The 72,089-nt window shown below is 33.0% G+C and overlaps 5 protein-coding genes across 7 annotated transcripts; 2 read left to right on the top strand and 3 right to left on the bottom strand.

Moving 5' to 3' along the window:
* Positions 1-20,846: 20,846 nt before the first annotated feature.
* LOC133034466 (protein FAR1-RELATED SEQUENCE 5-like) lies at positions 20,847-22,079 on the top strand. Its single transcript, XM_061109556.1, has one exon. The coding sequence runs from the start codon at positions 20,847-20,849 to the stop codon at positions 22,077-22,079; it is 1,233 nt and encodes a 410-aa protein (XP_060965539.1).
* Positions 22,080-29,128: 7,049 nt separating this feature from the next.
* LOC115720060 (3-ketoacyl-CoA synthase 7-like) lies at positions 29,129-31,305 on the bottom strand. Its single transcript, XM_030649223.2, has one exon. The coding sequence runs from the start codon at positions 30,795-30,797 to the stop codon at positions 29,343-29,345; it is 1,455 nt and encodes a 484-aa protein (XP_030505083.2). The 5' UTR covers positions 30,798-31,305; the 3' UTR covers positions 29,129-29,342.
* Positions 31,306-31,376: 71 nt separating this feature from the next.
* On the bottom strand, positions 31,377-33,928 carry LOC115719687 (large ribosomal subunit protein eL22z). Its single transcript, XM_030648828.2, has 3 exons — positions 33,724-33,928; positions 32,965-33,205; positions 31,377-31,669 (listed from the first exon to the last, which is right to left on the bottom strand). Exons 2-3 carry the CDS (start codon positions 33,192-33,194, stop codon positions 31,525-31,527), a joined length of 375 nt encoding a protein of 124 aa, XP_030504688.1. The 5' UTR covers positions 33,195-33,205; positions 33,724-33,928; the 3' UTR covers positions 31,377-31,524.
* Positions 33,929-37,684: 3,756 nt separating this feature from the next.
* Positions 37,685-39,522, bottom strand: LOC115720642 (uncharacterized). Its single transcript, XM_030649806.2, has 3 exons — positions 39,330-39,522; positions 38,973-39,060; positions 37,685-38,232 (listed from the first exon to the last, which is right to left on the bottom strand). The coding sequence occupies exons 1-3, from the start codon at positions 39,397-39,399 to the stop codon at positions 38,100-38,102; spliced, it is 291 nt and encodes a 96-aa protein (XP_030505666.2). The 5' UTR covers positions 39,400-39,522; the 3' UTR covers positions 37,685-38,099.
* Positions 39,523-48,291: 8,769 nt separating this feature from the next.
* On the top strand, positions 48,292-52,096 carry LOC115719712 (ATP-dependent Clp protease proteolytic subunit-related protein 3, chloroplastic). Of its 3 annotated transcripts, none has more exons than XM_030648860.2 (10): positions 48,292-48,802; positions 49,326-49,427; positions 49,924-50,046; positions 50,190-50,249; positions 50,618-50,714; positions 50,794-50,867; positions 51,035-51,088; positions 51,178-51,261; positions 51,337-51,463; positions 51,700-52,096. In XM_030648860.2, exons 1-9 carry the CDS (start codon positions 48,512-48,514, stop codon positions 51,430-51,432), a joined length of 981 nt encoding a protein of 326 aa, XP_030504720.2. In that variant the 5' UTR covers positions 48,292-48,511; the 3' UTR covers positions 51,433-51,463; positions 51,700-52,096. The 3 variants fall into 3 exon arrangements, with proteins under 3 accessions (XP_030504720.2, XP_030504721.2, XP_030504722.2); XM_030648861.2 differs by having other exon boundaries at positions 48,296-48,802; positions 51,337-51,467; XM_030648862.2 differs by having other exon boundaries at positions 48,296-48,802; positions 51,337-51,443.
* The last annotated feature ends 19,993 nt before the right edge of the window (positions 52,097-72,089 follow it).

The raw sequence follows: 72,089 nt of genomic DNA on the forward strand, positions 1-72,089 counted from the left end.
ATGGTCTATAAATCATATAAAGTCATTCTATATTTTCTCTTAAGAAATTAAATGATGAATATGATTATATTCCCGAAATTCTATCCCGAAATGATATAAATCCTCAATCTTAGAAATCTCCTACTTGTATGGGCAAATCAACTTAGAGTTAGATTAGTAGTGGTGGTCCAAGAAAGAATTACTCATCATACAGTTACACTTTCGCAGGTGTTTAATAACCATTTTCTATCAATGGATTCAAACTGTATGAGTTGAGTACTCTATGACCGAAATCCACTTGCACTATTTTAAGAACTCTTTGATGTAACTAAATCAAGTCATTAAGAGACACAACGAAATAAATCTATGGCTTTTGTATCTTGTTCATAGTGGTTTTGACAAGATCAATCTCTGCAAAGAGTTAATATGCCTATATCCACTGAAAGTAAGTTCATCCCATTCGCAGATGGATGTTCATAGTGGTTGTATTCGTAGTGGGAGGGTTTCTAGGAATCCACCTTATTGTGACTTGGAAGACACTAGTGATTAAAATTCATTGTGAGTTTAAACAAGTAATGGATTGTCAAGATAAGAAACTAAGAAGAAAGCCAAGAGAAACTATGGTTCAATCCATTCACATGGAGTAACCTAAAGTTTTCTATTACAAGGACATAAAAGGAAATTTTCGTTAATAAGTCTATTCAATGGACTTAACAAAACTTCATGTTCCTAGTATTATAGGTTTGAGTTTATCTAAACCTATGGCTTGTGGTATACCTGGTAATTACTTACTCTAATGCAAGCAACTTACTTTAGTAAGATGCTGAAGCATTTTCTTTCTAATGGCAATCTATAGAAGCTTCTCAACTTCTAGACATAGATTTTATTTATCTAAGGAAAAGTCTCAACTATTCCAGAAAAGATAAAGCCATGAAAGAATTTCTTAAAACAACAGTGAGAGGTCTCAGATATGCTTTAGTATGCCTTAGAACAGACACCTGCTGTTGAGTGGGAGTAATGAGTAGGTATCATATTAATCCAGGAGAGGAACATTGGAAGACAATCAAGTAAATCTTAAGATTAAGGAGAGGAACTATATGTTAGTCAATAAGGGTGTGTTTAAAACTCTTAGACTACACCACATCAAATTTCGAGACTTGCCTTTGTGCTAGAAAGTTTGCTGATAAAATGGTGATTACTCTGGGGTGGAGTAGTGATTTTGGAGAAGTGTAAAAACCTATCTGAAGTCTCTAGGTCTACCAGAGAGAGACTGAATGTTAAAGTTGCAGGAAAGGTACTTGTTCAGTCTAAGGAAAGTTCTATACATTTGTGGCACCGTTCCAACTTGCCTTAACTACTAGTGTTACTTCCTGAATAACCAAGAAGTAGTTGCCAAAAGTATAGAATCCAGTATCCCAAGAGAGTAGACATATAGAGAGGAATTTCACAATATCAAGGATTTTGTGATTAAAGGAAGAGTAATGGTGGAGAAGAGTTTGTGTTTAATTCAACCTGTCAGATCCTATTACGAGGAGTTTACTCCTATTACACTTGATTTGTATCTCAAGGTGTTGAGATTATTTGAAATGCACATTTTGTTTTATGTTAGTACAAGTGGGAGTTTGTTGGGTTTTGTGCCCTAAATAAAACTCATTTCAATATAATCAGATTTACTTATTAATAAAGATCAGAAATAACGTTTTATGTTGCATGGTTCACATGATTTATGTCATGATTATATATATAATGTATGAATTCCATTTAAGTCCATAACATATGAATTTGTTAATGATTATAGTGTTGTCAGCACAGTGGAATATAATCTTAATTATATGTTCGAAAGTTTATTCCCTGATTTGTCAGAACACTGGATTTAGACTGACATGGTATAATCAGCGATAGGTATTCTTACACCTTGGAAAAGTGTTATGTCCTTTCCAGGACATTGGCAAAGTTTACCAGTATCGGATGTATGGAGTATACATCGGAAGGGACTGATATTAAACTTTGATTAGATATATGAAAACTTACCGTAATATCTATTCAATTCAATATCATCTTGTAAAGTCCTTTTTTGGCAAGTTAGGTGACAAAATAATTTTTCCTTTTTATGGTAAGATTGCTATGCATTCATTTTCGAAATCTTACCTCTTTTATTCGGTTATTAGTTGCCATTTTCCTTGTTTGGAAAGTTGCACTTTCAGCTGAACTTTCCTTTGTTGAAAACTTCTCAAAAGAGAAGGAATTCTCTTTTGGAAAGTTGTCTTTTTTAGGGAAACTTTGTTTATTGTCTTTTCCTAATTGATTTCGATTGTATCTTGATACAATCAGAATATATAATCTGTTTTTGGCAGGAATCAAGCATTGAAAGAAGATCGGACCCGATTTTAGTAAGTTTCCGTTTTGAGGCGGATCGCTTCGTCGGCAGAATAGAATACGATGTAGCAGATCATGTTTCTTTTGGAAAGTTTTTGTACAGCTGCTAATTCGAACTTGTGGTTGCCTCTTTGGTTTCTATGATCTATAAATAGAGCCTAGAGAGCATCCATTCGAATTTACCTCTTCCATTATTCATTTTTTGCATTTATCATTTGTGAGAAGAGAGTGTTTCTTTGTTTTGTGAGAGCCTAGTTGTTCACCTAGGTTCTAGTTGTTCTATTTCTGTTCTTACTCTATCCTAGAGGTTGTGAAGAACTACTTGACTGAACAAGAGATTGGTCTTCGGGAGAAGACTTGATAAAGCCTTACTTCGGGAGGAAGTAAGCACTTGGTCTTCGGGAGAAGACTTACTAAAGCCTTACTTCGGGAGGAAGTAAGCACTCACACTTCAAAGACGAAGGGAGTTCGGACTTGAAGGTGTTTCAAGAAGTCAGATTCATAAAGTGGATTACAAAGGATTGCGGCAATACTTTAGAGGGAGTCTAAACTTGTTTAAGTCAATTGTCTTTGTAATTTTGATACTTTATTAATTGATTTCATTCTCTGGGCGTGGCCCCGTGGACTAGGAGTGTTCGTGAGAACACTGATACCACGTATAAATCTCTTGTGTCAAGTTATTTATTTTTCTGCAAATATTTTATATTACGCTTTTATTCGGTTTCTTGTAACGAGTACTTTACTATTTCTTTGCAAACGTTTACAGTTTTTATATTTTCTTATATACAACTGACATTTGCAAAAACACAGTTTTTCAATTGGTATCAGAGCGGGATACTAAACTCTTAGTGTGGTCCTATAACGTTTTTGTTAGAATGTCATTTTTTGCAGAAGGAAGTTCTATTTCTAGACCACCATTGCTTAATGACACTAACTATCCTTACTGGAAAGTTAGAATGAGATCCTTCATCAAATCTCAAGATGAGAAGGCGTGGAGAATGGTTCTATCAGGTTGGTCTCCTCCAGTTGAGACAGATTCTTCAGGTAATACTATTATAAAATCTGAACTGGAATGGTCTATTGAAGATGATAAACTATCTGCCTACAATAGCAAAGCCTTGCATGCTATCTTTAATGGTGTAGGTGAGGGTTACATTAAACTTATATCATCTTGTGTTTCTGCTAAGGAAGCTTGAGAGATTCTTCAAACTCAGTTTGAAGGAACTTCTGATGTGAAAAGATCTAGATTTATCATGCTTCAAACTAAATTTGATGAGCTTAGAATGTCTGATAATGAAACTTTAACTGAATTCTATGAAAAATTATCTGACATTGCTAATGAATATTTTGCTCTTGGAGAAAAGCTTGATGACTCTGTTCTTGTGAGAAAAATTGTTAGAGTTCTTCCAGAAAGGTTTGATACGAAACTTTTAGCAATGGAGGAAGCTAAAGATTTTAGCACTATGAAAGTGGAAGAATTGATGGGTTCCTTACGTACTTTTGAATTAAATCAACATATTAAACAAAAGGACAAACCCAAATCCATTGCTGATAAAGGTAAAAGTATTGCTTTGAAAGTTGCTGATAATGAAAATTCTGATAGTGAATGTGATGATGAGATTGCTTTATTAACTAAGAATTTTCAGAAATATATGAAAAAGATGGGAAATAAAAAGAATATTTCAAAAGGTTCAAAAGGTAATACTTTCATTAAACCTTCTGTATCTAACAAAAAGGGAATTCAGTGCAGGGAATGTGAAGGTTTTGGGCATATTCAATCTGAGTGTGCAAACACTTTAAAAAAGAATAAGAAAAGTTTCAATGTCACTTGGAGTGATGATGAAACCGAAAGTGATGAAGATATTACTGAAAATGTTGCCCTAACCTCTGTTATGACTAATGTGTTGTGTGATTCACAGGTGAAAGATAGATTGGTATGTCTGAATAATACCACCAAACAAGAGGAATCAGATTCAGATGAGACTGAAATCTGTGAAGAATCTCTTGCTGAATCATACAAAGTCATGTATGAAAAATAGATTCAGGATGCTTCTGAAAATAGAGAGTTGAATAAATTGAATAAAAAATTGTCTCAGCAGATTGAAATGTGTGAGTTGAAAATAAAAGAATATGAGACAAGTGTTTGTGATAAAGATGAAAAAATCTCTCTATTGAAGAAGGAACTTGAAAACTTTAAGAAAAATGTTCAAATGCTTAATCCTGGATCTTCTATTTTTGAAAAAGCTCAGAATGCAGGTCAGAGAGGTTTTGCAGGCCTTGGTTCTAATGGAATGGAAAGTTCTGGAGTCACGAAGTTTGTAAAATCTAGTGTTCCAACAAATCACCGTGAGGCTACAAACTCTGCTGTAACAGTTTCACAGCCTGTGGCAGCAAGAACGACTTCGATCTTTGCAAAATCTCCAGGATTTTCAAAAAAGGTAAAATCTCAGGTAAAAAGATTTGTTCCCATTTGTCATTTTTGTGGTAGAAAAGGACATATCAGACCTAAATGTTTCACATTGAACAACCTGTTTAAAACAAATTATTTTGATAATTTGAAAAAATCTCAAAAGAAACATAAAGGTTTGAAACAAATATGGGTGAAAAAGAAGTGTCTAGTGGTTTTTGATAAAGCTATTTGCATCTCAAATGTGGTATTTTGACGAGTGGTTGCTCTAGACATATGACGGGTGACAAGGATTTTTGACTAACATTCGGCCTATGCAATGTGGAGAAGTCACTTTTGGTAATGGCTTATCTGGAAAAGTTGTTGGTATGGGAACTCTAAATTTTGAAGGGTTACCTAGGCGAAAAATGTGATGTTAGTTGAAGGAGCGAGGGCTAATTTACTTAGCATCGGTCAAATCTGTGATCAAGGGTTTACCGTTTCTTTTGATAGTGATCATTGTTATGTTACGAATGATGACAATGAATGTATCTTGCAAGGATTTCGATCCAATGATAAGCTGTTACACTCTAACCCCTGTGTTTACTTGTCACTCGGCTATCAACAACACCACGGATACGTGGCATGCCAAGCTTGGGCATATTAATTTTAAAAACACTGAAAAAACTTGTCAAATGCGAGGTATTGTTCGAGGTCTTCCCAAGCTTGGTAAGGAAAGTGAAGGTAAGTGTGAACCGTGTCAACTTGGAAAGCAATTAAAAATCACTCACAAGCCTGTGTCTGATATCAATACCTCAAAGGTATTGGAATTGCTTCACATGGATTTTATGGGTCCAATCCAAGTTGAAAGTTTGAATGGTAAACGATATATCTTTGTGTGTGTTGATGATTTCTCTCGTTTTACTTGGGTAGATTTCTTAAGAGAAAAATCTGACACTTTTGATGCCTTTAAAACTCTTTGTCTGAGATTAAGAGTTGAGAAAGGTTGTAATATTGGGAAAATTGTTCGAATTCGAAGTGATCATGGTAAGGAGTTTGAAAATTCTGTGTATGATGATTTCTGCAAGTCTACGGTATAACTCATGAATTTTCGGCTCCCAAAACTCCTCGACAAAATGGAGTTGTTGAGAGGAAGAATCGAACTTTGCGGGAAATGGCAAGAGTGATGTTAAATAGCAAGAAGTTGACAAAGCGATTATGGGCTGAAGCTATTAACACAGCTTGCTACATAATAAACAGAGTGTTTATTCGTCCAGGTACCTCAAAAACATCTTATGAAATCTGGAAAGGTAAGCGCCCCAATGTAAGTCATTTTCATATTTTTGGTTGTGTGTTATGTCTATAGAGATCGTGAGCATATTGGTAAATTTGATGCTAAAAGTGATGTTGGTGTGTTTATTGGATATTCCTTAAACAGTAGAGCTTATCGTGTTTATAACATGAGAACTCAAACTGTTTTGGAATCAGCTAATGTGGTTGTTGATGATTTTAGAGATTTTTCGAATTTTCCACGAAGCCAAGATAGATAGTCTCATGGATACTCCTCCAAAAGTTGTAACGGCGGATCCGATGCGGCGGAACCCATTGCGATGCGCAAATGACGAATGTTCTTCTTTGCAACTGAAACTGGAGAACCAGAACCGTCTATCTTGACTCATCCAAACATCATCACTGACTCTATTCAAAAAGAACCAAGCACCAGAGTCAAACTGAATCATCCAAAAGATCTCATCCTTGGAAATCCTGAAGAAAGCATGGTAACTCGCAGAAGGTATATTAATTTAATCAGCTTTCTTTGCTTTGTTTCTCAATATGAACCGAAAAATGTGAAGGAAGCCATGACCTTTGAGGAATGGCTCAATGCAATGCAAGAGGAACTCAACCAATTTGTTCGCAACAAGGTATGGATTTTGGTCCGAAGACCAAAAGGTATAAATTTTATTGGAACAAAGTGGTTGTTTAAAAATAAAAGTGATGAGTTCGGTACAATTGTAAGAAACAAGGCTCGTTTGGTGGCACAAGGGTACACTCAGGTAGAAGGTATTGATTTTGATGAAACTTTTGCTCCTGTTGCAAGATTAGAATCAATACGTTTACTTTTATGTATTGCTTGCATTCTCAATATTAAATTGTTTCAAATGGATGTGAAATCTGCCTTCCTAAATGGTATTTTGAATGAGGAAGTTTATGTTGAGCAACCAAAAGGATTTGAAGATCCTCAATTTCCAGACCATGTATACAAACTTGAAAAAGCTTTGTATGGTCTGAAACAAGCTCCTCGAGCTTGGTATGAAAGGTTGACTCAATTTTTACTCTCTCATGGCTATCACAGAGGTAGTGTGGATAAAACTCTTTTCATCAAACATATAAAATCTGATTTTATCATTGCTCAAATTTATGTTGATGATATAGTTTTTGGTTCTACATCTAACCATGAAGTGCAGGTATTTGTTGATCAAATGAAAAGTGAATTTGAAATGAGCATGGTTGGTGAGCTTAATTTCTTTCTGGGTCTTCAAGTGAGACAAATGGAAGGAGGTACATTTGTATCTCAAAGCAAGTATGCTAAGAACCTTGTCAAGAAATTTGGCCTTGAATCAGCTAAGCAGGTAAGTACTCCTATGAGCACCACACTGAAATTAACAAAAGATGAGAATGGAGTAAAGGTAGACACTACACTCTATCGTAGCATGATTGGAAGTCTTTTGTATTTAACTGCTAGTCGTCCTGATATATGTTACAGTGTGGGAGTGTGTGCTAGATATCAAAGTAATCTTATGGAATCTCATGTATTAGCTGTAAAAAGGATTATTAGATATGTTAATAGCACTCCTGATTATGGAATTTGGTACTCGAAAGATACCAATTCAAATCTTGCTTGTTTTAGTGATGCAGATTGGGCAGGAAATGCTGATGATCGAAAGAGCACAAGTGGAGGGTGCTTCTTTCTTGGGAATAATCTAGTATCTTGGCATAGCAAGAAACAGAATTCCATCTCCTTATCCACTGCCGAAGCTGAGTACATAGCTGCTGGCAGTTGTTGCACTCAACTATTGTGGTTGAAACAAATGTTGATTGATTATGGGTTTGATTTGGGTGTTTTGACTATTTTTTGTGACAATACTAGTGCCATAAATATTTCCAAAAATCCTGTTCAACACTCTAGAACAAAGCACATTGATATAAGACACCACTTTATTAGGGAACTTGTTGAAAATAAATCATTGCAATTAGAATATGTTGATACTGAAAAACAATTAGCTGATATTTTCACAAAGGCCCTAGATGCAAGTCGCTTTGACTCCCTCAGAAAATCTTTGGGAGTTTGCATTGTCTAATTTTATCTGTTCATAATTCGTGTACAATAGTGTTATGTGATTCTTCTCTAGCTCTTAATCTTCTATCATTGTATTTTGACAAAACATGTTTATGCTTTTGGAATATAATTAGTTAGGATCTCAGTCTGATCATACTTTGTGATGTTTTGTTAAAAGATTCTTGTTACTCTTTATTTGTGTCTGGGATTAAATAATGTTCGTATACAGAGTTGAGCAATTTTTGTTTCATTCTTGTCAGGCCCCTTGCTGGAATAGAGCTACCCATACTGAGGTGTGAAAGCCATCTGATGAGTAAGCTGGAACATTGTAATTAGCAACTATGATGAGGATGCACTACCATAGAAAAGGGCTACCTTCAGTATGGTGTGAAAGCATCCAGTTGCGGGATCAATATGAAAAAGGCGAAAATGAAAAATCTTGCCAAGGACAATGATCCTATTTACACTGCACACACTTATGCCTGACAAGTGTGTTCAAATCTGTAAGTCTCCTCTATTAAAATTAAATTGATAAATCCTGGTTCACAACTTTCATTAACATGCATATCTTTTTCATCAACATCAATTAAGTATGATTATTCCATGAGATACTAATTAGTTATTTTCCTTAAAAGCATAACATGTATTTTATTTTTGTCAATTGTCAATGATATTTGATTTACTTGCTTAATTCGAGTCACATATAGTTATTGTACACTTTGTCTTTATTTTCGGGTTTTATTTTAAAAAAATAAAATAAAATAAAATAAAATAAATAATAATAAAATGAGGGAGGCGTGTGACTTGCTTCATGGGTTAAGGAAAATCTTGTGCATAAATGGTAAGTATCAACATTCATTCTTTCTTTGATTTATTATGATATTTTCCAAGTAAAGATTAATCTTTATATGGTAATGTGTCTTTATTCTTGAAAGATTGATTTATTTTTGGAAAAATTTGTTGGCATTTCTAGTTTCCTTTTATTTTTGTTAAAAAAAAAATTAAATTAAAAATAAAAAGGGGAAAGGAGTTGAGAAGTGGGCGGTTTCCTTTTTTGGTTCATTGGCTGGCGGTTACCATTTGAATTTTCAAAATTGGTTTCCTCTTTCTTGTTTTGATTCCAAGGTTATATAAACCAAATTTTGTCACTTATTTCACCACCTACCCGAACCCTCTTTCTTGTTTCTCTGTCAGACACTATTCATCTTCTCTTTCAGTTTCAAAATGGTGAGAACCAAGAATCTAGGGCACTCTAAAAAATTAGAAGAAACCGTTCCAACTCCTTCTAGTGCTCCCCCTGCTGCCTCAGTTCCTCCTCCTGATGTTGCAAAGCCTGGAGATTCATCGCTTCCCCAGCGTGAATCTCAAGCCGTGAAGCCAAAACGTCCACCCAAGCAAGTAGCTCGCAAATCGGTAAGGCCCTATCGCACCTGGACTTCCTCTTCTGAATCCTCGAAGGAATCTCCTCCTCCATTGGCTGTTCCTCCTCCTGCTGCATCAATGGCTGGCACCACTCCAACAGGCCCTTCCACTCGAACTCGAGCCCAGCAAGCCTCGGCTGAGAAAGAACTTCAAGCCTCTCAATCTCGAGAGAAGTCTGCTCCTCCAGCCAAGAAGAAACTTAAGACTAATCCTCCCTCGGCTTCCTCGAGTTCCAGTTTAGAAGAAGAGGATCCAATGGAAGTCTCTTCAGACAAATCAGTATCTCTGCATACTGAGAAGGACAGTGAAGACACAGAACTCGAGCCAGAGCCTCCTCGTTCAAAAACTGCTTCTGCAGCAAAGGCCTCTGCTGCTGCCAAAGGCAAGCAGCCCATGGAAGATCCTCCATCTGGTAATATCCCTTCCTCTATCTCTGGCTGTCCAACTTTTTACTATCGAGACAATGAGCGTGACTGGAATCTTTATGCAACTCGTAAGTTTGAAAGTGAGAGGAATTATGATTTGCATGCCCATCGTGTTTATGGTATTGTAAAGTTCATTCAATTTCATCAATGGGAACACACTCTTACTGGTTTTATTGGATTCATTGCTAACATTATTAAAGAGTTTTATGCTAATCTTACTGATGATTTCCTTGATGAGAACTCTAGACTGTATAGAAGAGTGTATGTTAGGGGTCACTGGTTCTCATTTTACGAAAAGGACATTGCTCGAGGCTCTGCAATTGCACGAGAATGTATCCAATCTTTGTGATGTCCATGGATCGTGACTTGATGCACTCTGAACTCACTGGTGCTCGTTCAGAATTGAAACCAGGGGAGAGTCTTCGAATTACTCACCTCACTTTTGCTCATGCTTCCCTTATGCGGTTTGCACTAAGCAATTGGGTTCCAAATTCGAACAAGACCGTGGTGTCTCAAGAAGTGGCTACACTCCTATACCGCATCACCTCTGGAACTTCCATTGATCTAGCCTCTCATATTCTCAACCAGATTGTCTCCTTTCGAAGAGGTAAAAAGCCAACCTTCAAACTTGTATTTCCAAATCTAATCTATAAGGTTTTATCCTCTCAGAAGAATGTGGCCCAAGCACATGAAACACTTGAGCCTCCAATCACTGGCCCTACATTCCAACCTTCTGAATATTTTGATGGTGTGTTCCAAAAACGGCCAAAGGGCTGGTCTTCTTCTTTGCCTGTGGTGCAAGTTCGGGATACGCACTGCGAACTCCTGGAAGTCAAGTCTGAACTTCAGAATGTGTATACACGTCTTGAAGCAATGGCTGATGTTCAGCATGACATGTCCAGGCAACTGTCCACTTTGATTAAACTTCACAAAGCTTAAAGTGTTTTAGTTTGTTTCTTTTTCCTTTGCTTTTTGTTCTTTGTTCTTTGTTTACTTTGGCACTCCGATAAACAAAAAGGGGGAGAGATATTTATTTTTTGGTTTGTTGCCCAACTCTGGACCCTCTTTTTCAGGGGGAGTTGTGGTGTGTTAGTACTTGTGAACTTAATGTTTCTTAATATTTAAAGTTAGCATGTTCTTTGTTTTTATTGTGATATTCGATTGTGTTACTCAGGGGGAGTAGTATCGTTTGCTCTTGCTAACTTTGCATTGCAGGTACTTTATGAAAAAATTATTTTGTTCATCTAAAGTGCCAAAGGGGGAGATTGTAAAGTCCTTTTTTGGCAAGTTAGGTGACAAAATAATTTTTCCTTTTATGGTAAGATTGCTATGCATTCATTTTCGAAATCTTACCTCTTTTATTCGGTTATTAGTTGCCATTTTCCTTGTTTGGAAAGTTGCACTTTCAGCTGAACTTTCCTTTGTTGAAAACTTCTCAAAAGAGAAGGAATTCTCTTTTGGAAAGTTGTCTTTTTTAGGGAAACTTTGTTTATTGCCTTTTCCTTATTGATTTCGATTGTATCTTGATACAATCAGAATATCTAATCTGTTTTTGGCAGGAATCAAGCATTGAAAGAAGATCGGACCCGATTTTAGTAAGTTTCCCGTTTCTGGGCAGATCTGCTTCGTCAGCAACCGAATCTGATGTAGCAGATCATGTTTCTTTTGGAAAGTTTTTGTACAGCTGCTAATTCGAACTTGTGGTTGCCTCTTTGGTTTCTATGATCTATAAATAGAGCCTAGAGAGCATCCATTCGAATTTACCTCTTCCATTATTCATTTTTTGCATTTATCATTTGTGAGAAGAGAGTGTTTCTTTGTTTTGTGAGAGCCTAGTTGTTCACCTAGGTTCTAGTTGTTCTATTTCTGTTCTTACTCTATCCTAGAGGTTGTGAAGAACTACTTGACTGAACAAGAGATTGGTCTTCGGGAGAAGACTTGATAAAGCCTTACTTCAGGAGGAAGTAAGCACTTGGTCTTCGGGAGAAGACTTACTAAAGCCTCACTTCGGGAGGAAGTAAGCACTCACACTTCAAAGACGAAGGGAGTTCGGACTTGAAGGTGTTTCAAGAAGTCAGATTCATAAAGTGGATTACAAAGGATTGCGGCAATACTTTAGAGGGAGTCTAAACTTCTTTAAGTCAATTGTCTTTGTAATTTTGATACTTTATTAATTGATTTCATTCTCTGGGCGTGGCCCCGTGGACTAGGAGTGTTCGTGAGAACACTGATACCACGTATAAATCTCTTGTGTCAAGTTATTTATTTTTCTGCAAATATTTTATATTACGCACTGTTCGGTTTTCTTGTATGTGCTACTTACTTTCTGCTGCTGCAAACGTTTACAGTTTTTATATTTTCTTATATACAACTGACATTTGCAAAAACACAGTTTTTCACATCTGTTGATCCTAGATCAAATGATCTTAATCCTGATATGATTAGGTTCAATCTCAAGAGTGTTATTCGTGTTCTTTGATTTGTTAGTTAAGCCTACTTTTGGGTCAGGGTGATACGTACATTTTGGGAACACGGTAGTGCAATTGAGTGGGAGCGCTAACGTAAATATGGAATCTATAGCTTCTATCTGGAAAATAGAAAGTAAAGGATGATTTCCTTCGAGCTTAACCAAACGAAAATAAATGGTGGAGTACTCATTTCACTTAGCTAAAATATCATTTATACAGGGTTAAGTGTTTTAAGGATAAAATACATTGTAAGGTGTAACGGTAATTTAATCCCTTTACAGTGTAAATCATCTATATAGAGGATCATTGATCAAATTAGGATTATAACAATGGATAACTAATGACATGTCTATATCGTGGAACATATAGGCGTTCTATATGAGTGAGAGTGCAATTCCAACTTCTAAGAGTGGATTCAATAAAGAATTAATAAGTTAGGGAATTTACTTGGTAAATTCAGTTCGACTTATTGGAAGCTCGGTTATATAGACCCATGGTCCCCATACTAGTTGAGACCATACTGCTTGTAAGACTCAGTTAATTGATTTTGATTAATCAATTATAATTCTAAAGTTAGACTATGTCTACTTTATGAATTTTCACTAAGCAAGGGTGAAATTGTAAAGAAAAGAGTAACTAGGTTTATTTATTAATTAAGAGACTTTATACGTCTAAATTAATAAATATATTAAATGGTAATATTATTTAATAATTATTCTTAAGTTATTAAATAATTAGAATTGGAATTTAAAAGGTTAAATTGAAAAATTGGCATTTTTGAGAAAATGGGATTGAAAAATAACAAAATGGGAAAGTTGCAAAGTGAGGCCCAATTTCCTTATATGGGCCGCCCACTATGCATAGGATTTTACCATTTTATTTTTTTTTCCATTATTTTAATGCCACACAATTCTAACCTAAACCTAGAGGGAATTCTATAAATAGAAAGTAATGGCTTTAGGAAACAACACACAATTGCATCTCATTCCTTCAGAGCAAACTTTCTACACGCCACTTTCTATCTCTTTTCTTCTCTTCTAATTTCGAAATACCTTGAGTGATAGAGTAGTGCCCACACACATCAAGTGGTACCTCAATCATAGTATGTAAGACTATGGAAAATCAGCATCAAAGAAGGAGAGAAATAGATCCAGATTCAGATCTTGATTATGCTCTGCTACAGAAAGGAATCAAGGGCTAGAGATCTGAATGGAAGGAGTCATTATATTCCGCTGCACCCAATGTAAGGTTTTCTTAAACTCTTATGTGTTTATTTCATTGTTTTAGAATTCATATTAGGAAGTAAATCAAACATACTTGGGAGTAAATCTAGATCCTGGTAAAATATTTCAAACAATAAGTACGTGTTTAGTGGTTTTGGTAATTAAGTTAGTTGGAGGGTATCGGTGTCACTAGTATCCTTACGAGATTATTATTCGCTACCATAGTAGGGTTGCAATCACTACTCCTCACTATATAAGTACGTGTTTAGTGGTTTCGGTAATTAAGTTAGGTTGAGAGTATCGGTGTCACTAGTATCCTCACGAGATTATTATTCGCTACCATAGTAGGGTTGCAATCACTACTTCTCAATATATAAGTATGTGTTTAGTGGTTTAGTTAATTAAGTTAGTTGGAGGGTATCGGTGTCACTAGTATCCTTACGAGATTATTATTCGCTACCATAGTAGGGTTGCAATCACTACTTCTCACTATATAAGTACGTGTTTAGTGGTTTCGGTAATTAAGTTAGTTGGAGGGTATCGGTGTCACTAGTATCCTTACGAGATTATTATTCGCTACCATAGTAGGGTTGCAATCACTACTTCTCACTATATAAGTACGTGTTTAGTGGTTTCGGTAATTAACTTAGTTGGAGGGTATCGGTGTCACTAGTATCCTTACGAGATTATTATTCGCTACCATAGTAGGGTTGCAATCACTACTTCTCACTATATAAGTACGTGTTTAGTGGTTTCGGTAATTAAGTTAGTTGGAGGGTATCGCTGTCACTAGTATCCTTACGAGATTATTATTCGCTACCATAGTAGGGTTGCAATCACTACTTCTCACTATATAAGTACGTGTTTAGTGGTTTCGGTAATTAAGTTAGTTGGAGGGTATCGGTGTCACTAGTATCCTTACGAGATTAATATTCGCTACCATAGTAGGGTTGCAATCACTACTTCTCACTATATAAGTACGTGTTTAGTGGTTTCGGTAATTAAGTTAGTTGGAGGGTATCGGTGTCACTAGTATCCTCACGAGATTATTATTCGCTACCATAGTAGGGTTGCAATCACTACTTCTCACTATATAAGTACGTGTTTAGTGGTTTCGGTAATTAAGTGAGTTGGAGGGTATCGGTGTCACTAGTATCCTTACGAGATTATTATTCGCTACCATAGTAGGGTTGCAATCACTACTTCTCACTATATAAGTACATGTTTAGTGGTTTCAGTAATTAAGTTAGTTGGAGGGTATCGGTGTCACTAGTATCCTTACGAGATTATTATTCGCGACCATAGTAGGGTTGCAATCACTACTTCTCACTATATAAGCACGAGTTTAATGGTTTCGGTAATTAAGTTAGTTGGAGGGTATCGGTGTCACTAGTATCCTCACGAGATTATTATTCGCTACCATAGTAGGGTTGCAATCACTACTTCTCACTATATAAGTACGTGTTTAGTGGTTTCAGTAATTAAGTTAGTTGGAGGGTATCGGTGTCACTAGTATCCTCACGAAATCAATACCGACACTATATAAGTACTTGTTTAGTGGTTTCATTAATTAAGTTAGTTATAAGGTATCGGTGTCACTAGTATCCTAACGAAATTATTATTCACTACTAACATTGTATGTGTTTAGTGGTTTCGGTAATTAACTTTGGTATTCTATTGAATGGAATAAAACTTGTATTGTTTTGACTAAATTACCGTTTACTCTTCAAAAATTATATTTGTTTTATTAAATTATCATTATTTTATAAATTGAACAAATAAATAATATTTTTAATAAAAAATATATTTATCATGTGATGGAAATGTGCACATTCTTAGACCTAATTATTTACAAATAAAATAATAAAATTACATATAAATATCAAATAATTAGTAATATGATGGAAATTAACATGTTTACTTTTTTAATTTTTCATTTCAAATTTAAATAAACCGCCCATTTTGTTGGGTTTATCCAAATGTATTTTTCCAATGCATTGACAAAATCATCTTCATTGATAGGTTGTCTAGTGAAGTCTTATCAGGTTTTAAATTTAAATATTTAATATTAATTTTACCATATCAAAAAGGCCACACATCAAATCCACAAGTACTATATAAAGGTATGGCTATCCTCCCTCATTCACAAGTTAAGTTAGTCATTTTTTTCTTCCCTACAAAAGTTATAGATATATGTATAGCGTCAAAAATATAAGATATTAAAAAATGTATTGTTGTTGCACTGCAATGAAGATGTGTAAAAAAAAAGGATTGGTAGGTACTACAACCGTGTGTTGTAAGTGCATTAACGGAATTTTAACAATTCAATAAATCATCTCATAATAATTTCGAGTAATAACTCTACTCTTTATATTTATTTATTTCTACGCTATATCACTAGTATTTCTTTCGAAAAATTTTTATGTATGTACTATATGTAAATATAGGAAATGTTGACAAAGACTTCGAATGGGTGGAGTAGGCTGGATGGAACAACTTCCAACACAGCCAAATCTGCCATCCAACTGAAGCTCCCCTTGTCGCTGTCCACAATGCCATCGTGGGATGAGCGTTGTTAGATTTGAGGGACCGAACACGGGTACGCCAAACCCTCGAACAAAATTAGGACGCAAGACGGAATCATAAGATTTGAGTTCCACTTAATTATGCCTAGTTGCAATTTTGTAATGGTAGTTGGTTGTTTACTTTTATTATTGAAAAATTGTAATGTTGATTACATTGTTAAGAAATATCTATTTTGCCCTATCATGTTACTTTATCTCTATTGGAAGTATTGATTGTAATCAAAGTGAGGATATTTTCGTATACATACAAGTTACTTTATCTCATTACAATCTATATTTACAGGGTCAAATAAAGCATCATATGGAAATACCTCAAAGCAAACATCACCTAACTTTGTACCCTTCATTACACACAAAAATAACTTCCATCTTTATAGCAAAAGTGGTTCCAACAAATTAATTAGCAAATATAAAAGATTTCTTTATTCTAATAACGTATTTATACGTAAGTCTTCACCTTCCCAGCGTATTTTAATACGTTTAAAGTTTTGAAAATACGTACGTCAAGGTCTGTACACAGTACATCACTTCCAAATTTGAATAATGCGTGACCTGCTGAGCATATTTGGGTATTATGAGAACAAATGAAAAAATATTTTCAATTTAAAAATCTTTTTGTGACATTTAGGTTTTGAAAGTAGATCGTACACCCTACTGATTTGACCTTATACGGATTGATGAGAAAATATTATTAAAATAATTATTTTCATGAAAAACTAAAAAGGTAGTTGTCAGTTATTTAATATCGTACTTAGGGTTTTTTAAATTACCGCAAAGACTCTAACATGTATTGTTTAAAAAGTTTATTGGAAACAAAAGGCCTTTCGAGGTCTTTGTCATTTTCAAGGCTATGTATAGAAAGTTGACAAAAGCTTATGTGAAGATTGTGTTGTATTGGGTATGTCTTTCCAATCGTAAACTCAAATTTGATTTGGAATAATACTTTGAATATTGAACCTCCAGAGGCAGAGCATAAACAACATAATCAATTCCATGAAAATATGTTTGGAACGTATTTCAATGTACGTCAGAAGCTGGATCTCCCATATTTCAATAAGTTTAAGTTTAAAAATAACGTACATTAATATTTGTACAGAGTACTTCACATCATAAATACAGTATGGTATCACTTGTTTACTCAATATTTGGATATAATGAGATTCCTTTTAAAATGTAAACTATAATTTCGGACATATTTATTCCTAGAATACTTTAATTTAATACAGTTTAAACTATTTCCTTTTTAGAAGTTGTACTAATTTTTTACTACTACCCATTCTTAATTGTCCCCGTTCTTAAGTTGTTGGGAATTATTTAAAAATTGTCCAAATAATGTAATCTTCTCAACCAAGTATGTATTATTTACTCTAATTTTAAAATCTAATTACTCACTTAATAAACCAGAGGATATCTTATCACTTTTTAATTTTCTATGTACGTCCCACTGTGTAATTACTGACGTTAAATGGGGTATTTCCTATACTTTAAATAACGTACGTCAGGATTTCACAGTGTAATGTCAAATCAAACTCAGTACATTATGACATGCAGATCTTATGGGATTCCATGATTTATAATTTATGATACTATATTAAAATACGAAACCTACCTATATTACTTTGGGAGATTTAGTATTTTTTGGGTTCTAATATACTAATATGACCTTTTTCTTATTAAAAATTGGACAAATCAATTAGGTAAGAATTAATATGATAGCATTACCTAAAAAAATTAACAAAACTAAGTTAATTAACTATGATTGTATTACCAACAACGAATATTATGTCAAATTTTATTAAATTATTAACTACTGAAATGAGTGGATGTCATATCACTTTTTTAATTTTACCATTTTAACTATGTACTTATTATTTCAAGACGGTGATGTGACATTTTTATACGGCCGTATCAACTCAATTGACTTTATTCATTATGTCTTCCATGTGTACTAATACTTTAAAGCATTTTATTTTTACTTTAAATGTGGAAATTATTATTTAAATCATAAAACCGTACATTTATTTGTTTTTAATATAAAAATGTCACATCACATAGTACTAATCTGATATTGCTTAGATTTTGTTTGTGGGATTTGATTGACCTTCTCCTTCTATTAAAATTGGTTAACTAATAAATAGTTAAATTGGGATTTTTCATATTGTAGTAATTGGATATATTACCATTGTAAAAATTTATTAACTATTAAATGGTTAAATTGGGGAAAAAAAAAATCCATTACGTGTACATGAACCTCATCACGTGTACATCAACCCACCCAACCACTATATAAGTAAAGGTTAGGTTTTTGAAACAAAGCATTTTTTTTCAAAACCTGTTTTACTATTACCTAAATCAAATGGACCCTTACCAAAACTTCAACCCTTTTGAAACAAGTCCTCAAAAGTCCCCACCTCATCCTTTTTCTTCCACAAGACCCGTAGGTACACCTTCAAGGAGTCCTAGACTCCGTTCAGCTTTAATTTCAGGATGTCCTAACTGTGCTAGGCTCGAGGGTGTTCTCCACAAACACGAAAAACTTATAAGGAAGGCACATTTAAAAGCCACGGTGGCTAAGCAGGAGTCATACAAACTGGCAAAACACCTCTACCATTCAGCCCATGCCATACAAGAAGCCAACACTTCAAGAGAAAAATTGGAACATATCATGGATGACATTCTCAACTACACCGAGGTCTCCATACCCCACTACGCACTTCATCCAAAACAAGAATCACCAAACACTACTCCAAGAGAAAGTCCTTCATGACCGAAGTCCCCGTTGAGAGACAATAGCCCTCCTTCTCAACGGAAATTCCCTCAAGTTATAGAACTTGATTGAACATCCGTTCAGTTTCATTCGTGGTATTTTATATATATAGTGTACTTATTTTACAACTCATCTCATATGGTCGTTCAATCAACTTTTTGTTAGGCCATTTAATGAGATTGAAGCACTTACCTCCATCGTTTAACTATTAGTTGTATGTAAAAGTCTCTATTATATTATTTGAAGTCTATTTTCTTTTTCAACTTAGTTATGATATCACAATTATTTACTTCACTTTTAATTCCACAATTAATTAATGAGGAAAGTGACATTAATACTCCAAAATAAACCAAATTTTAGATTTCATAACAAATCATAATACATTATAGCTTGAAAATATAAAATAACATAACATGTACACTAACACAGTGCATCATTTACTGTTTTTGGGAGAAGGATCCACTCATCCTTTGTTCCCAACTTCTATATCATCTCCATTTCGGTCCTTACCTTTGTCAGTCGAATCATTCACATTATCCTGTTCGGGTGATTTATTTGCCCCAGAGCATTCACCCTCATCAAACAATGAGCAAAGAGAATTAAGGATAGCCACTTCATCATTATCATCATCAGAATCCCACATGCAGGGAAACTCATTAACACAGTAAAGTTCTCTCACTTGCTGCCCAGTGAAGCATTGTCCCGTCTCTCCATGTAGACATAAAGCAGAAAAAGCTTCTATGAAAGATTCATAACGAATTATTTTTATGGGCGCATCAGAAGTAGGGTTTTTGCTTACAGCATCTTCGTACCTACTATAAATATCTTCATTTGATCCATTGAAAATAACTCAGTGTGGACCTGAACTCATACTTGATATATTCTAATGCTGTGAATAACTAAATTACAAGTTAATTTCTCTATAAAATTGATGCTGGATTGGAACACCTCTCAAGTGTGTTATATAAGGCGTGAAGGATAAGTTATAGTACGTTTTTTAGTTAGTTGTACTCCATTGGGCACATCTGATGTGTCAAAAGAGGGGTGGTTAAATCTCTGGATTATGCAATTTAATACAAGTGTACACGTACGGAGTATCGTTAAATATCAACCTTATTCATCAATCCTGTTTTTCCAAAAAAACAAATGTACTGCGGTACTGTTCTAACGTATGACGATGGTTTAATTCATAAGAAGATGTAGGTCAAAGGCCCATTAATATCAGCCCAACGTATATAAATGGGAGCAACTACCCATTCTACTAAAAAATGTCATTACTTTAACCAAAAAAAAATGATCCTTACTTTTCAATCTTTATTTTCCACATAAAAAAAATGTACTATTATTTTTTTCTGACGTACGAAATGGTTTAATTCATTAAACAAGGTTGGTAAAGGCCCATTCATATAAGCCCAACAATTTTAAATGTTACCACCAACCCATACAACTCAACAAAATTTCTAAACCCTGAACTCATACAATAACCTTATTTTCCAATTAATTTTATTCAAAATTAAATGTAATTGTACTATTTCACTGTTTTGAAGTACAGTAAGAGTGGAATAGAGTTTCTAATTTTTCAAAGGCCCATTAATATCAGCCCAACAGACTTATATGTGATCACCAACCCATACTACTCTACAATCTCAGGCATTCAATCTCATAAAATCTAATTTCACTCCACTCACCACTATCTTTCCCTTATTCTCCATCTCAAATTCTTGGATATCAATAACAATCGAACACTCTACTCCAGTACATTAACGTCGAAGGAACAATTGGTTACTTATCAGTAAGTCCTTTTTTTTTATCTTTCTCGACAACTATTCCTTACCTATTAACTTTATCATTTAAATTGTTAACCGAAACAGATACAATATGGATGTCGAGTCTCAAGCAGAGAACATGAATGAGGAACAAACCTACGAATGGGAAAGCATAACAACAGAGCTAAACATCACAAAACCAGTAAATGAGATTCAAATATGTGACGTCCTAGGCAAGAGTCTCGACAAACTGGGAAAATGGGAAGCATTCTACGAAATGTACGCAAAACGGATGGGTTTCGGCACAAGAAAAGATGATGTACGACGTTCTCAAGGAGTCATTGTAAAGCGCAGGTGGGTTTGTTGTTCCGAGGGTTACAAAAGAATCACAATAACGGACAGACAAAGAAAAAAGAGACCTCATGATGTCACTAGAACCGGATGTCAGGCAGCATTACGTATTTTACTCACACAACCGTCTAACACTTGGAAATGCAAAGAGCTCAGCACAATACACAATCACGACCTCGCTTCACCAAGTGAGGTACAATTTTTGAGATCATATCGAGTAGTGTCCGATGGCTTGCTTGCCCAAGTTAGGTCGATGAACTCCGTAGGAATTAAAACTGCCAACATAATGTCTCATGTTGCTTTGCAAAGTGGAGGTTACGAGAGAATGCCATGTCAACTTCGAGATGTCTACAACAGGGTTGCTGGTTCCAAGCGAGATGAAAAGATAGAGACGGACTCAGAAGGAGCGTTGGGATTTCTTGATTGTCTCGCAGAGAGGGATCCAAATTTCTTCGTTGTATATCAGGTGGACGAGGAGAATCGATTGGCTAACTTATTTTGGGTAGATGGAAACTCACGTGTCGATTATGTGGCTTTCGGGGATGTACTAGGGTTTGATACGACCTACATGACAAATGAGTACAATAAGCCTCTCACTGTTCTCATTGGTGTAAACCACCATTTCAACACATGCATCTTCGAGTTCGCTCTCCTCCTCCACGAGAAGCTTCCATCCTATTGTTGGCTACTTCAAAAATTTCTCGAATGCCATGGAGATAAGAAGCCCAATGTTGTAGTTACTGACCAAGATGTGGCCATGAAACAGGCCATCATGGAACACATGCCAGATGTTACACGCCGTCTATGTGCTTGGCATCTCAATACAAATGCTTCCAAAAATGTTAAAGATCTGATCTTCTTGAAAAGATTTAAAGATCTGATGTACAACTACTACGAGGAGGAGGATTTTGAACCAAGATGGTTAGACGTCATCGAAAGCCAACAACTAACAGATAATGAATGGTGCCAAACAACATTCGACACAAGAAAATAGTGGGCAGAAACTTATTTAAGGGGTTCATTCGTTGCAGGAATGAGAACCACACAACGTTGCGAATCGATCAACTCCGCTCTAAAAAATTTTTTAGAGAAGAATTATTGCTTGCGTGAATTCGTAACAACCATAGATTTGACAGTCTCAAAGCTCAGACACAACGAGACTACAAATGACTTCAAAAGCAGATGCACTCGACCTCACCCACCTAATCCTACATGTTTGACCACGTACTACAACCATTGTGCTGAATTCTACACAAGAACTATGTACCACAAGGTTGCTGAGCAGCTTGATTTAGAGAATAATTATTTTGTCCTAGGTCAGGAGGAGGAAGGAGAGTGGCAGATATACACCATTGGAAAGTTTCAGCATCCGGAAGTCCAATACCGAGTTCATTACTGTGAAGGCCAACGAGCACTACACTGTAGCTGCATGCTATATGAAAGTCAGGGGTACCCTTGTAGACATTTATGGGCTACAATGAAAAGATTAAACATGAGAAGAATACCTAATACTCTTCTCATGAAGCGATGGAGCAAATCTGCAAAGACTAATCTTCACCTACATTTTAACCCCCCAGCACAAGAACAATAGCACATTTATGAGATGGCTAGGTTTGGATCTCTCAGTTCCACTAACTTATAACTTCACTTTCTATGCAGCAATTACAGGGGATTCGTACACACGTGCAAAGGAAGAGATTGAACGGCTAACTCTAATGTTCAAGGAAGAATTTGAGATGAGTTCCACTCCGGAAGGAGAGACGCCACAACCTGGAAGATATCGTAACAACCCCAACATTATTAAAGACCCCAAAGTTGTGAGAACAAAGGGTATAGGAAATCCAAGGGAAGGACCGAACGGGGAGCAGATCCCAAGAAACTTAAGACATTGTCGCATTTGTCGCTCATCAGGCCATGATTATCGACGGTGCCCAAAGCGTCAACAGAATATTGGATCTCATGGGCAAAAATCTGCACACAATCATCCAACAACTGACTCATTCAATGAACACTCCAACGCATATTTCCCGGAACCGTCTTCCTCCACACAAGAATCATACTATGGTCATTCATATAACTAGCTATTTTTAACCATTGATGTTTTAAGCTTTATGACTCTAATTATTGCTTCAAAAATTCTAGATTTATATACTTCATGTTATGTTTGTCGTGTTTAAGGTAATTATCTCAACCAATCTCAAAATTATAATTAACGAACAAATAAATTATTTTAGGCAAAAAAATTCAATCTTATAAGGTTAAAATTTCCATAGTAATTAATTTTTTATATATAAAATAATAAAAACAATACACCAACGTAAAACTCAATGTATACCAACACATAATTTCATAAGTTATAACAAATTATTCTTAACAATATACTACGAAATATAAATGAACGTACTCGGTATGTGATATTTTGTACACTAATTTTACTAAACAGCATGCAGAAACAATTAATGTACAAGGTACGTAATATAATGTACTCAACTACAATCCCACAATTACATACATGATATGAAGGAATGAAAATACCAAAATAATCCCACTCCGACAACATGGCCCCACTGCATACAGTATATTTGTACAATTAACTGCCACGAACAGTAAAGCTGTTGTACTTTTTCGTACATTAACTAACGTAAACAGTAAATTAATTGTACCTTTTCATTTTTTAATTAAAAAAATAAATGTACAACCGGTAAAGAAACCTAGAATAACTGGTTCTCAACTAAATTAAATAATTAAAAAAAAAACTATTATAACGTGGGACCTACTTGCCGTACAACGGATTTCAATCCGTGATTTTTACTTCTGGACACAAAATCGTTCGCCTATATATTGATTTGTAAGAAGATGACTAATTAACTAGTAGCATGTAAATGATTTTGAAAAAAAAAAAAGAAAACAAAAGTTAGTAGCTTGGAACGAACACATTATCACTTACGGAGAGAAATGAACGACTTACACCAACACCAGGTAAATAACGGAGGAGTGTACTTGCTACTTATTACACAAAGATTAAAAAAGATGAATATTAAGATTCTTATACCAGAAATTTGTAGGTTGTTAATCTAATCCAATCTCACTATTTTGCTCATAATACATTTAATTCGCACTAAGTGCAGATTTCATATTTTAGTTCCAATCTAATCCACGCAATACCATAAATCCAATCCAATCTGCAAAAGTGTGATTGGATTTGTTATTTTGAATTAGTTACTTTTCAATATTAAACTATTTAATATTTATGAAAAAAAAATATATATATTTTTTCACATAACAACAAAATAAAATAAATTATTGTTATCTCAAACAACAAATTAAAATAAATAAAATAACAAATAACAAATTTAGAAAAAAAAAAATTGTATGTATAAAAAATATTTAATTTTGTTTAAATTGTATGTAAAAAAATTATATATATGAATAAAATATATATTTAATCTATTAAATTTTAAAAATATACGTGTATTATATGTATTAAATTTTTTAATTATTATTTTTTTACATTAAAATTTTAATTATAATTTTTTTTATAAATATGTGTGGATTAAATTTAATCAATTACTTTTACATGTAAATTAATATGGAATCCGTGTAAGTGGGGATTTTAAATTTTCCAATTCAATTCCATCCACACAAGTACGAATGTCCGTACAAATGCGAATATTCACCGTCACTTTAAGAATTGGATTGAATTGCAAATTAAATTGAATCTCCTATTTTATTAACACCATGAAAATATTCATTCATAAAAAAAAAAAAAAAAAAAAAAAAAGTGAGACTGAGAGTCACTATAAATAAAATTTAATAATTATTTCTATAATAATAATCGTAAAATTTGAAGTGAACATAGTCTTTGGCTTCGCGTGAGAAAATCTAAGATAAATGGATAAACAATCACAACAAAAGAAGCAAAACACCTCAAAGAAGAAAAAAAAAGTGACGTGAGAAATGTGCAGAGAAAAACATCAGAGATAGTACTAGGAGAAGAGTGACCATAAACTATGGGGGGTAAAATTGGGTGGGAGAAGAGGTAAATGACGGTCTACCATGAGACAAGGAATCATATCCACCTTGGAACTCAAAACACAGAAACACAATATACATATATATATATGTACTATTATCTAATTTCACTCACTCTTTTTATCAATCACTTTGCCTACATTATGTAGTACACGCAACCTGTAATTTCTTTCAAGCTTTCTGATTCTGTCTACTGCAGCATCACCATCGTCATGCAGTTGCGTTTGCACCCATTTATTCATCCATAAACCTATCAAATATTATATACATGTCAACTGTCTCCTATCACCCTGTCATCACCTATTTTCATTTTTATCATACCAGCATGACATCATATATTGGGTCAAAGTCAAAAACATGTTTCATTTATTTTTATCTCTTTAATCCTTCATGTTATCTTTTTTGCTCACTAAAAATGTTGGTCTTTGCAGTAAATTAATTTTTAGCTGAAATGATAAAATGGGGAGTGGAGCCTTGGAGGTTTTGGTATATTGTCATATGAAGAATTGTAACCTATATTTTTTTTGTAGTGGAAGTTAAATTACACTCTCTCAATCATATCAGATATAACATATACATTATAATGTGTGCCTATATAGATCACTAAATGTGCAATTGAAATCCATAATTTAAGCACTCTACTCTGATTTCCCACTTCAGATATCCATAATTTGCTTCGATATAGCACAATATTTATAATAGCTGACATGATCCATTTTCAGTAAAGATCGAAAGTAGGAACAATGATTTTAGTATGATGAATTGATAAAAAAAAATAATCTAACTTTTCAAGACGAGTTTATCAAAAGATTAGAATCTATGAGAAGAACTAAGCAAGGGAAATAAGGGAGGAAAAGAGAGAGAGAAAGGAAAGTTTGGCTTATTAACTTGGCGGCAGGAAAAGTATATATCCCAACAAAACTGACCTATACACACGTAAAATATATTGCTATTTAACGAAGAATTATTGATCAGAAAGGTAAGAATTAGATTCACTGTGGCCTGTGTCAAATTCAGGGTCAAATCTAGTATCCTATCCTATGCCTACTACTACTACCACCACCACCTCTATTTGCCACATCGTCCCACTTTCCTAAATGTGTGTGTACACAACTCGCTCCTAATAAGATGAACCATACCATGAGTTAGATTAGATGTGAGTACATACCACTCGTAGTTTATGAGAGTGTAAAGTGATTGTATTGGCTCACTTTTTTTTCTCTACCACTTTAATTCAATTTAATTTAATTAATTTTCTTCGTCATAGTTCTTAGTTGGTCTTTAAGCTACTTACTATTTTTTTCTTTGAATCAATTAAGATGGTCGTGGCTTTTTCTTCATAGGTGACAATTTCGCAATCGCTTTGATTGCTTGCTATGTCTTAATAGGATGGGTGTATTTAAAGAATGCCCACTTCAAGACTCAATCTCTTAAACATACTCTCTCTCTTCTTTCTCTCTCTCTCTCTTTCTTTATGGAAACTTGTCTATAAAAGCTTGTCCTTCTTCACTTTTCTTCATGCATTCTCAACTGAATTATGGTCATGGTTACGGTTATGGGGAGTGGCTCTTGCTGGAGAAGCAGGGCACGTGCAACAGAGCTATCTACAAAAGGCTCAACTCAACTACATTGCAAGTAGTAGTGTTTGCACGTGCTCCCCTTCTCCAACATGAGTTTCTCACCCAATTATTTGGCGTATTACAAACAACAATTGGAGCTTCCAGAGTTTAATTCTTATGTTAGGTAAAGCTGTTTTTTTCTTTCTTTTTTTTTACCACTCTTTTTAACATATACATTTTGTTTGTATGTATGGATATTGTTTGGTCTGCTTTCTCTCAAACAGGCATGAAAAAAGTGGCATTTCTCGGCAAGGAACCAAAAAGAACGGTTGGGTTATATATAGATGCATAATGAACGAGAAATCCTACTTCTCTCAAATTTACAGTTTAGCTTTGTATTGTACCAACTCATTTTTTGGAATGAAGAGAAAATTTAAAATGAACTACTAATTATTATCATGCATTTGCATTGTTCCTCAAAAATTTCTTCATATCACTTCCCTCTTAAAATATCTGACGTAAACTAAGTATCAAGATGTTTACAAAGAAACTATATTCACCAATAAAGAAATTTTGGAAGTGGTCTGGATATGCAAGCATAATAACCTTTTGAAATTGTTCAAAATCTAGAAGTGGCTCTACAGTTGCCCCACAATAGAGGAAAAGAAAAAGTTAAAATAGTCAAATAAAAATGAGTAGCCCAAAGAAGGTTGGTGTAGTCATCATTTAACTGCAATAGACAATAAAAAAAATAAGAAAAACAGCATTAGTTTTGAGTCTTTTGACCAATACCAATGATGCAATAGCTGTACTTTTTAGGTTTGCATAATATTAGTCTCCGGCTATGTAGTACGGACAATGCACTATAGGTGGAACGAGCTGCTGTGGCAACAACACATAAAAAGGGTTTAAACCTGAGCCAGATGGCGTAAGAATGTAGTTGATCCAAGCCAAAACTTTGAACCTATGCCTAAGAAGGTGGGGGACATTTAGTAGTTAGGTGATCCCCCACCCAATTTTTTGTTCCCTTTTTTCTTTTTCTTTTTTTAGTTTCTCTCTTTTTATTTTTTGAGCATAGGGGTGTTGGAAATTGAAGTGAAGAAGGGAGACAAGGAAAAAAAATAAAACAAAAAGCAGAGCTGCTGGCTGGCTGCTGGTGCTGGTGATGCTGCTACTTACTGCTGCCGCTGCCACATTGAAGGTGAACCTTAAATTGCAAGCAAGGCCTTAAAACTCTAGTATAGGAACGAAGGTAAAGAGAGGGAAAAAGAAAGAGAAAAAATATAAAGGAATATATAAGAAAGTTCCACACGCAATGCACATCCATCGAGGGTTGAAAAAACAAATTATTATTTTTTTTTATAATTTATTTGTGTATATGTTATATGTATCAATGATTATGTCATGCTCCAGGTTATTTATACCTCGGCCTACCCTCGTTGGTCCACATGACAGGCCAAGGAAGTAAGCATGCCCATCAGTGAGCTAAACTACCTAAAAAAAATGAAAAAAATAGCTTAAGTATATAAAATTTTACATCCATCAGATGAGTAAATAATAGGTAAAATAGAGCACCGAATTTTTGAGGTATATGAGCAATACATTTTAACTAATCATTTTATATGTTTGTTTTCAATTATTTTATTAATAAAAAGTTTAAAGATGTAAATTTAAAGAATTTAATGTATAGTGTAATATAAATGTGTAAAGTAAAATAGATAATTTAAAATTTTAATGAAGTATTTTAAATGATAGGATAAAAATAACTTCTTCAGGTTAGATGGTCATTATTCATTAGTTCTTGTAGTGTTTTTTTTAGCAAATTAGTTCTTGTAGTTTATGTTAACATATTTTCATGAGAAGAGAACAGAAAACTCTAATAAACACAGTAGAATTCTTGACTTTTAGATAGTAAAACTTCGTTATACAAACTAATTTTGTAAGAGTGACTAATATTATGATGTTAATAATTTGCTAAGTAACGTCACTTGACACTTGCCAAGCCTGATTTGAACTCAAATTATGTTTTTCCTTTTTATGGGTTTTTTTTTTCTTTGAAAGGTGGGTTTTATTTTATTTTGAATTTTGATGATGTACCTTCTTCAGTAGATGTGGCCATCTTGTTCAGCCAATTTTAATGGGGTTGGTGTATTGTTAAGAGAAATTGAGAATCATTTTCTGATCCATCTTAAATGATTTGGTAGAAATTTTGGAAATATATCTAAAGAGAAAGGCCTGCTTTTATGAGCTGTGTGTTTGTGCACTTGTGATGTTGAAAGAGCCAGTTCATGCATGTTCAGTTTCATGAATTGGCTACTTCATTGATATGGAAAAGAACAGATGCAAGTAGTGCTTTCCAAAATGCAAGTACATTCCTAATAGATGCTTATGCCATGAAGCGGAGAAACATAAATGCAAAAGCTGCAAAACAAAGGGAGAAGTATGGAGAGAGTTGCATAATGAGTCATCCTTACTGAAAAACACAATTTAATGTATTGTTTCAAAACTGATCCCAATATCAGTACCAAAAGTAGCTAGCTACTCTATCATTGGTAGAAAAACTAATAAATTCTTTAGCATAGTTTATTATCAGCTTCCCAAACTATACAGCTCTATACTATCATACCAGGAAAAAACAAACTCTCATTTCTAAATATTAATTTGCTTCAATGATCCATTATATCTGGAACTTCCACCGCATACCTGTGGATCCAATCAGACCAGACATTAGAACTTTCATGGTCAAGATGTTTGATGCACTTCCAAACTGCACTGTTACACTTGAGCCCACTCCCGAAAGACAACTGCCAAACTCGGTCCCCTTTCTTAACTCTTCCTTTTGCCTCAAGATAGCAAAGTGAGTACCAAATTGAGGCAGAGGATGTGTTCCCAAACTTGTGAAGTGTCATCCTTGAGGCTTCAATGTCCTTTTCTCTCAACTTCAGTTTCTCCTTCACTGTTTCGATAACTGACTTCCCGCCTGAATGAATACAAAAATGCTCAAACGCTTTCTTAAAGTTTGGTATATAGGGCCCTCTTTTTTTTGCTGGGGGCCAAATTTTCTTCCAAACAATTGCCAAAATGTACTTGACTTGCTCTGAATAGGGTAGTACCAATACTGCAAGTGTAGCCGTATTAACTCTTAAGGCTTTCCCTGCTACTTGCTTGAGTGATTTTGATAAGTTAACCCCAGTAAATCCATCCTTACCTGGCTCCTGGATTACACATTTGTAATAACTATCTTTGGCATAGGTTCTCACCAAGTGTTTAAGTTCATATTTGGCTACTCTTTTGTCTCTTTTCCGATTGGAAAGCAAGACCGCAGCACCACCCATCCGAAACAAACAATTAGCAAGCAACATGGACTTGACTTTTCCATTGTAGATATTTGAATAAACAGATTCCATACTCAGAATCAAAGCTAGAGAGTTCTCATGAACTTTGAGGAGGTCTTCAGCCAAAGAAACTGATAATAGTCCGGCACTGCATCCCATTCCAGAGAGGTTGAAGCTCTTTATATTGCTTCTCAAACCAAACTTGTTGACAATCTTGGAAGCAAAAGAGGGAGCTGGACAAATGACGCTGCAGTTAGTTATGAGAATATCAATGCTTTTTGGGTCAATTTTGTGCCTGGAAAGGAGCTCTTGTGCTACTGAAAAGAGCACCATTTCAACTTGTACAGCTGAGTTAAGAGTTTGATCGGTTGGATACAGATGAATACCAGCGGGAAAGTAGCTTTTGCTTCCAAGACCAGATCTTTTCAAGACTTTAGTTTGAAACTCAATAGTCTCACTGTTGAATTTGCCTAATCTTTCTATGTGTTCTACGAAGGTAGATGTAGGGGCTCGGTAAGCATCAGGGGCACTATAACACATGAAATCAACTAGATATACACGTTTTGTTTTGTAGAAGAGATATACAGCAGTGGCTATGGCGAGAATGGCTGCTAGAATCTTGAGCTGGCTAAAGACAAATATTACATTGGCAAGGAAGAACTCCATGTCGATAATGTTAGTAGATGATGAGTTATGGTGTTGAAATTTACAGGGTTGACAATATATACATGCAAAAATTTGGTAAATGGCTTTGACAAGTAAAGAAGTGTGCCATTGTTTAGGCATAACAAACGGATGGTTAGAAGACTCATGCCAAGGCAGTGAGTAGATAACTGGTCACGTAGCAAGTAATTTTCACAGAAAATTTATAATGCTGGTAAGTTTGTAACTAAAAGGAAAACAAAGAAGGCCAACGATAAGCGGATCTTAATATTTTTGTAGTAAAATATGCTTCTCAAGTTTAACATTTTTAAAAATTGTCATCAAGGACAAGGAGGATCACACAGTCACGCTCCGTTAACGTTTGAAACGGTGTAGATATTAAGATAGACTAAAATTGATGTTTTCTTTTTATTTTTTGGAAAGGGCTAAACTTCATTCATGCTTGCTCGCATACACAGGCAGATAAATACCAATGTGTCATCTAGCTCAAAAATGAAAAAGAACAAAATCATGTTTTCCTTCGGTAATATGGGCACTGCTTTACATGAACAAGTAACAAAATAAAACATCTTGATTCGGCAAACCAAATTAACGACATCACTTGATACAAGAAACTATAGAAACATAGAAGCATCACTACAGATCAAATCCGTGATCAAAACATATGCTAATATATTCTCATCGGTCAACAAACAGCAGTAATAATTTAAAATCTCGTAGCTTTTACTGAACAAAATTGTGAACCATAATAATTTTCAGTGAAAACACCATCACATTGGAAAAACTAAAACAAAGGAAAGTCTGGCAACAGGAAATTAAGTTCTTCTAACAAATAAAATATTACAGAGGTTTAATCTTCCTCCTCACCCTCATTCTCGGCAATGTTGAAATACCTCAATTCATAAACATTACGATCTTTGTTGGATGAGATTACACGGAGCCAATCGCGAACATTGTGCTTCTTCAAATACTTCTTGGTCAAGTATTTCAAATACCTAAACAAAACATAAGTAGACATGCCAAAAACAACAGCATCAGACATCTCAATACATAAATGAACCCAAATACTACTTGGTCAAGTATTTCAAATACCTAAACAAAGAGAAAGTAAACATGTCAAAATCATAAGCATCAGACATCTCAATTCATAAATGAACCAAATCCACACACAAACATAAATCATTTTAATAGAAAAAATTTACGGCATATAAATCAGCACACTAATATATATATACTAGAGCTAATGCCACTTAAAAAATATATTGAAGCATCGGCCTTCTAGACTAGTAGCATATTGAAGCAACTAACACATGTAATATTATTTGTTGCTGAACACTTACAAATCACTGGTCATGACAGCAAACAAACATGATGTCTATGTTGATTTCTCTATATTAGTACAGTGACATTGGAAAATATAATTACTGAACCTTTGTCACATATAAGTGTAATGCTTAACTATTCTTAAAATCAATAGCAAAAAATTCAATTTTACCAAGTCTTGAAAACCTACAATAGTGAAAATGAGATTGTATTCCAAAACAAAAAAGAAAGCGAAATAAAGAGTACTGCAGCAAAGTGGGAAGATAAAACCTTGACTGGCAGAGTAACCCCTGTTTTTTATTGCACAGTTTTGAAGAGTCACAAGTTAATCAAACATAATGCTAATTAACAGTTTCAGTTTTACACTGCTAAATAAACAGAAATACACAACAAATTCTCATCTAGTAGGCATTTATTATATAAAGAGAAAGATATACATATATGAGAAGTAAAATTTTCCTTTGCAATCAACTTTGAACCAAGCAATCAAATACAGATTTAGGATTTCTAATAGTAAAATTTAAAGTTTTTCTGATAAGCATCTTAGGCCTACGGTAAGGTTTACCTACACTAGAAGGGGTAGACAAACTTAGCTTAGCGCTGAGTTGGCTTAGGGATGGGTAATTTGGTAATTTCCTTAGTGGTGAGCTGCCTTATGTAATGAATGAGAATGCTAGAATTAGCTATGCAAAGTTATGCAAAGATTGAGACTCAAACTTTGCAGAACTAATTCTAACATTCTCATTACATAAGGCAGCTCAGTACTTGCCACTAAGGAAATTACGAAATTACCCATCCCTAAGCCAACTCAAAAATAAGCTAAGTTTGTCTACCCCTTCTACTGTAGATAAACCTTACAGTAGGCCTAAGATGTTCATCATCTTCGCTTCTTAAAGGTACAGCCATCAGAAATGCATTACTCAAACCATGTAACAACACATCAAGTTTCAATGGGAGCAAATGATACCTCTTGGAGAAATTACTGTCAGATGTAACAGTAATCTTGCTCTTCTCACGGGTAACAGTTACTGAGTCACCGAGAGCGCCTGCCTTGCCACCAACCTTAATCCTCTCCTGGAGAAACTTCTCGAGGGATGCAATATCCATGATTTTGTCCTCCACCGGTTTAGCACAATCAATTGTAAATGTTGCTCCCTTCTTCTTCCCCTTGGGAGCTGCTGCACTTCCTCGACTCATATTTGCTTGTTCTGTACCAAAAGAACCAAATAACAAACCAAACTAACTCAACATTATGTCTCTTAAACCACATCTAAAGACATTTTTACTGGCATCGAATTAGCAGAGCCCCATGCCATAATAAACAATTTATCATAAAGGTAAAAAAAAATACAAATTTGGCTACTAACAAAAAAATATATATCGATTACAAGCGTTAATTTCTACTATGCGCCCATCTTTAAATTAGTCTTTCAGCTATACAATATGTCCTTTCCCCAGAAATTAAATCGTTTAAAATAGAAATCATTGCTTCCGAGTCTTCAATATTCAAATTAATGGAAAATAATATTACAAGGACAAGAAAAAAAATAGTTTCCCACTCTAAAATCGGTTCTTAACTAAGTTTTCTCAGAACCCGCATCAAAATCTTAGCCTCTATTTTGATATGGGAAATGAAATCACAGTGACTAATTTCCAATTCCAACATTCAAGGAAACAATCTAAATCGTACATGAAAAGAGAGAGAGAGAGCAAGAGAGAGAGTTACCGGTGGCCACAGAATTAGAGGCTGAGAGAGAGATGTAAAAGATGGTGGAGCTGCGCGTCGTCTGAGAGGAAATAGAAGCTAGGGTTTTGGTTTTTAAACTTCCAGCAGACCCGAACTTTCGTCTATCACTAATATTCCCTTAATTTGTTTTCATTTGTGTTTTTGTCCCTCTTCCTAAAACATCTAACATTTGGGTCCTCTATTTTTTTCAATATGGATAATAAGGAAGATTTTAAAAGTAAAAAAAAAAAAAAACTATATTATACTGCAAAAATGTTCATTTCTATTCTATTCTTTATAATACTTTATAAAAATTTTAATTTTTTCATTTTGCCTTTGTATTACATTATATAACAACTTTTCATATTTTCTCCATATCATTTCATATTATATTTTCAAGGGATATTGGCGGCTAAACCACTTGAACTTTACGGTTTGTAACACTTAACCACAAAAATCGAATTTTTGGCCGCTAAACTACTTAAACCCTAGTTCTGTTTTGCTCTGCACACCTCCGTCCAAAAATTACAGTTAAGTGTCATGGTAGACTGTCCATGTGTACATATGTGTACACATGACAAAATTTTAGTGGTCCACATAATTTTAATTATTAAACATTATGAAAAGCACAACTGTCACTTTGGTGACCTGGCGTATGAGAAAAGTCGACGTCCGCGAACACCCATGAGAGTCGATATCCGCCTTAGGTTCCTGTAGTGCGCATTTGGGGAGCCATTTGAAACGAACCTTCCTGTTAGACCTTTTTGGGTCGAGGAGAGACATTTCTTATCCCGCTCTTGGGAAGCAAATTCTGCCGTAAGTAGGCTTTCGCATATTTCATTTTTTGCATCTTTTAAAGGACTTTAATTCACGGAAGATTAATTGAGCATTTTCCATTAAATGCAACGTGTCTTGTCTTGCATAAAACACAGATAACGTTTACTCTCTAAGCTTTCGAGACGCAACGCGATCTGAGAGCTTGCAGCCCTTCTTAGCTTTTTTGTGATAAACCCCTGACACATGGGGCTATCTGAGATCGCTTCATATTCCTGAAGTTGTCATCATAAATACATAAGTTTAACTCTCGGTTGCAAATAAATACATAAGTTTAATTTTTGGCGGTAATAATACTAAGATATATTTTTAAAACTCCGTAGGCACATAGCCGTTAAATGTCAAATTATTATTCACGTGTCATTTTTTTATTGGTATATTTAAACTCATTTTTTTAAAAAAAAAAAAAAAATTAATAACAGAGATTTATCATGGATTACCACGTGACAATTTATTACTGCCAAAAATTAAACTTAGATATCTATTTGTAACTGAAAGTTAAACTTAAGTATTTATACCGTAAATTACTATCTTTTTTAACTATCTATTTAATATTTTATTTATATTTATTTATTTTATCAAAACCTCTTTCCTTCTATCTTTTATTCTTTGGACTTTCACTGTAATTGTGGAGAAGAATTACTCGTCATAAGATGTCACAATTAGGAGTGTTCATAAAATACTTAAGAGCAACTCCAACGTTGCACTAAAATTAAGATTTGGTGTATATAATCTATCCAATATAGCAGCAAACTTCACAGCATATATGTCGTGTGGCTACAGGTCACAACATATATGTCATGGCACTATAGCTACAACATTCTTTTTTTTAATTATTATTATTTGATTTATATTTATAGATATTGATATTATTATTTGTATTTAAAGATTAAAAATGTTACTTTTACGATGTACTCTCTTAAAATGAATCCATCTATGCACCCTTATTTGTTGCATCTCTAAAAAAAATTACCTTAATTTTTGTATGTCCATCTACATTATAGCTATTTAAGACAATTAATAAAATTTTGAGAAATTTAAAAAAATTTAACACGCTGAAAACAGGATTCAAACAGTCTGTTGCACGCAAAACTCTTTTATTTTATACATGCGCGAAATAGACTGTTTGAATCCTATTTTCAAAGTGTTAAATTTTTTATTGAATTTTTCAAAATTTTGCAGGATGTCCTAAATAACTACAACGCAGACGACCATGAAAAAAATTGGACTAAAAAATTTTCTTGTATGCTGAAATAGATAGGGGTGCATCAGTAGACCCCTAATGCATTGTAGAATTTTAATCTATTTTTTTCATGGTCATGTATATTATAATTATGAGTTTTTGGCGACTAAACTCTCTCAGCTATCGTTTAACTTTTATTTAACCCTCCAAACTCAACTTTTGACGATAAAACCCTCCAAACTATTCAACCAGTAGCAAATTTAAATTGTCATCCGGTTAATTGCCACTATGAACTGCTTATGTGCATACTCTTGTACACGTGACACGTTTATATTGGTATATCAAATATTATTATTTAAAAATTATTTTCAAAATTCATTTAAAATTAAATGAAATTATAAAAATAAAAAATAAATATTTAAAAAATAAAAAATATTGTAAAATTTGAAATATTTTTTATATTTTTAAATGATAATATTAGGTACACCAATATAAACGTGTCATGTGTATAAGAGTGTACACATAAGCATTCTATATTAGCAGTTAACTGTAGAAGTGGATGACAACTTAAATTTGCAAACTGTTAAGTAGTTTGGAGGGTTTTACAGTCAAAATTTGAACTTAGAGGGTTAAGTGCAAGTAGAGTGATAGTTGAGAGGGTTTAGCTGCAAAAAACTCTATAATTATTTAAGATATCCTACAAAATTTCAAAAAAAATCAAAAAAATTTAACACGCCGAAAATAAAATTCAAACTATTTGTTACAAACGTAACTCTTATACTTTGAGGGGTGCATTGCAAAATCACCTTTTAATTTATTGTGTGTAAATTTAGAGGTGAATACTATAATTATTTTAATTTTATTAAAAAATTAATATAATAATAAAAATATTTTTTAGTATAATTTTTTGTGTTAGGGTTAGAGTAAAAATAATTTTTGACAGCAAATTTAGTAATAGTGTGACACCAAAGCTCCTTGGAGATGCTCTAATCCAATCTAATTCGCACGATCCAATCAAGTGCGGATTGGATTGGATTAGAAAATAGAAAATCCACATTTGTGCGAATTGAATGTTGATTGAAATTTAAAAGTAACTGATCCAATCAGCACATATTTATATTTTTATAAAAAAAAAATAAATATACAATTAATATTTTAATGTAAATTATAGTAATTTAAAAATCTAATACATATATGATACAAATATATTTAAAAATATAGTAAATCAAATGTATATTTTATTCTTATTTATAATCTAAAACAAATTTATTTTTAAACATCTTTCGACTTTGTTATTTTTTGTTTTATTTATTTTAGCTGGTTGTACGATACATAAAACAACAATTATTTTCTTTATTTTATTGTTATTTATGTGAAAAAAAATATTTTTTTAATAAATATTAAATAATTCAATATTAAAAAAAAATCAATCTAAAATAACTAATCCAATCTGTAGTTTTGCAAATTGAATTGGATTTGAGATATTATGTGGATTGAATTAGATCCAAAATATAAAATCCACACTTAGTGCAAATGGAATGCGAGCAAAATTATACGAATTAGATCGGATAAACACTCCTAATCACAACACGCTTCTTCTGTCGCATCTCATGCCCTCTCATTTTCAGTGAGATGAAACTAAACTCTCAAGTCTGATCTCTGGTGTACTTTGAGAACAGTTTCAAACTTTCAATTTCACCAAGTACCCATTGAAACAATTGAAACAAGCATATATTAACATACATCATCAACCAAAAAAAACATTTGAATGAAACATGTTTGCTAATGAAAACTCAAAGAGTCATGTTTAAAACTTTCAATTTCACCAAGAACCCATTGAAACAAGCATATATTAACATACATTATCAACCAAAAAAACATTTGAATGAAACATGTTTGCTAATGAAAACTCAAAGAGTCCTCTAGTTGCTGAGGATTCTTAAATTTCTTCAAATGCATATAATAATTATCATTAAGCAAGAACTCATAAATGAATGAAGAATACACTAAGTTGTTGTAAAATGAAACAATACAGTGACCATAAATGCTAATCCCGACATTCAATCATCAACAATATCATCCAAATATTCATGGCCAAAGAAGAAATCCCACTACTTCTGACCAAAATCTTGGTTAGCGAAAATTGATGAGGAGGACGTCTTTGCCTCAGGTCTCATTACTGGGACATCCTTATAGTAACTGCCCAACTAAGTAACCCAAAACTAGGTCTGGGGAAAATGTGAAGATACTTAAAGAAAAAAATTGCTTTTTTTTTCATTTATTTATTTAATATTATTATTATAACTTCTTTCCTCTTTTTCTATACTCCCATATGGCAATTGTTGATGGAATATCACAGTCAATCCTTGTGAGGGTAGGAGTTTGGGAGGAACTTAGCGTACTGATCAGCCTTTTTGCCTGTTCTGTGGTCATAGTATTCCACCACTGCTGCACCAGCTAATGCAGCTAAGGTGAGAGCCTGAGCGTGCAACCTGAAATCATAAGATGAGCACAGATCAATACAGTTAATAACTACAGAATGAGCAAACAAATAAAAGAGATTTGACATGATCCAATTATTGTATTGGCAAAGAAAACCCCCATAGAACTTCTATATTACCACTGTGCCTAATAGCAAACCATTAGAATCTGTCTTAAGAGCACGTTCACTCAAGAATGCTTGGCAGCAAGGGACAATCACCTTTTCTCTCCTCAAATACATTAATCGAATTCATTTTTTATTTTTATGAGAATGGAAAATAGGATCTAATTCACAATCAAAACGCTCACAAAATCAAACCACATATCTCATGGTAGACTAGACCTCTCCCATTGATAGTCCTGACCAATAGACCTAATCCTCATGGGAGTATTTTATACATCGATAAAAGCTTTTTCCTCCACATAGATGTAGTTTAAACCCCATCTCAGGCCAATTTATTTCTCAGAACAACCAAAACAAAAATGTGAAATCAATCAATCAATTGTTTGGTTGCTATTCAATATTATATATATAAAAAAAAAAATCACAGCATAATGTTATCGCTTATGAAGATTTTGCCCGACTTAAAATTTCATTCTCATTCTTTAAAAGCCAAACCATTTAATCATTATACGGTAGATTAATTTGTCATTCAAGGCGTAAAATTAAACAGAGTTTAAACATACATCTTCTACATCTTACAATCAAACAATAATTTAAACTTAAATCTCAAAGGTAATAGAAACTCACCTAGCATGAATAATCTTCACACTTGTTTTCTTTGGTCGGGACCAATTGTATGCGATTGAACCTGCTATTCCGCTTAGCCAAAGAGACCCTATTTTTTTCGCAAAATAAAAATAATTAAAATTAAAAACTATCATCCACGAACACCCAAACCAAACAAATAAAAAAAAAAAAGAAAGCCCAGAAACCCAAAAAAGCAATCAAACAGACCCCTCTAAAGGAATTGTGCGAACTCATAATTTTTCCATATCTTTAGAAGAAAAAAAAAATAGAGAAGTTGAACCAGACCAGCGATGAGAAACAAAATAGACATGATTTTGTTCATTGTCATTGATATGGAAAAAGAAAATAGAATATTACCCACAGTTCGAAGCTTATGATCTACGACCCACTCTCTGGCGGATTCAAATTTGCTCTTAGGTTCGGCCATCGTAAGAAAAAGTTCTTAGATTTTTCGGAGAATAATTGTTCTTCGGAAGAAGAAGAAAAAACAAAAATAGAAGGAAGAGGAATTTGGTGAGCTTATATAGGAAGGAAAAGAACGAAGAGAAGGCGGACACGGACTTGTTAACCAGCCAGCCAGCTCGAGTCGGTGGGCGGATTTTTTTTTTTCTTTTTTTTTTACACCGCATACAAATTTCTAATTTTTTTTACTTTTTGATTGTGGAGTGAATTTTTTTTTTTTTAAAACAATGATTGTGTTCTATTGTTATTTTAATTATTTATTTTATAAAAAAATAATATTTTTATAAAAAATTATTGTGTAACAGTAAAATTATAAATTTCTACTTAAAATTCAATATTTTTTTAAATTTTTTTTTGGACAATATTTAGTTGATAAAAATTAAATTCAAGTTTTATTTTATATTATTTTAAAAAATATAAATGTGCATTGTCATTACAAAATAATATTTACTTATTAATTTAACAAAAAAATATTAAAAAGTGCTAATAGATGATTTTTTTTTTCTTTTGACTATTTTCATTAATAAAAAGTAACCTCTATTTTTTTCTTTGAAAGGTCAAATAATCTTCTTAATATTTTATATTGAATTATTATATATATATATATAAAAAAGGATATTTTATATTGAATTTTTAAGTTTTGGAATATAATTTGAAGCTGATTATATTTTAATTTTTAATGTAGCTTAAGGTTAAACAACATCAAGCCAGATATTTTATATTTATATTGAATATACATACATACGTATCCAAACACTTTGTTTGGTCATTTATTTCGTTAATATACCAGCACATTGTTTTGCTGTGTTACCGGTTTAGTGTTTTACTTAAAACTGTTTTTTATTTTATTTTTTTGTCAACTCGCGATAATACAAATTTATTTGTAAAACATGTTTTTAAATTATATAAGTTTTAAAAAGTTAGTCTCTATTTTTTTTTTTTCTTTGATAAATTGGTTTTCAAATTTCATAAGTTTTGACAAATTAGTCCCAAATTGTATTTTTGATCTCCAAATTTTTATTTTTTAGCAACATTAGTCACCACTCTTAATATTAATATTTTTATTAATTTTACATACTTTAATTTATTTTTTGCGTTAAATTCAAATAATTTTAATACTTTTGATAAAATATTTATATTAATATTTTTTATTTTATTTTTTTAAGTATTTATGTAATATATATAATTATGATATTTTTTTTTTTTAAGAAATATTCAAAATATACTTTATTCATATATATCAAAATCAATTATATAGTAAAGTACAGAGGAGGACATGTGACAACTGTTAGACTTTTTATTTGGGCTTACACTAACTTTTATTGATTTTATTAAAACTTAGGTTGATTATATAGGTTTTTGTTGATTATATAGGTTGATTTTATTAAAACTTAGGTTGATTATATAGGTTGATTATATAGACTTTTTATTTGGGCTTACACTAACTTTTATTGATTTTATTAAAACTTAAGTTAATTATATAGTAAAGTACAGAGGAGGACATGTGACAACTGTTAGACTTTTTATTTGGGCTTACACTAACTTTTATTGATTTTATTAAAACTTAGGTTGATTATATAGGTTTTTGTTGTGTTAGCTCATATTGTTGGTGATCATAGTTAATGGGCTTAACATATATGTGTGTAAAGTATAGGTTAAGCAGAAGTGTGAGTTTTTTCTAGTTGACTGAAACCTTTGAGCATGCCTATTCTAACTTGGGTTATATAGCTAAGTTTCCTCCCTAATTCTATAATGCATATTGTCTCATCACAATTTTATACTTTTGATAATCAGATAAATAAAATTACTTTTGATTTAGAGACCCAGAGAGAAAGACTTATGGCGCGTTTACTAAACTGTAATTAGAATCAAAATAATTAATGGGAGAAATGAATCGGTTTAAAATAGAAAATAATCGGAAACAATATTTTATTATGTTGTTTACTAAACTCTCTACAAATAAAACTAGAATCATATTATTTTATTTACATAACTAGGAAATGTAATCGAAATACTTTAATTTGACAAAAATATCATTATTAGAACATTTAATTATTTTCTGTTTATAGATTTTTAAAGGACATATTTGTCTTTTTCATTTTTAATTAATAAAATAAAAATAAAAATAAATTAAGAGGAAAGGGAAAGGTATTCCCTATAAAAATAAATTTATTTTCTCCATAATTTATGTGGGTCCTACTATTTTCTTTCTTTCCAAAATTTAGTAAACAATTGTATGGGAATCAATATCATACCATTGATTCATATTCCCTTTAAGTAAACATGTCATTAGTGAATAGTATTGTACTATCAAATTCTGGTAATTGTTATGAATCTATCAGCTACGCATACCTAATTATTATCTATTGTTATTGTGTTCTATATTATATACAAATTGATCTTGCGTTTATCATTTATTTTTCTAACATGTGGTATTAGATTGACAATTGTATATGAATTAGGACCTATAATTTTATAACAATTAATATGTATATGTTAATTTTCTCCAATTACATATTAATTTCGTTATTATTTTCTGTTAAATTTTTTTCGTTGTTTAATCTTAAAACTTTAGGGGTTTTATTCCTTATTAAAATCTATTTCTGTTGATATATTACATGCTTAAAATTATTTAGTAAATTAAGGGAATTTCAAGATTAAACTTTAAGAGTTTATATATTTTTCCTTTATGAAATTAATTTCGTGTTTTTCAATTCTATTGATTATAATCCGAAATAGATTGTGCATATATCATTAATAATTGTTTAGAATATTTCTACACGTTTAATTTCTGAATTGGATGAGATAATTGGTTACTTTGCTTTTTTAGTTTTCGGATGAGTTTCAAATTAGATCTACCTAAGTTTATGTATTTTTACATGAAATTAATGTCGTAGATTTATTAGAAATTGTACCCCGACCAAAACCCCTAAGTTTCCACTCATTTTTGTGCATTTTTTTGGTCGAAAAACAAATCAGACCCGCCAAACTAAAACCGGGTTGCCCGACCCGTATGGAAAACCGGCTGAAGGTTGAAGATGAACTCCAGCCGTGAAGCCCACTCTCGCAGAAGGCGCGTGGGGGCGCCTGAGACCCCTCTAGTCGTCATTTTTCGACGTTTCTTTTTTCCAGTGTGCTTAGAATTTATTTTTTGATTTTTCTATGATTTTTAATTAATTTTTTAACTTCATTTAATTATTATTAATTTAATGATAATTATGCAGTTAAAAAATTATTAAAAATAATTTTTTGATCATTTTTGAAATCCGTAAATCATAAAAAATTTGTTGGGTTTCTTCTCATCTTGTTAAACATAGTCATTCTTATTTGATTTATCTCGACTATGTAATCTCTACTAATATTCTTTATTTCACATCTTTCTATTATTTGTTGTTCTAAAATTTGTAAAACTTAATTGTTTTATGCAAAAATAATATGTTATGATAAACACTTTATTTTTGATTATCAATATATTACAAGCAATTAATATATCTCTTTTCGAAATTTTAGTTGAAAATTATTAAAATTTTATGTAATTAACTAAGAAAGACTCTAGAACAACTTTGGATATTTTAAAATTCTATTCTAATTTCTAATCGACATTTTTATGTATATTAATATACTAGCAAAAACTACGTGCGAGGCACGTATACTAAATTTTATGCTAGTTTTTTTTTTATGTTATTTGAAAGTGATACAATAAAAAATTAAAGAAAAAACATTATTAGTTATTAGGTGAGATTATTTGAATAAAGAACAATAAATAATCACATAAAAATCAAAAATAATTATTTGAATAAAGAATTCAATATACACATTTATATATATATGAATCTCATTAATCAAAAAGAATTATTAAATATATGAACAATAATTTGTCACGCTATATGTTTCCCAATAAAGAAATCCACCTCCTCATAGTCAAAAATAAACAATATATGTAATACAAATCTTTGTAATGAAGTACCTAAAAGAAACAAAACTTCAGTTAGCATAATCGGAAAAGGTTTAAGTGAACTAAATAATGACTAAGAAGATCTAAATTACAAAATAAAAATAACATGTCTATATGAGTATGATTCTATTGCTATATGAGCATAATTAATCTAAGAAAAAATAGATAAACTTATAAATATATATATAAATATACTTAATATTAATTTTGACAAAGAAACAATTCAATTATAAACAATTCTAAATATCAGCTTGACAATTTCAACACACTAATTACTCATTAAATAACCATAATGTATACATCATGATAATTTTATTTTATTTGATATCAAATGATAGAGATTATTGAGGTTTTCAGCCACGGAAAACACACTATGATCCAAAAGTAATGCTCATTAATTGTATATTTCAAAGAAACCCTAATTTCCATGAATGTCCCTAATAAGATATAAACAATAAAGTTGTAAATTTAAAAAAAAAGTAGCAAAATTCATTTAATATAAGAAATAGAACAAATTGAAGATTTATACAATACTGGAATTTGAACTCTTAGAAGCCATTAGCGAAGGGGCGAAACTCGTTAGATCTCCTAGTTGAACACTACCTTAAAAAAAATTAAATGATGTGGAGGTTTTTTTATGTGTTTCTGTTTCGATATGTTCTTTTAAAACATCATAAATTGTAAAACAAGTCTAACAGTTGCTTAATGTTTCCTTAGCTTTAACGTGGCACCCACTTCTTAGATTGACTTTTTTATCTTGTATATTTATGTATCTTTGAGATTTAACGGAAAAGGCTCTATTGCCTTGAGATTTAAACCACGTTTGATTTTCTTATTATTTACAGGGCCGGCATGCTTTGGTCTATGATATAAATATAACAAATGAGACTTGGGAGTGGGTTGACCTTAAGGAGGTAACAATTGTGTTTTAAAATCTTGGTTCCTGAAGAATGTTTCAAGATACAAGTATGATGGGTTTTTTATATTATAGACGATTTGTTCCAAAACATAATAGAACTAACCAATTTAGGTTAATGATCTGGCTTCTGATACGTCCATATTAAAGATGATTGGGGGTGTGCGGTTCTGTAAATGCTATGAAATAATTTTGTAGTTAGTCTGTGAATATTGCAATGAAAGTGTTGGGTTTGACCTGGCAATTTTGTGGTTACAACTTACAAGAATTCTTGACAAGGTTGTTGAATAGTAAACCAATATAAAACTTGTTTTACTCTGTTGAATAATATGAAAGATAATTCATTTTTTCACCATGTTTAAAAATAAATACAAATTTGATGAGCATATTACTTTTTTTTTTAATTGAGAGTCTCAGAGTATCAAATCCCGGGTTGTTTTTTTTTTTTTTAAATGTGTTGTGATTCTCGAATATTTAGCATCAAATATCAGTTCAAATATTAATGGAATTTGTTTTATTATTATTTTATTATATATAAATAATATTTTATTAAATAAAAATTAAAAGTCACCCAAATATCAGTTCAAATATTAATGAGATTTGTTTTATTATTATTTTATTATATATAAATAATATTTTATTATTTTATTAAATAAAAATTAAAAGTCACCCATAAATTTCTCAAAAACCAAGAATTTTAGTTATATAGACACACTTTATATAGAATAGACATTTACTCACGCATGTATATAAAACCAATTTCAGAAGCTACAGATCGTTTTTATTATTGAATTTTAAATTTATGTTTGAGCAATAGTTTTTATTTCGTATTTAAAAAAATTTAGGTGGGTTTAAGTGTCTAAATTTTTTGATTCGTTGAATTTGGTTTTGATGAAGCTTTTTGTCGTTTTTTTGTTGCCGATTATACTTTTTCTTTTCTTCATATTGCCATAATTTATGGTTGGTCTTTGGGTTTTTTTTAGTTCTGTTCAGTGTCCTAGTTCATTTTTTGTCAGTAAAAAAAATGAATCAGGACAATATTTTTGTAAATTCTAACATGTGATAATATTTTTGTAATATTTATTCCCAAATTTAGTATTTATGTAAAACCTCATCGATAAACGAAACGACGATTGTGTTAATGTTGTATCGTCGTTTCTTTAGGGAAATTTACAAAAATACTGGAATTTTGGTTAACTTTTACAAAAATACTGTCACATGAATTTTTTTTCAAAAATATTATGTTTTTATAAAACACCAGTAAAATACAAAGCAGAATAACTCAAAACAACAGTAGAACACTAGTAAAACACCAGTAAAACACCAATGAAAACTTGACACAGTATACTGCAGTATGAAACTTATAAAAAAATACAGTAAAAAAGAAAAAAATACCTTCTGGCAGTATTTTTGTAAAAAAATGGCAAAAGTTAGTATACCATGTAAATTGGGATATTTTTATTAGTATACGTAATATACATTTTAATAACATAATTGACATTGATTAATTTAATGTTCTAGTATTAACGTGACACATCAGCATTTTTACCGTAAAACCAAAATAATCTCATACCACTATTGATCTCAATACATGAAATACACCATATTCCTCCTCTGATTACGGGATTAATAAGTCCTTTGAACAATGTGTCGAACACAAATATCAAAATTAAACCTTTAAATTTACTTCCCTTCGATTATAAAATATCAAAATTAGAACTTGAATTATTCTTCAAAAAAAAAAAACTTCCATTAACGAACAAAAAAGCTTCATCTCAAACAACACAATATCAAATAATCATTCATAATCAAAATCGTTTCTCAAACTACTGACAAATCTGCAAAATCGTTTCACTATGTTATATATATATATAAGATCAAAGTCACAATTTAAAATTATTCTCACCCAACAAAAACTCCATTAATGAACAAAAAAGCTTCGGTTACAATCGCCAGAAGATCGATTATGAGTTCAACACCAAAATCGTTCTTCAAACTACCAACAATACCTAAACGATAGAGGCAAAATCATTGCTAGATAAAGGAACAACTAAATTGACACTTTAAAAATTGATCCAAAACTTGCTCTGTTCTGTTCTGTATTTTTTTTTACTTTTTCTGCATTTCTAAAGTAACTTTTTGGTTACTTTATGATCCTGATAAGAAGCCAATTGGTTACTTTTGCGTAAAAAAAAATATAATGTTGCTATTACTATTTCATTTTTTCATGTTATCTTTTCTAACAATATACTATAAATAACATCAATCAATTAAAGTACATCTACAATATAATTAGATTCTTCATCCCTAGTTCCGTTTTTTTTAATCTACATTTTCAAAAGTAACATTTTGGTTACTTCTAAATGCTGATAAAAAAATAATTAGTTATTTTTTACATATATATATTTTTTTATATCATATAATTTGATATACAATTTGGTTACCATCATAACTTATTTGTAAACATCTTAATAGTCAAATAATTGTTTTTAAGTTATATTATGGTATATTATTTAAAATATATTTGGGTAACCTTAAAAATTTATTTTTAAAATTAATGAGTAGTCGTGTAATATAATAAGCTACCATTTTTATAAACTAATTATTTTATATATATTTTTTTACTTTGAAGCCTATTAGTCAAGCAGTTACGGTAGCAGTCCTCTTTGGTTTCTTACATGACAGCTTTCGAAGCAAGCTAGCCAAGCAAGGATAGCGGGGAATGAGAAAGATACATCTAGAAGGACTGTATTAGGATTTTAGATTATATTACATTGTTTTGTTGTTTTACATATTTTTATGTTACTTTTTTATTTTTCTTTTATAATAATTTTTATGTTACAATAAGTTACTATAAACTAAAAAAAAAGAAGCTCACATTGCTAATAAACTAATAAAATTTGTAAATAAACTAATAAGTTATAATAACTTTTAAGATTATTTTAATAGTAAAATATTTGATCAATAAATTCAATCAAATACAAAAAAAAAATATAATATACACTATATAACGTTACAACATACAAAATAATAATAAAAATAAATAAACCCTAAGGTAAACAATATCAAAAACATTCAAACAGAAATCAATAAAATTCTAAAAAAAAATAAAGAAAAAAAAACCATTAAGCATACAAAATCAAAATCACATAAAAATTCTAAAATAAATATAGATACAAAAATATACCCAGCAAATTTTTTTTCAAAAACAAACTTAAAAATGAAACTATATCATAATCATATGAAAAATGCACCTACATAACGGTCCTATATAATGTACAAACACATTTTTTAAAAATAATAAATAAAAAACCCTAAAGTATATTGTACCAAAATAATATCCGCTCAAATAAAATTCTCAAAAATAAATAAAAAAAATATATACAAAAGTTTTTACAAAAATCACATTATATAAATTGACATGTATATTTGTGGCAGAGAAAATATATTAATTATCAAATATATCATTAATAAAATAAATTAGATGCAAAAAATTATAGTATACAATATATAACCCTATAATATGCAAAAAAAAAAAAACCTAAAGTATACATTATCAAAAACACATTCAAACATACATCACTAAAATCCTAAAAAAATAAAAAAATAAACCCTAAATTATATCGTATCAATATTACATTTTATCAAATTGTAATAAACTCCTAAAAAAGTGGAAGAAAACTATTAACTGTACAAATTATAAACTATTAAATTCACCCTATTTTATTTGAAGTCCCAACAAATTACAAAAAAGGAAATCAGTATTCAAAATTATGAAACTTTCTATCACGTGCTCACTCTGTCTCATATCATGATGTGAGAGTCAATAACATCATCAAAAGCAATTTATTGTACCCAACACACAATCAATAATAAGAATAAAAAACGGTAAGAAAAATACGGTAATATTAATATTTTGAAAAGTCACGTTAATATTAATATTAAATACAAAAAAACGTATGTAAATTATCCATGTAAATTTCCCTTTCTTTACTCCAGTTGCATTGCAGGCTTTCTGAGGCCCAAAATTAAACTAAGCCCAACCCACAGTACCATATTGCTATTTGCTACTTCACTACTTCTTCTTCGTCGTCGTCGTCGTGGCCAAGAATCAGTGGTTGGGGGCAAACGAAATCGTCACAGTTCCTATTCTTCTCTTACTCCGAGAAAAATCCAGACCTGCCCAAAGGAAATTAGAGGTCAACAATGGTTATAAGCTTGCAAATACCCATGTCTACCTCACTGCCATCGTCTTCGTATTCACCATCTACTAGGCCCAGAGCTCTTAGCAATTTCAGGACCTTATGTGCTGTTAATGCCAGGGCAAAAGCTAAAATCCCCGTTCCCCCCATCAACCCCAAGGACCCATTTTTGTCGAAGCTTGCTTCAGTCGCTGCAACTTCACCAGAGACGTTGCTGAACCGCCCTTCCAACTCCGACACACCCCCTTACTTGGATTTGTTCGACTCTCCGACCCTCATGGCTACGCCTGCTCAAGTACTCTTTCTTTCACTCTACCTCTTAATTATCTGTATTTAAATTGTGTCTATTGGGTTTGTGTTAAATTTTTCGGGTTTTTTTTTTCATTGCTGAATTATGTTACTTCTTAGTTCTTATATGGTTTGGTTGTCTATATTGATTGTTGAATATTCTCTGGTTAGCTCCGAGTTGAAATATCTTGTTTAATTTGAGTATATTCGTTCTTAAGTTTAAACACTGAGTTGGAGTTTTGAGCTGATTCAAGAGGGTTCCTTTACAAAAGTTATGGAACAGAAGACTCTTTTCAAACACTAATTAAATTTTTGATTAATTGATTATATTTTTCAATAAAATCATCACGTAGTAGTAAAGACAGTTTTTTTTAGGTGTGAGTACATTTTAGGCTTTTTTAAGTGTACACTCGCCCCAGCATTTGCGGATATTAGGAAGAACAAGTTTTAAATTCTCATTCACTAAATAAGTTAGTTTTTATTATCATTTACATTTTTAATAATTTGATGGTTTCACTGGATTGAAATAGGTGGAAAGGTCAGTTTCATACAACGAGCACAGGCCTAGGAGGCCGCCTCCGGACTTACCTTCATTGTTGCTCCATGGAAGAATTGTTTATATTGGCATGCCTGTAAGTGATTGAAGCCTACTTCTCTATTTTAAAGATTTTCTCCTCCAAAACTATGCTAATTTTCTGAATAACTAATGAAAAATGACAATAAGGTGCCCAGAAAGCTTTACTATGTTGGTCCTGAATCTTGGACAAGATCATAGCTCTTATCCTCGTAACTTATTATGTGAAATATTGATTCCTTGTTGGATTTTATTCCGTCATCTTTATAACATTAGAAATTAGAGTTTAATTCTTCAGAAGTATCGGTTATCTTTTGTTTGCATCCATGCTGTGATATTTATAAATGTTTCCCTTCCTTAAATTAGCTTGATATCCATTGAGTCTTTTGATAGATAATGGAATATGCATCACCTAATGCTTGTGAACAATGACCAATTTTAAAGAGTTTTGATGGTCATGTTTTGCTTGCATTTGGATAATAATAATTTCCTTTTAAGTTGCTTTTGAGGAATGATGTTTAAATATATACAAATCTTGATTTGTTGTCGTTCAGTTAGTACCAGCTGTGACAGAACTTGTTGTTGCGGAGTTGATGTATCTTCAGTGGATGGATCCCAAAGAGCCGATATATATTTATATAAACTCTACAGGAACCACTCGTGATGATGGTGAAACTGTAAGTGTTGCATTTGTGCAATTATGAAAATTATTTCCTGTCCTTATTTGCTTCTTAAGTAATGTTCCTTCCCTCACAAGTCTCATTTTTTTTATCACGTATGCTCTCAAGTATTTCATTTTTTGGCTTTTACTTTCTATTAGGTTGGGATGGAGACAGAGGGATTTGCTATATATGATGCAATGAGGCAGTTAAAAAATGAGGTGTGTATATTTTCCGAAATTTCTTATTTGCACTGTTCTGGTGATGCCAGTATGGTTATGGCACAGGTTTTATGGGATGTGGTTGATATAACTGTTTTAGTTACCTGATCTGATCAGCAATTATGTTGTGTTGATGCTTTTCCACTGGTGATGGCAATTAGAATTTAGAGACAGTTTTTATATTATAGCACTAACTGTGATGTTGGATGAGGCGATGGTTTGATAATGCTTTTGATTTTTGTGAAGAAGCATAGTTTACGCAGAATTGGATTAGTTTTATGCTTGTCCCTGTGCCTTCTTTCCCCCTTCCTATATTGTACTGTGAATTACATTGTCATTTTGCCTTTTTTTTCTTTTTACATGGTTAGATACATACGGTTGCTGTTGGAGCTGCTATAGGTCAAGCATGTCTATTACTTTCTGCAGGAAGTAAGGGTAAACGGTTTATGATGCCTCATGCAAAAGGTATAATGATGGTTAACCCTTCTATTTGTTGCAACTAAGGACTTCTAAAATTTTAACATCATTTTAAATTCTGGTTCAGCCATGATCCAACAACCTCGAGTCCCATCATCTGGTTTGATGCCTGCTAGTGATGTTCTAATTCGTGCAAAAGAGGTTAGTTCTTGTGCGTCTCCCTCTGAATTTGGAGGTTCATTGTGTTATTCAACAATTAGAATGAACAACCATTCATTTGAGAGCATTATGTCATATGTGTATGTAAATGTCAACTCCTTTCAAATTCTCATTCTGGAACTTTCAATTCTCAACTTTTTTTTTTGCAGATTGTAACAAATAGAGATACTCTTGTCAAACTTCTGGCTAGACATACTGGAAATGTGAGTATGATTCCTTAACATTAGTCACAATTATGTTTCACATATAATTGACAGGAGATATGAAGACATTTTTTATTTATGTCAATCAGTCGGAAGAGACTGTAGCCAAGGTTATGAGAAGGCCATTTTACATGGATGCTACAAGAGCTAAAGAATTCGGGGTGATTGATAAAGTAAGTTCATATGCTTAACGTGTTTTCTCGTATATAGTTCCCCACTTATGACTGACAAAATGAACCCATATGCAGGTTCTCTGGCGTGGTCAAGAAAAGATAATGTCCGCTGTGGCTCCTCCGGAAGATTGGGACAAGGGCGCTGGAATCAAAGCTGTTGATGGGATATAGTTTCTTATGGGGTAGATATGACTTACTCAATGTAGGTAGATTCCTTTTTTCTTCTTAATACCTGCTTAACCACAATGCCCGAAATTGTTGATTCATACAGTTTCTACTAAATATTTGATTGTACTTAGGATTCTTGCCTGTTATCCTAGCTAGCTTCTAGGACATAAGCTATCAAATTCAACATTTAACTTGATAGTCCACTATTTTCGAGTAAAATGAAAATCTGAATTGCTAGAAAGCTTAATGGAAATTTCTGTTACAATGTAGGAATTCCTATAGAAGGAGAAAGCTACAAATGGTATGTTTTTCAGATGGTGATCTGATTTTCTTTAGTGCCTTGAGAGGCATTCGACATGGAGCCATACCTTTTCTTGAAAGTAGATAGCCAGGCAAATCACGAGGTTTGAAGATTGAGGCTCAGAGTGTCCTAAATACTAAAAAAGATTATGGATCATTGTAATGGTTTTGAGTATTGAAACTCATGCTCCTCAAAATGTCCATGATTAAAATTATTTTTGAAGACTTCGAAGCTTGGAGTTTCTCTAATGTCTCTCTGGTGACTACTAAATTACTAATCTTGTTCCCCAATCTCTTGGAAATAAAGTGATGACCTCCAATCATAACTCACATCACATTATTATTTGATTTATAAAAAGAATTACTATATGTCATCCACTTTAGTTTAAGATTGATCAACTGGAATTAGGGGTGTTTATAAAATACTCGATCTAAAATTTAAAATATATACAAGTGCAGATTAGATGTTGATTGACATGTAAAAGTAACCGATCTAATTTAATTTACACATATTTATAAAACAATTAAAAAATTATATATACAAATAACATTTTAATGTAAAGAAAATAGTAATGTAAAAGTAATACATATAATACAATTATATAGCAAAACTTAATAGATCAAACGTATATTTTATTCTTGTATATAATTTTTTTTTCTACAGAAAATTTAAAATAAAATTAAACATTTTTATACATATAATTTTTTTCTTCCTTTGAATTTTTTATTATTATTTTATTTATTTTACGGCTTATTTATTTTTTATAAATATAGAAAATTTTAAATGCATTTTGAAAAATATGGACATTTAATAAAAAAAATTTAAAATCTGAAAAAAAAACTTAAAAATGGAAAAAATAGAATACCTGTAAAAGGATATTTCCATTTATAAATTTCACACCTAAAATATCCAAACTCAGCTATTCTTTATCGTGGGCTGCGATCTCATCTTTGATTCTTCTCTGCGATTACTTTGATTCTCCTCGGATTTCTTTGTTCCCCTCCGATTTCTTTGCTTCTCCTCTGGTGTGATTATCATCTTTATCTTATTATTCATGTTCTTAATGGTGATGAAGAAAATCAATAAAATCTGAAGTCAAAATAGACAAAGGTAAGAAACTATTTATTTTGATTACACTCTTGACGTAGTTAACATGTTATTTGGGAAAAATGATAAAGAATTTTAATTTTAGGTTTTTATTTTGGTTCTCATAGTAATGTGTTGTGCTGTGATTGTAATTTTTAACAAAAAAAACTCTCATATCTTGAAAAAGTTTACCTTGTAGTTCAATCTTAGGGTTTTATATTGCTTCTGAAAGTAACTTGATACCTTACATTTGAATATGGTTGTGTTTGTTGTGTTGTGATTGCAATTTATAACAAAAAAAACTGTCTTGAAAAAAGTCACCTGCTAGTTCAATTTTAGGGTTTTATATTGCTTTTGAAGGTAACCTGGTACCTTACTTTTAAATATGGATGTGTTTGTTTTGTGACTGTAATTTATAACAAAAAATACCATGTCTTGAAAAAAAAATCACATGTTAGTTCAATCTTAGGGTTTTTTATTGCTTCTAAAAGTAACCTGGTACCTTACATTTGAATATGACTGAGTTTGTTTTATTGTGGCTGTAATTTATAACAAAAAAATACCATGTCTTGAAAAAAGTCACATGCTAGTTCAATCTTAGGGTTTTATATTGCTTATGAAAGTAACCTGGTACCTTACATTTGAATATGGTTGTGTTTGTTTTGTTGTGATTGCAATTTATAACAAAAAAATACCATGTCTTGAAAAAAGTCACCTATTAGTTGTAGAGGCAAAAATTTGCTTGATACTTGTGATATTTTTGCGAAGTCCAATATGCAAGTCAGACGAGCCCATCAATAATGGATCCAACAATATTGGGCCCAATAAGACAGTCAGACGGACTCACTAGGCCTTGAAATAGACTAACGAGTGAGCCTATGGGCCACAAGCCGGATCATCCCGCAACTGGGTCCGAGCCCAGCCAGTCAACCAAACGGGTGAAATCAAGTAAATATGGAACCAGTCAGAAAGACGGTTACTACTCCCTAAGAATTAGGGAAGCAACTAACTTGTACGAGTCCAACGGGTGACGTGGACAGACGGCAACGACACTGAGAACACACGATAAAAGGAACCATACGATATACGCTGGACAAAACACATTCGATACTCACACTACTCTTTGGCCCAAGCAGACAATCACCCTTTCTAAGCTTTTCTCTTAAGCCTCACCATCGTAGTTGCTCCTTTAGTTCGTCTGTCCGCTTGTCCACTCATGCGTCCGGCTACCATTTATATTACATTTATTTTCTGTTATTATTATTTTTTACTATAATCGTACTGACTTGAGCGTCGGAGTCCCTTTGGCTGACACCCCACCGGTGCTCCCAATTGAACTTTTGTCTCTCTCTTTGTTCTTGACAGGTTGCTGGTGCCCAAATTCCGTAATTGTAGATTTCACCCTCTACAATTTGGCGCCGTCTGTGGGAACCTAGCAATCGTTCATTCGACAAAGACTCCAAAGGTTCACCTTGAGCACCATGGCCGACGTAACTGAGACTCCAGACCTAGCTTCCTAGATCGCTATCCTCACTGTCGAGGCATCCAAGGAACGAGAGCAAGCAGCCAAAGATCGAGAGCAAGCGGCTAAAGACCGTGAGCAACTATAAAAGCCGCAAGCTGAAAACGCAGACCTGTTGGTGAGGATGAAGACCTTGTCATCCCAGAACATGACTGACCCTCCGCCACCTCCATCCTGCTTTCGAGTCCCAATCAGTCCGATGAAGTCCTTGGGGAGCCTCACTCCCAACTCCTCTATTGGCGGATCGAGTCAGACGGATCCGCCATCCTTGGTAAGGAACCAACAAATTCCAACCATTGTCACTAATACACCAAACTCTTCTATTAATGCAGGTGGACAGGTAACCTTAACGACACCAGAAGCCCAGACGATTTCAGACAATGGGCAGACAGCTCTAGGGGTTAACGTCCTCTCCTCCGGTGATGGTAGACAGCCCACCACCTTGGAGCAACAGGTTACGGCAACTGAGGCAGCCCGCCAGACGGTTAGCGCATCCCCAATTGCAGATCCGGGTTTGGCCCGCAAGCTAGCCGAGATGGAAGCCCTCATTCAGCATATCCCTGGGATGCCTGCTCCTATCAAGAAGAGTGCCGCAAGCTGCTATGCCGACTCACCATTTATCGATGAGATAGCTTTAGTGGAGATGCCTAAGAAATTTAGCTTCCCCAACATGAAGATGTTCGACGGGATATCTGACCCAGACGACCACATCGCCCAATATCGACAAAGGATGTTCACTGTGGCCATTCCACGTGACATGAGGCAAGCATGCATGTGTAAGGGGTTTGGTTCGAGTCTAATCGGACCAACCCTCCAGTGGTATACTAATTTGCCTAATAATTCTATTAAAACTTTTGCACAACTCACTGATACTTTTGTTGAGCAGTTTGCCAGTAGCAGGAAATTAGAGAAGCAATCAGAAGACCTTTACGTCATCGTCCAACGACGTGGGGAGGCACTGATAGATTACATGAGGCGCTTCAATAGAGAAAAAGTGTCTATTACTAATTGTAACCAGCACACATTCATCTCAGCTTTCCGCAAAGGACTTCGCTACGACTCAGATTTATACAAAGAACTCACCAAGTACCCCTGTAAGACTATGGAAGACGTTATCGCCAAGGCATGGGCCCAAATCAAGTGGGAAGAAGATGAAGTCAACTACTACAGATCCTCTCCAAGAAAAGAGACTCGTAGAGATTCCAGAGTAGACAGACGGCACAACGACAAACGGTCTGAGCCATACCCGACTTCTAACAAGTCAGAGAACCGAAGAAGGGATTACAACCGGCCCACTGACACATATCCTCGAAGTGGACCAAAGATGCCCGAGTAAAACTTGTACATCTCACCTGCTGAGGCTGTTCAAGTACTTAAGGGGCTTGGAAGCAAAGTAAAATGGCGTGAGAAGATGAGGACTCCAACTGACCAGAGGGATAGAAGCAAGTGGTATGACTTCCACAACGACCATGGCCACCGGACTGAAGAGTGCATTGCCTTAAGATTAGAAGTAATCAACTTGCTAAAATGGGGCCACCTAGTTGACCACCTCACCGACAAAGGAAAGAATACTTACCAGGGCCAGAGGGACACGATAAACAACCAGAGGGACGTAACACCGCCCAGGCCACTTGTTCATGAGAGAACGATCAACGTAATAACAGGTGGCTCAGAAGTAAGTGGAGTCACCCAGTCAGCTGCAAAAAAACATGCACGTCAGGCTAACTAGACCAAAGGGGAGACCAGCAGAACATCTTCCTTACCAGAGCAAACCATCAGCTTCACGACATCAGAATCAACTACGCCTCTTATATTGGAATTATTTTACCAGGATCTAGATTTACTAATAAGTATGTTGATTAACAACCTAATATGAATTCTAAAACAATGAAAATAAACACATATAAAGTTAGAAAACCTTACAGTGGGTGCAGCGGAATAATCTGACTCCTTCCGTTCAGATCTCTAGCCATTGATTCCTTTTTGTAGCAGAGCATCACCAAGATCTGAACCTGGATCTTCTTTTCTCCTTCTTTGATGCAGAATTTCCATAGTCTTACATACTATGATTGAGATACCACTTGATGTGTATGGGCACTACTCATCTCACAAGGATTTCGAAATTTTTCTCTCTTTTTCTCTCTTAATTTCGTGGCTTATAGCATTCAAGAGAAGAGAACAAGGGTTGCTTTATATAGGGAAAAGGGAGAGCACAACTTTCCAAATAAACAGTTTCCTCTTTTACTATGTAATTGATTAACTGCCTTATTTAGTGTGATCCACCACTTTCCTATTTTTCCTAGGCTTTGATTAGCAATTACATGACAATTAAAATTGAAAATAATAATTGGAAAAATCACAAAGAGGTGGCCAGCCATGGGGAGATATGGGCCTCACTTGGACTTTGCAGTTTCCTCAATTTTATTTCTATTTCTCCGAAAATGCCATTTTTCCAATTCTAATCATTTAAATGCCAAAACTAATTATTTAATAACTAAAATAGATTATTAAATAATATTGTCATTTAAAATAATTATTAATTAGACATACAAAGTCTCTTAATTAATAATTAAACCTAGAAACTCTTTTATTTACGATTTCATCCTTACTTTGTGAGAATTCATAAAGTAGACATAGTCTAACTTTTAGAATTATAATTGATTAATTAAAATCAATTAACTGAGTCTTACAAGCAGTATGGTATCAACTAGTATGGGGACCATGGGTCTATATAACCGAGCTTCCAATAAGTCGAACCGAATTTACCAAGTAAATTCCCTAACTTATTAATTCCTCATTGAATCCACACTTAGAACTTGGAATTGCACTCTCAGTCATATAGAACGCTCTATATGTTCCACGATATAGACACGTCATTAGTTATCCATTGTTATAACCCTAATGTGATCAATGATCCTCTATATAGATGATCTACAATGAAAAGGCACTACTGTTACCGCTACACCTTCAATGTATTTTATCCTTAAAACACTTAACCCTCTATAAATGATATTTCAGCTAAGTGAAATGAGATCTCCACCATTTATCTTCGTTTGGTTAAGCTCGAAGGAAATCATCCTTTACTTCTATTTGCCAAATAGAAGCTATAGATTCCATATTTATTTTAGCGCTCCCACTCAATTGCACTACCGTGTTCCCAAAATGTACGTATCACCCTTACTCGAAGTAGGCTTAACTAGCAAATCAAAGAACACGAGTAACACTCTTGAGATTGAACCTAACCATATCAGGATTAAGATCATTTGATCTGGGATCAACAGGTGATATTGAAATGAATAGATATTACGGTAAGTTTTAATATATCTAATCAAAGTTCAATATCGGTCCCTTCCGATGTATACTCCATACATCCGATACTGGTAAACTTTGCCAATGTCCTGGAAAGGACATAACACTTTTCCAAGGTGTAAGAATACCTATCGCTGATTATACCATGTCAGTCTAAATCCAGTGTTTTGACAAATCAGGGAATAAACTTTTGAACATATAATAAAGATTATATTCCACTGTGCTGACAACACTATAATCTTATCAAATTCATATGTTCTGGACTTAAAAAGAATTCATACATTATATACATATAATCATGAAATAAATCATGTGAACCATGCAACATAAAATGTTATTTTTGATCTTTATTAATAAGTAAATCTGATTATATGAAATGAGTTTTATTTAGGGCATAAAACCCAACAAACTCTCACTTGCACTAATATAAAACAAAAAGTGCGTTTCAAATAATCATTAACACCTTGATATACCAATCAAGTGTAATAGTAGTAAACTCCTCGTAATAGGATCTGACAGGTTGAATTAAACACAACCTCTTCTCCACCATTACTCTTCCTTAATCACAAAATCCTTGATAATGTGAAATTCCTCTCTATATGTCTACTCTCTTGGGATACTGGATTCTATACTTTTGGCAACTACGCTTTGGTTATTCAGGAAGTAACCATAGTAGTTAAGGCAAGTTGGAACGGTGCCACAAAAGTATAGAACTTTTCTTAGACTGAATAAGTATCTTTCCTGCAACTTTTAACATTCAGTCTCTTTCTGGTAGACCAAGAGATTTCAGATAAGTTTTTACACTTCTCCAAAATCACTACTCCACCCCCAAAGTAATCACCATCTCATCAGCAGACTTTCTAGCACACAGGCAAGTCTCGAAATCTGATGTGGTGTAGTCTAAGAGTTTCAAAACCACCCTTATTGATTAACATATAGTTTCTCTTCTTAATCTTAAAATTTACTTGATTGTCTTCCAATGTTCCTCTCCTGGATTAATCTGATACTTACTCATTACTCCCACTCAACAGCAGGTGTCTGGTCTAAGGCATACAAAAGCATATCTTAGACCTCTCACTGTTGATTTAAGAATTCTTTCATGGCTTTATCTTTTCTGGAATAGTTGAAACTTTTCCTTAGATAAATAAAATCTACATCTAAGAAGTTGTGAAGCTTCTATAGATTGCCATTGGAAAGAAAATGCTTCAGCATCTTATGCTTGCATTAGAGTAAGTAATTTCCAGGTATACCACAAGCCATAGGTTTAGATAAACTCAAACCTATAATACTAAGAACATGAAGTTTTGTTAAGTCCATTGAATAGACTTATTAACGAAAATTTCCTTTCATGTCCTTGTAACAGAAAACTTTAGATTACTCCATGTGAATGGATCAAACCATAGTTCTATTGGCTTTCTTCTTAGTTTCTTATCTTGACAATCCATTACTTGTTTAAACTCACAATGGATTTTAATCACTAGTGTCTTCCAAGTCATAAAAAGGTGAAGTTCCTTGAAACTTTCCCACTACGACAAGGTACCGTGAATTATGTCTAAGAAAATTAAATGGTATAGACCTCTTCAGTTGTGTTAAGACAACAGAGGCAGTGGGATCATCTTGTAAAATAAGATGATAGAACACTTTTGGAATCAAGAAAAAATATCTCCTTTATTTGCTACTTTACTTTCAGACTTAGTCATTTTCTTAGAAAAAGTGGTATTTGTTTAAACAAACACTTTCTTATCTAATGACTATGGGATGCTCCACCCCTAATCACTTAGAATAGCTAACAAACATGCAAACCAGGGTTAGCAGTTCTAGCTTTTCTTAAGATTAGGTCATCCATGAATCTAGTAATGATTTACATTAAGTATACAACCATTGCATCATTCTGAAATTATATTACCATAGAAGGATTTAGGCAACGACTAGTAACTAATCATCAATATGCAACTTGAATTTCTAGGGAGGTAAGTTTGGATATAATTCAAAATCAAATTAATGATCTTTGAACTGCATATCTACTAACTTTTTCTCCACCCCTATCAGTTCGCAAGATCTTTAACCACTTACCATTTCTAGAAATTCATGAAATTTTTCAAATATTTCAAATTTCTTTTGCGTAAGGTAAAATCTAGAGTGATCGTTTTAAGAATACAACGAAAACTCATATCCACCCCTGAATGTACATCCATCTGCGAATGAGATGAACTTAATTTCAGTGGATATAGGCATATTAACTCTTTGCAGAGAATGATCTTGTCAAAACCACTATGAACAAGATACAAATGCCATAGATTTATAAAATATGTGGTTGTATCTTTTGATGACTTAAGTTTAGTTACATCAAAGAGTTCTTAGAATAGTGCAAGTGGATTTTGGTCACAGAATACTAAACTCATACAGTTTGAATCCATTGAAAGAAAATGGTTATGAAACACTTGTGAAAGTGTAACTGTATAATTTGTCATTCTTTCTTGGACCACCACTACTAATCTTACTCTATGATTTGCCAATACAAGTAGGAGATTTCTAAGATTGAGGATTTATATCATTTAGGGATAGAATTCTGGAAATATAATCATATGCGTCATCTAATTTCTTAAGAGAAAATAAGACTTTATATGATTTATAGACCATTCATCCAATGATATGTCTTTAAGCTGATTCGAAATGAATAAGCTAAGAGGAATTAGGATAATTTCGTTTTAAATAAGAATCCAACGATGCTCTGATTAGCGAGAGTCAAAGTAATCTTATTTATACAATCTTCTTGTTTCATATTGTAAAACACTAGTCTAAGGTGTCATCAATTGATGAACAGCTAGATGTTGCATATACAATATTTATCTTTCGAGATCTAACACTATTATGTTAGTCTAATGGTGAAAATCCATTAGGGATTTATCTCATTAGAAAAACAAATCAAGTTAGACCAACAATGAAGATTCGAAATTAAACTACAATTTAATAACAGAAAATAACATGGTTCAATACAAATTCATACACAATTAAGAAATTATGAAGCATATAGCAAGTAGGAATGACAAGTGAAAATACTAAAACATACAATCCTAAATAATTTCTAAGGTTTTCAACAAACTGATATCAGTGTCCCGTTTAGGCGAGAGTCAAAGCTACCATCCATTGAATAGAGTTGTCAGCTCATCTAAAATGATCAACATTCTAGTAACCTTTTATTCGATCAAGATGTGAATCCGCGTTGTCCCGTTTAGGCGAGAGTCAAGGCTATTCTATCTTATGAGCTTCCACTATTGTTTCATATTCTTGCAAGTCTTATACAGTCGCCACCATTAGGGTGGTCATAAACTATATAAAAAACTTACAAGATTACTTATCTTTCGAGATTAAACGGTGCTAACTTGCTAATGAACGTTCCTCCATTAGGGAGGATTACTCACTAAAACAATAGCTATGTAACACCAACAATGGAGATCGAATATCTTTATAATAATAAAGCTCATTATTTAATGAAGGGTTGTATTTTCTTCTAATATTTATTTTAATCCATTTATTTTAAATATATATTTATTTAATTAAAATTTCCAATTTAGAATGAACAATTCTAAATATAAATTTTAATGTAATATTTATAAATTATACTTAGATGGATATGAAAATAACGTGAATTATTTCCATCTTAGTAATAATTTCCATAAATATTTAGAAAATTATTCAATTTAAGTTGTTTCAAAATTAATTTAAATTAATTTACAACTCAAATTTAATTTTCTATAAATATATATTGCATTTCGAAAAATGCATTTCCTATTTAATTAAATATCCAAGAAAAATTTCAAATATTTAAGTATCATGATAAAGAATCATCTTAAATATTAATTTTCTATTTAATTAAATACACTAGAAAAATACTTCAAGCAAAACAGATAATATCTATCTAGACTTTCATACACTAATTAATTCAATTTCTAATTATAATATATTTTACTTCATTTATTTTAATTAATCATTAAATGAAAAAATCAATGATTTAAGTTGGTCCCAAATTAAATAAATAATTTTTAACTTTAATCTATTTTTCAAATAAAATTCGAAATTTCTACATTAAAGAAATGCAATTTCGAAATTTTGGGAAATGATTAATAAAATAAAATAAAATATATTTTGAAAATTATTCAAAATTAAGTTATTCTGAAATAAGATTCCAAACTTAAAATAATTTTCAACTTTAATTAAATAACATGAAAATAACAATATTAAAGTATCATGACGAAAATCAACTTAGATATTGAAATTTTCAATTTAATTAAATGTATTAAATTCAAGAAACAAATAATTAAGTAAAGAGGAAACTTAATTATTAATTCTAGTTTAATACTAGGAAAATATTCTAAACTTAGATTGTACCAAAATTAATTATGAGACAATTAATTTCACAATCAATGATATTTTCCTATTTAATATTAGAAATAATAATTAGTACTAGAAATAACTATCTAGAATATATCATTGACTAAGTGTTTTTCTAAAATTAACTTTATTAAAATATTACAATGAAAAATAAATTTCATATATTTTAAAAGTTAATTATGTTGCTAATTCAATTTTAATTAGGTTAGACTAATATAATTAACCTAATACAATTATTTAAATAAGGCAAATGGGCCTTCACAATTGGGGTAGTTCATGTGAGGGGGAGCTGGGTTCAGTATTTAGTACCCACTTCTATGGCCCCCAACTCTCACACAAGGCCCAAAAGAGAGGAATTTAACCTTAAATAAACAATTGTTATTCATTGAATAAGCCCAAATCTAATTGGGCCTAAATAAAATTACTTATGTCAAATTTTATTTTAGCAACCTAGTCTATTTACTTAGTAAAAACTTAAATGGGCTTCCTATATGCATCTAAGCCCAAAAGCAAACATATAGGCTCACACAGGTCAAATGATTTGGATGGGCCCTATCATGTTACTAGGTTTACACAGATGAAAGAAGTACAAAATTTACCTGTTATAAATTATTTATTAGATCTATCGTCAAGTGGACTATGATTAAAATCAGATGATAGGATCTGTCAACAAGTTAATCATAGCAATTTAGATCAGATAAATAATAGGTTTGTTAAAAAGTTTTGAATAAACAATATAAATAAACAAACATTGTCCATGTAACAGATGTGAATTAAGATATTAATATAATTAAATTATTATTCTTAAACTATCCAAATAAAGGAAACTAATTTTAAAATATCTAGGTTTATTTGAATCAAATTAAATTAAATATCTAATAAGATCAATGATTTGAAAGGAAAGAATCTTCAATATCACTTTTAGATCTTATAATTTAATAAAATAAACCAATTTTAAAATAGATTTGGTTAGATAATTATTATTTTAGGAATAAAATAATAAATGAATAATAATTACCATAATTATATGTCAAAATATCTCAAATTAAGCAATATTCAAATCTCTACAAAAATATCTATGTTATTTAAATATTTAAGATATGATTTATAAATTTCTAATAAGAAAAAAAATGATGTATATAGAAAAAATATCATTTTTAAACATATAATTTATAAATAATTAAATATTTAACAAAATAACAAATTTTTGAATTTGAAAAACATTATGGTAAGTATATCTATAAAAATATCTATGTTAATTTCAAATTTATTAATTATTTAATTTGTCATATAAGATAATTTTAATATAACATTTTAAATAAAAAGACAAAGTTATATTTTAATTTAAAATATCTTAAATATCAAAATATCTAATCTTATAATTAAAAATTAAAGAAGTTAACAAATTTTTAAATTTGACCATAATAGGAAATATTTAAAATTGAAAACATTCCAAAAATAGAAATATTTAAAAATTGGAAAAATTCCAAATTGAAAATATTTAGAATTGGAAACATTTCAATTTAGAAATATTTAAAAAAGGGAAAAATGAATTTTGGGAAACAATCCCATGAAAAAATTGGATTTTTTTTTTTTTTGGGGAAAAAATCCCAAAAATCGCAATTTTGGGAAAGTGGCTGCATGCAGCAGCCCAGGAGGCTGCCAGCAGCCTATCTATGCTTGCAGGGTCTTCGACCGAGAAGCCTCGGTCAGCTGCAGGGTGCATGCCCAGGCTTACGCGCGCGCGGATCGAAGCATCTGGTGCATTCGTGCACCTAGCTTCGACAGCCAAGAAACCCGATTTTCCAAAATTCATAACTTTTTCAATTTTTATCGGAATCGAGTTCCGTAAAAACAAAATTGCTTAATTTTTCACAAGGAATCCAAATAAAATATTTTCGAAAATTGAAAAAATATTTTTCATGGAAAACGAAACTGTACTACATCAACATTCATCAAACAACACATAAACCAACATGAAACCATCCAAATCAACACAGAAACATATCAATCATCGTTTTAATTCATATTACATGAAAGTAAATCATTACCATGGCTCTGGTGCAAGTTGTTGGAATTATTTTACTAGGATCTAGATTTACTAACAAGTATGTTGATTAACAACCTAATATGAATTCTAAAACAATGAAAATAAACACATATAAAGTTAGAAAACCTTACAGTGGGTGCAGCGGAATAATATGACTCCTTCCGTTCAGATCTCTAGCCCTTGATTCCTTTCTGTAGCAGAGCATCACCAAGATCTGAACCTGGATCTTCTTTTCTCCTTCTTTGATGCAGAATTTCCATAGTCTTACACACTATGATTGAGATACCACTTGATGTGTGTGGGCACTACTCATCTCACAAGGATTTCGAAATTTTCTCTCTTTTTCTCTCTTAATTTCGTGGCTTATAGCATTCAAGAGAAGAGAACAAGGGTTGCTTTATATAGGGAAAAGGGAGAGCACAACTTTCCAAATAAACAGTTTCCTCTTTTACTATGTAATTGATTAACTGCCTTATTTTGTGTGATCCACCACTTTCCTATTTTTCCTAGGCTTTGATTAGCAATTACATGGCAATTAAAATTGAAAATAATAATTGGAAAAATCACAAAGAGGTGGCCAGCCATGGGGAGATATGGGCCTCACTTGGACTTTGCAGTTTCCTCAATTTTATTTCTATTTCTCCGAAAATGCCATTTTTCCAATTCTAATCATTTAAATGCCAAAACTAATTATTTAATAACTAAAATAGATTATTAAATAATATTGTCATTTAAAATAATTATTAATTAGACATACAAAGTCTCTTAATTAATAATTAAACCTAGAAACTCTTTTATTTACGATTTCATCCTTACTTTGTGAGAATTCATAAAGTAGACATAGTCTAACTTTTAGAATTATAATTGATTAATTAAAATCAATTAACTGAGTCTTACAAGCAGTATGGTATCAACTAGTATGGGGACCATGGGTCTATATAACCGAGCTTCCAATAAGTCGAACCGAATTTACCAAGTAAATTCCCTAACTTATTAATTCCTCATTGAATCCACACTTAGAACTTGGAATTGCACTCTCAGTCATATAGAACGCTCTATATGTTCCACGATATAGACACGTCATTAGTTATCCATTGTTATAACCCTAATGTGATCAATGATCCTCTATATAGATGATCTACATTGAAAAGGCACTACTGTTACCGCTACACCTTCAATGTATTTTATCCTTAAAACACTTAACCCTCTATAAATGATATTTCAGCTAAGTGAAATGAGATCTCCACCATTTATCTTCGTTTGGTTAAGCTCGAAGGAAATCATCCTTTACTTCTATTTGCCAAATAGAAGCTATAGATTCCATATTTATTTTAGCGCTCCCACTCAATTGCACTACCGTGTTCCCAAAATGTACGTATCACCCTTACTCAAAAGTAGGCTTAACTAGCAAATCAAAGAACACGAGTAACACTCTTGAGATTGAACCTAACCATATCAGGATTAAGATCATTTGATCTAGGATCAACAGGTGATATTGAAATGAATAGATATTACGGTAAGTTTTAATATATCTAATCAAAGTTCAATATCGGTCCCTTCCGATGTATACTCCATACATCCGATACTGGTAAACTTTGCCAATGTCCTGGAAAGGACATAACACTTTTCCAAGGTGTAAGAATACCTATCGCTGATTATACCATGTCAGTCTAAATCCAGTGTTTTGACAAATCAGGGAATAAACTTTTGAACATATAATAAAGATTATATTCCACTGTGCTGACAACACTATGATCTTATCAAATTCATATGTTCTGAACTTAAAAAGAATTCATACATTATATACATATAATCATGAAATAAATCATGTGAACCATGCAACATAAAATGTTATTTCTGATCTTTATTAATAAGTAAATCTGATTATATGAAATGAGTTTTATTTAGGGAATAAAACCCAACATCTTAACCCTCATCATGGTGCTCTTGTTATTTCTCTTTGTACAGCTAATTGTTTGACTAAACGTATACTTGTCGATAATGGCAGTTCAGCTAACATCCTTTTTTTTGAGTGCTCTCACGGAAATGGGAATTGACGAATCCAAAATTGTGAGGAAGACAACTGTCCTAATTGGATTTAGTGGTGAACAGAAAAATACCTCGGGAGAGATTGAGCTGCCTGTGTATGCTGAAGGAGTCAACTTGTGCACCAGGTTCCTAGTGATTGACTCCCCTTCTGCCTACAACGTCATCCTCGGCAGGCCATGGATCCATAAGATGGAAGCTGTACCTTCAACTTACCACCAAGCTTTGAGGTTTCCAACCAAATGGGGGCTGAAAGAAATTAGAGGGGAACAGAAAGATTCAAGAGAATGCTACCGAACCACCATGAAGGCAAAGCCAACACAGTCATAGCAATTACAACAACGAGAGCTACCCAACTCCCAATCTTACCAACCTAATGTGGAGGAGCTAGATGAAGTCCAGATCCATCCAGACTTCCCAGACCACAAAGTCCAAATTTGAGCCCAGCTGGACCCCGACATGAGATCTAAACTTACTGAATTTTTGATTGCTAACCATGATCAATTTGCTTGGTCCCATGCAGATATGACCGATATTGACCCTGAGATTACTGTCCACAGGTTATAGGTAGATCCAAATTACCCACCTAGGAGACAAAAGAGAAGAAAGTTTGCCCCTGAGAGAAACCAAGCAATAAATGAAGAAGTCCAGAAGCTCATCGAGAACGAGTTTATAAGAGACGTCCAATACCCAGACTGGCTGGCAAACGTAGTGATTGTGAAAAAGAAAAATGGCAAGTGGAGGGTCTACATCGATTTTACAGACCTCAACAAGGCGTGCCCAAAAGACTCATTTCCATTACCACATATTGACATGTTGGTAGATGCCACAGAAGGACACGAACTCCTTAGCTTCATGGATGCTTTCTCAGGATATAACCAGATCCTTATGCATCCAGAAGACCAGGAGAAGACAGCTTTCCTGACCAACCTAGGAATCTTTTGTTACAAGGTGATGCCGTTCAGACTGAAGAATGCAGGAGCAACCTACCAACGCCTCATGAACAAGATGTTCGCTGACCACTTGGGAAAGACCATGGAAGTCTACATCGACGACATGCTAGTGAAATCACTAGTTGCAGAAGAGCACATCAATCATTTAAAACAATCTTTTGAAATACTTAGAAAATATAACATGAAGTTAAATCCTACTAAGTGTTCTTTTGGTGTGACTGCATGCAAGTTCTTAGGCTACTTGGTGACACAACGAGGGATCGAAGCAAACCCAGCTCAGATTGACTCAATTTTAAGGATCCCCTCACTAACATGCATCAAAGATGTCCAAAAACTAACATGCCGAATCGTTGCGCTAGGCCGATTCATCTCAAAGTCTTCCGAGCGATGCCACTCTTTCTTCAACACACTTAGAAAATCAAAGACATTCGAATGGACAGCCGTGTGTGAAGAAGCGTTGGATAAATTAAAGCAATACCTGACTAGCCCTCCACTATTATCAAAGCCAAAAGACAACGAAACCCTTTTTGTGTACCTAGCTGTCTTTGAGGCGGCAGTCAGCGCAGTCTTAGTAAGAGAGGATGAAGGTAAACAACTTCCAATTTATTATGTCTCTAAATCCTTACTTGATGCAGAAACTAGGCACAGTCAGCTAGAGAAGTTAGCATTGGCACTCATTCACGTAGCCAGAAAGTTGCGTCCATACTTCCAATGCCACCCAATCACAGTACTCACCACCTTTCCCATTAAGACCATACTACATAAACTAGAGTTGTCTGGTAGATTGACCAAGTGGGCAGTGGAGCTCAGCGAATATGACATCTCCTGCAAGCCACGAACCGCCTTACAATCTCAGGTATTAGCTGATTTCATTGCAGACTTTACATCTAACTCTTAAGTGCAGGCGGAAAAATAACTTTGCCACCTTACAGAGGGACATACAAATGGCACATGGGAATTACATGTAGACGGTTCAAGCAATGTAAGAGGAAGTGGATTAGGACTTGTTCTAACCTCACCCAAGGCGAGAAGATCGAGCAAGCAATCAGATGTGGGTTTAAAGCTACAAACAATGAGGCAGAGTATGAGGCTATGATCGCTGGACTCGGACTGGCCAAAGAAATGGGAGCCAAAAGAATCAACGTCTTTAGCGATTCACAACTTGTAGTCAACCAAATGCAAGGTAGCTATCAGGCCCGAGATAGCAAAATGACAGCTTATCTTGAGAAAACAAAAGAGTTGCAATCGACCTTTGACGAGTTCACAGTCAGTCAGGTGCCTAGGGAAAATAATAGTCACGCAGACGCCTTAGCCAACCTTGGATCTTCCATCCAGACAACTAGCCCGAAAACAATCCCAATGGTGTACCTCCAATGGCCTGCTGTCTGGAAGAAAGAAGAAGAAGAAGAAGAAGTAAATGACGTCGCCAACGAAAAGACATGGATGACGCCCATCATCGAGTACTTAGAAAAAGTGTGCTACCAGAAGATAAGAATGAAGCCCGAAGAGTCAAGGCTCAGGCAACCAGATTCTCAATAATACGAGGTAAGCTCTATAAACAATCCTATTCTGGTCCATATTTGAGATGTGTTAACCCTGCAGAAGCAAAATATATACTAGCTGAGCTTCACGATGGCGAATGTGGCAACCATTCGGGAGGCAGAAGCTTAGCACACCTGGCCCTCACACAAGGCTACTATTGGCCTACTATGAGAGCCGACTCATCTGAATATACAAGACGATGTGACAAATGCCAATGTTTTGCACAAGCATCCCATCAGCCTCCTGAACGTCTCACATCGATCACATCCCCATGGCCCTTTATGAAGTGGGGAATGGACATAGTTGGCAAATTGCCAACTGCACCTGGAGAGAAGGTATATATGCTTGCAGTGACCGACTACTTCAACAAGTGGATAGAAGCGGAGTCGTTCCACCAAGTTCGAGACAAAGAAGTTAAGGGGTTCATTTGGAGAAATGTTATCTGTAGATATGGAATTTCGAAAGAAATTGTGACAGACAATGGCTCACAGTTCATAAGCCTCGTGTTGGGTTTTATGCCCTAAATAAAACTCATTTCAATATAATCAGATTTACTTATTAATATAGATCAGAAATAACATTTAATGTTGCATGGTTCACATGATTTATTTCATGATTATATGTACATAATGTATGAATTCTATTTAAGTCCAGAACATATCAATTTGTTAATGATTATAGTGTTGTCAACACAGTGGAATATAATCTTAATTATATGTTCGAAAGTTTATTCCCTGATTTGTCAGAACACTGGATTTACATTGACATGGTATAATCAGCGATAGGTATTCTTACACCTTGGATAAGTGTTATGTCCTTTCCAGGACATTGGCAAAGTTTACCAGCATCGGATGTATGGAGTATACATCGGAAGGGACCGATATTGAACTTTGATTAGATATATTAGAATTTACTGTAATATTTATTCAATTCAATATCACATGTTGATCCTAGATCAAATGATCTTAATCCTGATATGATTAGGTTCAATCTCAAGAGTGTTATTCATGTTCTTTGATTTGTTAGTTAAGCCTACTTTTGGGTCAGGGTGATACGTATATTTTGGGAACACGGTAGTGCAATTGAGTGGGAGCGCTAACATAAATATGGAATCTATAGCTTCTATCTGGCGAATAGAAAGTAAAGGATGATTTCCTTCGAGCTAAATCAAACGAAAATAAATGGTGGAGATCTCATTTCACTTAGCTGAAATATCATTTATATAGGGTTAAGTGTTTTAAGGATAAAATACATTGTAGGGTGTTACGGTAATTTAATCCCTTTACAATGTAAATCATCTATATAGAGGATCATTGATCACATTAGGGTTATAACAATGGATAACTAATGACGTGTCTATATCGTGGAACATATAGAGCGTTCTATATACTGAGAGTGCAATTCTGAGTTCTATGCGTGGATTCAACGAAGAATTAATAAGTCAGTGAATTTAAGATATAAATTCTTGATCTACTTATTGGAAGCTCGGATATATAGACCCATGGTCCCCATACTAGTTGAGACCATACTGCTTGTAAGACTCAGTTAATTGATTTTGATTAATCAATTATAATTCTAAAGTTAGACTATGTCTAGTTTATGAATTTTCACTAAGCAAGGGCGAAATTGTAAAGAAAAGAGATTCTAGGTTTATTTATTAATTAAGAGACTTTGTATGTCTAATTAATAAATATATTAAATGATAATATTATTTAATAATTAATTTTAGTTATTAAATAATTAGAATTGTCATTTAAATGGTTGAATTTAAAAATTGGCGTTTTTGAGAAAATCAGATGCAGGAATGATAAAACAGCAAAATTGCATAAGTGAGGCCCATTATCCAAGCCCATGTCCGGCCACACTTTATGGGTTTTATCATTTATTTTTTTATTATTTTAATGTCAAATAATTCTAACCTAAACCTAGGTGGTTACCTATAAATAGATAGTGATGGCTCACATTCACACTTAACTTTGTGAACTTCTGTCAGATGAAAACTGAGCCTCTATCTTTACTCTATAGGCCGAACCTCTTCCCTTCTCTTTTCTTCTCTAAAATTTCGAAATCCTTGAGTGAATGAGTGAGTGCCCACACAAATCAAGTGGTATCTCAATCATAATGTGTAAGACTGTGGAAAATCAACCAACAAGAAGGAGATTCAACATCAAAGGAAGGAGAGAAAGAGATCCAGGTTTAGATCTTGGTGATGCTCTGCTACAGAAAGGAATCAAGGGCTAGATATCTGAATAGAAGGAGTCATTATATTCTGCTGCACCCAATGTAAGGTTTTCTTAAACTCTTATGTGTTTATTTCATTGTTTTAGAATTCATATTAGGATGTTAATGAAACATACTTGTTAGTAAATCTAGATCCTGGTAAAATATATCCAACACCTCGACTTTCAAAACTTTTGCAAATTCTGGAACATTAAGTTAAGCTTCTCAACACATAGATACCCTCAAGCCAATGGACAAGCAGAATCGTCTAATAAGACCATCATGAACACAATCAAAAAATGACTAGAGAAGGCAAATGGTGGATGGGCCGATAAATTGCCAGGAGTACTATGGTCCTACCGCACAACAGCCAGAACATCCACAGGAGAAACACCTTTCTCTCTAGCCTATGGAATGGAAGCAGTTATACCAACAGTAAGCGAAGTCCCAACAGCTAGACATGAACTGACTACCGAAATGAAAAATTGGGAAGACATGTGCCACGAACTAGACACAGTCGACGAGAGAAGAGAAAGGGCATCTATAAGAATGGCAGCCTACCAACAGTGTCTAGCAAGGCATTACAACAAGAATGCCCGTACTCGATCATTCAAGGTGGGAGACTAGGTGCTTCGTCAAGTTTTTCAAAACACCAAGGAAGCGGGTGTTGGAAATTATTTTACCAGGATCTAGATTTACTAACAAGTATGTTTGATTAACATCCTAATATGAATTCTAAAACAATGAAAATAAACACATATAAAGTTTAGAAAACCTTACAGTGGGTGCAGCGGAATAATATGACTCCTTCCATTCAGATCTCTAGCCCTTGATTCCTTTCTGTAGCAGAGCATAATCAAGATCTGAATCTGGATCTTCTTTTCTCCTTCTTTGATGCAGATTTTCCATAGTCTTACATACTATGATTGAGATACCACTTGATGTGTGTGGGCACTACTCATCACTCAAAGGAATTCGAAATTTAGAGAGAAGAAAAGAGAGAGAGGCGTGTGGCTTTCTGAGAGAAACTAAATGATCAAAGTTGTGTGTAAGTTGTATGTTTCCTGAAGCCAACACTTTCTATTTATAGAATACCCTCTAGGGTTAGGTTAGAATTGTATGGCATTGAAATAATGGAAACTACAAATGGTATTTCTTAGTGCATGTGGCTGGCCATACAAAGGGATTTGGGCCTCACTTTGCAACTTTCCCATTTTGTTATTTTCCATTCCCATTTTC

Source organism: Cannabis sativa, chromosome 2 (genome assembly GCF_029168945.1).
Source record: "Cannabis sativa cultivar Pink pepper isolate KNU-18-1 chromosome 2, ASM2916894v1, whole genome shotgun sequence".
Lineage (NCBI taxonomy): Eukaryota > Viridiplantae > Streptophyta > Magnoliopsida > Rosales > Cannabaceae > Cannabis > Cannabis sativa.

Excerpts from the sequence above, each read along its gene's own strand:
- LOC115719687 (XM_030648828.2), bottom strand. The coding sequence starts at position 33,194 with ATGAGTCGAGGAAGTGCAGCAGCTCCCAAGGGGAAGAAGAAGGGAGCA. Across the intron at positions 31,670-32,964 it reads GACAGTAATTTCTCCAAGAG|GTATTTGAAATACTTGACCA; the intron begins GTATCATTTGCT and ends TGTTTTGTTTAG.
- LOC133034466 (XM_061109556.1), top strand. The coding sequence starts at position 20,847 with ATGGATGTCGAGTCTCAAGCAGAGAACATGAATGAGGAACAAACCTAC.
- LOC115720060 (XM_030649223.2), bottom strand. The coding sequence starts at position 30,797 with ATGCCTAAACAATGGCACACTTCTTTACTTGTCAAAGCCATTTACCAA.
- LOC115720642 (XM_030649806.2), bottom strand. The coding sequence starts at position 39,399 with ATGGCCGAACCTAAGAGCAAATTTGAATCCGCCAGAGAGTGGGTCGTA. Across the intron at positions 39,061-39,329 it reads TCATAAGCTTCGAACTGTGG|GGTCTCTTTGGCTAAGCGGA; the intron begins GTAATATTCTAT and ends CGAAAAAAATAG. Across the intron at positions 38,233-38,972 it reads GTGAAGATTATTCATGCTAG|GTTGCACGCTCAGGCTCTCA; the intron begins GTGAGTTTCTAT and ends TTATGATTTCAG.
- LOC115719712 (XM_030648860.2), top strand. The coding sequence starts at position 48,512 with ATGGTTATAAGCTTGCAAATACCCATGTCTACCTCACTGCCATCGTCT. Across the intron at positions 48,803-49,325 it reads TCATGGCTACGCCTGCTCAA|GTGGAAAGGTCAGTTTCATA; the intron begins GTACTCTTTCTT and ends GGATTGAAATAG. Across the intron at positions 50,715-50,793 it reads TATGATGCCTCATGCAAAAG|CCATGATCCAACAACCTCGA; the intron begins GTATAATGATGG and ends ATTCTGGTTCAG.